Source organism: Cyrtonyx montezumae, unplaced genomic scaffold (genome assembly GCF_038088225.1).
Source record: "Cyrtonyx montezumae isolate F1298 unplaced genomic scaffold, pur_monq_1.0 scaffold_12, whole genome shotgun sequence".
Lineage (NCBI taxonomy): Eukaryota > Metazoa > Chordata > Aves > Galliformes > Odontophoridae > Cyrtonyx > Cyrtonyx montezumae.
In genome coordinates this window covers 827,431-886,783 of record NW_027071848.1, presented here as the reverse complement: position 1 = coordinate 886,783, position 59,353 = coordinate 827,431, and the positions used below count along the sequence as shown (strand labels likewise).

Below are 59,353 nucleotides of genomic sequence, written 5' to 3'. Positions count from 1 at the left end.
CTAAAAAAAAGGTTTTGTTCATTTTCTGAAAAATAATATCCACCCTAGCATATGTCACAATGGACTGTTGGTATGTATAGTTGCTGCACTGCTCCCATCACTGGACTCTATTCCCAAACTTATGGAAGAGTGCAAAGGTACTCAGTAAGAAAATAAGATACAGTGTGCAGAAGCATGCTTGAGAGAGCCAGGAGGGGAACAGGCAGCCACTCATGTTCAAGCTACACTTTTCAAATGGTTCTCAAATCTCACTGTGAGAAAATGTGACTCCTGGGTAATCACAGACATCTGGTCCAAACCAGCACTTCCCTCCCTCTGTTCTAGTGGTTCCAATCTCTCTCAGTTTCAGGAACCCTCAAATTTCCCAGCACAGATGTCAACTTCATCTATACAGAACTAGAGGCTACTGAAAACAGACTTGTTTAAAAACTGTTGTTCAGGAACCTTGTTAACTGATTACAGGCAGGAATGCACTGCTCTTAGCACATGCTTAAACCTTGCTGGAGTTGTTAACAGCTAAGCACTGTTTTCTAGTCCTGAGTTTGGATCCCAAGAGTCCAGGCTTATTCACCATAACCAAAAGCCATGATTTTGTTTGGAGATTTTCATCAGTAGAGGTGCCACAAATGGGCATGGAGGATATAGAGAAGTTGGATTTTTTCCACCAGTCAGAGCACGGAAGATTACACTAGATTACACTTTATGATCTGGGAGACAGCTTTATAGTTACATTACTGTGCCTCACTGCTGTGGGCATGTTTTAAATCAATACAGAGCAGGACTTGCAATCAGTCTGAGCACTTCTCTTTTTCCATTGTGGCAAGAAGGATAAACTCCTCAAAGCACAAACAATTGCATAGCATGGCAGCTTGAAGGCCCAGAGACAAACTCCATTAGCCACTCCATGACCTGGACAGACAAAACAAGAGCCTCCAACATGAGGTATATTTTGAAAAACTGTGTTACTTCAATTTTTTTTTTGTTATGCTTGCTTACTAACTTTGATCAGCTGGGTAGAAAAAAACTGCAGAAATCAGAGAAATCTTAAGAAATCTTAAATGTCCCCAATTCAAGAGCCAAAGGTTGGTGTTAAGAAGTTATTCAGCTTTCCACGTGACGGAAATATTAAGAGCAAACAATCAAAATGCTGAGTATTTTGGGGGTATCCTCAACATAAATCTTGTTCTTTACTCCTCCTTCAATATTTCTGAATGAGAAGATGCTTCTGAAAGCCAGCAGTACTTAAGACTCATAAAATAATAGAAAAGCATGAATCCAAAGCTGAACAAGCACACACACAGTGTTTGTCAATCTGTGCTAAGACTGGCATAACACGATTTGGATAGTATGCAGAGAAGAAGGTGGCATGTAAATAATAAAGATTTAAGAAGTGTTTCTTGTGGCTATACAGTCACATGATGGATTGCTAGTCAAACAAATTAGGGATTCTGTTTCCACACACAAACAACTCCTACGTATCACAAATGTCTTCTCCCTCTCAAACATTGGGCTAAAACAAAAGTGGAAACCTGGTACAAAATTAACCAAATGGCACATGTATCCCAACCTTTTTGCTTAAATTATCAGTTGCAAAGGAGGCTGTGGAGAGGCAAGGACAGAATAAAGCCCTAAATCAATCATACATACTTCCTTAGCTGTATAAAAGTGCAAGATTAAAGTAGTTCAGGTTAAGCATTCAGATCACTAGAGTCCACACAGATGCTTAGCTTGGCCATCAGTGACCTGTTTTTATCATTCAGTTACTAATATTAGTTTACACCACAGAAAGGACAACAACTGAATGAAAAACTTAAGCAACCCACTTCAAAAATGGTTAGTTTTCTGTGACCAGCACGAAATATTAGCTCAGTATCATCAGCTATACAACATATACATAAAAATATTGTGCCTTAATCTTTGTTTTAACAACTTAGAATAAAGCTGTACTAAACATTATTCTCCTAGTGTGCCAACTCTTCACTCTGCTCTGGCAGGCAGGCCTAGTAACACAAAGAAGTCCTTTTGTAGCAATGGGACTTGAATTGATCCACGATTTTGACAATCCAGCCATAGTTAAGTGTAGAATCACTTTATTCAGCCAGGCTAAGTGGATGCATGTGATGGCCTAGGTCTCAGTCAAAGCTTCTTGGGTGGCTCCACAAGAAGAACAGGCCATATTCCAAGAAGAAACTGTTAAGAGAAAAATCAGAAGAGGAGAAAGATTTCTTGGAATACGTCTTGGAACAGAAAGCAAATACTGTTAACAACATTTCAATTGCACTGCTTGAAATGGAAGTAGAAAGCAAAGGCAGTACCATAACAGACATAATAAGCAAGCCCCAGTGCTTGTTCAGGTCCAAGATATATGAATGCTCGAGGGCATTAATGGACACAAAACATTGGTTGCTTACCTTCACCTTTGGCCTGTGTTTCAGGAAAAGTGTCCTTGTGTATAAACTGAGGAAAAGAAGAAAAACACACTTGATATTTGATGTATAAAACAGCATACAAAATAACAATCAAGCACTAATGCTTGTTTTGCTTTAAAACTAGAAACACTTCATAGTGTGATTGCAAAACTAAGCACTATGCCTACATTTACACAAAACAGGAAACATTAGCCCACAGTAAATCCCACTGCAATTAGCAAACTGATCTACACATATGTAAGCAGGAAGTGGGAAGTTCTCTCTCTGCTCAGGAAAACACCTCAGGAAAAACATGAGGAGAAGGATCTGGGAGTATCAGTTGATGAATGACTCAACTCCCAGAAGGCCAACCATATCCTCGGTTGCATCAAGACAAGTGTGACCAGCAGATCTCTTCTCAGCAGTGTGAGATGATAGGATGAGGGGAAATGGCCACAAACTGAAGCATAGGAAGTTCAGCACAAAAATGTGTGTGGGAACTTCTTCCCAGTGCAGTGATGGAGCACTGGCACAGGCTGCACAGAGAGGTGGTGGAGTCTCCTTCTCTGGAGATGTTCAAGACCTACCTGGATGCCTATCTGTGCAACCTGGGCTGGGAGCTGCCTGGAGAAGAGAAGGCTCCAAGGGGACCTTTTAACAGCCTTCCATGGCCTGAAGAGGGACTACAGGAAAGCTGGGCAGGGACTTCTTGTAAGAGCAGGTAGTGACAGGCCATGGGGAAATGGCTTTAAACTGGAAGAGGGTAGATTTAGACTAGATATTGGAAAAAAAATTCTTTACTGTGAGGGTGGTGAGACACTGGAACAGGCTGTACAGAAAGGTTGTGGATGCTCCCATACTGCAGGCGTTCAAGGCCAGGCTGGATGGAGCTGTGAGAAACCTTATCTAGAGGGAGGTGCCTCTGCCTATAGCTGGAGATTTGGAACTAGACGATATAAAGGGTCCCTTCTAACCCAGACATTCTATGACTCTATGAACTAGATAGAGCCTGTCATTCTGGAAGGCTGAAATTACTTCACTGCATCACAGAATATAGCAGATATAAAAAATAAAAAAAATAAAAAAGCATAGCTTGATTCCTTACATTTATTCTGACCCATTATTTCCCCTTAGCAGATTTCTTCCTGTCTATGACCTCACTCTTTATGCAGCCACCAGCCCAGGTGTTACAGGCTGTGTCACCAAGAAAACTCTAACTGCAGGGAAATCATATAATTCATTGCATTAGGGCACATTCCCCAGCATCCAGAGAATGCAGAAACAAATTCTTTTCTCTGCACACCATACTGGAAAAGCCTTGCCTATGGTATTCAAACTATCTCCATCAACTTATTTTCTGTGAAGAATTTTCCTCAAAAGATCATCTCAAGCTCTCTAGGGAAGCAGACAACTTGCCAGTCCAAATGTAGCAGCTGTTTTCCCCATACTATTATGTATTTTACATATACATACACGTATACACACACACACACATATATTACAGGCATATACAAAACAAAACAATTATCAGATCAGCTACTGAAATTGTACTTCATTTCCATGAATTTTCCTTTCACTGGCTATTTTAGCACCTGACAAAAAAAGGAGAACACTATGCCAAGTGTAGGAAAACTGATATGTGATCACATTTTCTCACCTACATAGGATGCACCTGCTAGGTACCGAACGAACTACACAAAATCTGCAGATTCTGTCTGCTTTCATCCCTGCTTCCAGTAGATGGTGGTACAGAGCAACAGCAGAGAAAATCCATCAGCTGCAGACCCACTAATTAAGGAGCTTACACATTTAAGTATCCTTCTAAAACTAACATCCCCTCACTTGTGCAAACAGCTCTGCTTCAGCCACTTCAGCCATCACCCTTCTGCTCCATAGCATGATGCCTGATAGTTTTCAGGAGTGACAGCATTTATCAAATAATTAGTTACACTCCTAAAATTAACCATATTTAAGCTCTTGAGGATTCTCGCACAAGAGCAGAAAGATATTAATGACTTATATTTGGAAATTAATTAAGACTTCAGAAGTGTTCAACAGTAAACTGCTTTAGATTTATCATTTCTAAACTACATTTTTCTGTAGAATTATGAGTATCTAAAAGATTGATGAACATACATTACCCGAGCTTACAGACAAGTCACTAAGAGGAAAGGACTTCCACTTCCTCCAGTTCATCAAGAGGTCATTTTCCTGCTCCTTTGCTGAGACAGCACGTTGAAGCAAATCTGAGCCTTGGAAAATTCCCAAGGCTGCTTTATGATCATACAGTTTAAAAAACATTTCCTACCTGAGCAGGATGTGAAGGTAAGAGCCCAGGCCTGTAAGAATGTGCCACCAGGCGTGAAACTGTGTCACAGCTCCCACAACAGGAGGCATCTTCTCTCGTAGTGCTCTGTAGGGAAGAAAACATTGTGCAATTGGGTTTTGTTTCCTCAAACAGAGCAATCTCAGATTTGAGTGACCTCTGGAGTTAAATTTCAGAGAATGAATTTATGGCATCCCACAGTCTCAAATGAGTTTTATCATTCTCCTGTCCCAAACCCTGCAAACTACTGTCCACTGGAAAAAATGCTGAGGATAAGTTTTGAGAGAAGAGGGATCCATCTGACCTCACTGCTTCACTCCCAGCTCCGTGGAGGCTTAGCTTACCTTTGTCTGTTCTATGCTTACAACAGGGAAAAACATAGTGTTTAGTGAAGAAGCAATGAAAACAGAGGTTCTGAAATGTTCTGACAACATTTTATATTTTGAAATACAGTTAAGAGGTTTGAGATACCTAGGAAGAAGCTCAATGATGGAGACAAGGAAAAAAAAGGGAAGGAACTAAGTCACCATGATTTCTTCTGCTTGCCAACTTCTGCAGTTATCTCCTGTTTTGGTTGCTGGCGGAGCAAATGTTAACATCTTTCCAACTCAGTCACAAATGTAAACACAGCTTTGATTCAGTCAGACCATTAACGACTACTGGAACACAAAAAGAGTCACTCCGGCCTTTTAGAATCATTGAATATCCTGAGATGCAAGGGACTCACAAGGATCATAGGGACCAACTTCTGCCTCCACACAGCAGCACTCAAAAATTTGACCATTTCGATAGCAGGAAAAGAAAAAGCTCAAAATCAGAATCTCATGCTTTGTTGTTGTTGTTGTTGTTGTTTTAATTAGTCCAGACTAAATGACATAAGGAGAAACAAAAACTGAATCAAAACAATTTTGAACGTTAAAGCCCAAAACAGCAGGTGGGTGAGTGATTCACAAGTCAGAGAATAAAAAAATTTACAATAAGAACTGGAGTATACTTTTTCATAGAATATGCTGAATTGGAAGGGACCAACAAAGATCACAAGTCCAACTTCTGGCCCCACACAGGACCACCCCAAACCCAAACCCTAAGTCTGACAGTAGTGTCCAAACACAACTTGAGCTCAGGCAGCTCGGGGCCATGTCCACTGCCCTAGGAGCCTGGTGATGGCCCAGCCCTCCAATTTGTTGAGATCTCTTTGCAAAGGTTCTCAGCTCCTCAAGGGAGTTATAAGACCCTTCCATTTTAGTGTCAACTGCAAACTTACTTAGTATACTTCCAAGTTCTGCATTGGTCGTGGATAAAATCATTAAAGAGAATTAGTCCTAAAATGAAGCCCTAGTGACCGGCCCCCACTCTGATGTAAACCCATTTACTACAACCCTGTAAGCCTGACCCATCAGCCAATTGTTCACACATCACATGATGTTTTTGTCTAGTTGCATGCTAGACATCCTGTTGATAAAGATATTATGAAAAACAGTAACAAAACCTTTACTAAAATCCAAAGAGATTAGATCAACTGGCTTCCCTTGGTCAGCTAGGTGGGTAACCCTGTTATAAAAGCAGATTATATTATTTAAACAGGACTTTACTCTCATGAGCCCTTGTTGGCTGAGACCAATAACTGCATTTCTTATGGGTGTTTTTCAGTAATTCTCAAAATAACCTCTTCTATAATTTTGCCAAGCACTCAAATGAGGCTGATAGGCCTGTACCAGAGTCCTTCCTGATCTTCTTCAAACTGGGACATTTGTGAGCTTCCAGTTGACTGGGACATCTCCAGATTTCCAAGACTCTTGAAAAACAATTAAGAGAAGTCTTGTGATGACATGAGCCAGCTCTTCGAAAGCCTGGTTTGAATCCCATCAGGTGCCACAGATTTATAAGCACTCAGCTGGAATAGCAAATCCCACATAAGTTTGAGTGTGTCTGGGGTTTTATTGTCACAGACCTCCAATTTGGAGCTCTGGGGGTTACTGGGCCCACTATCCATGCTGAAGACAGTGGTGAAGAAGGCATTAAATATCCTTGCTTTGTCTGTGTTTTGTTAGATGGCCATCCTCATCAACTAACAGTCTGATGGTCCTCCTTTTACTGTTAACATACTTAAAACCAGTCATTTTGGTTGACCCCCACAGCACTGGCAAGCTTCAACTCTAATTGAGGCTTGGCTATACAAACTGTCTCTCTGCAATGATGAACATCATCTCTATAGTCCTCTCATGTCACCTAACCTCACTTCCAGTGCCCACAGACCTTTTTTTCTCACACATGAGCTCTAGAAGATCCCTGCTTAGCCAAGCCAGCCTTCTGTCCTGCCTGAACGACATCAGAACATCTGAATTGTAATTATGCTTAGAGAAATTCAAAGGGTCTGAAGACATCTGATTATTAAAGAAACTTATTTTTCTTTCCAGCACCATAACCAAACAAGTATAATAGGAAATATGGTAACATTTTTTTCCCTTTGCAATAAGAGGATAGAAAAAACAAAAGTGTTTCCCCAGCTGGTGCAATCACTGAGTCTAGGAGCAAGTTCCAAAGCACCACAGACATAGAGGAACTCAGCAGGCTCGGTGAATTGGGTACTACAATCTCTGATTTAATGCAGCTGTAAAAACCAACCTGGGTGCCAGCATGTGCAAAGTGACTGTATACCTACCTGTCTGTGTTGGCAAATAACATCCAGTTATTTTTAGAGGGGCTTTTTTTTGCCTTTTCCCCCCTGCAAGTTTAATGAAAATCTTGCTGGAGTTGCCTATCAATTGGCTCAAAATACTGCAAGACTTACAGAGACAAAAGAAACAGACAGAAAACATCAGACTTCCTTACAGCATGTTAGGATCTGAGCCTAACAAAGCAACCTAATAGATAATTCTGTACACCATGGACTCAAGTACATAACAGTGTTGTTATGTACACTGTCAGTCAGCCTCTGTATGTTATGTACAGAGAGTCAGGATGGGATTTTCTTGTTGCTGGCACCAGCCTCTCCAATTCTTCCAGCTTGTGGTGAAACATCTACATCACAACAGAGTGAAAGACCAGTGCTGCAATGAAGCTGTCCAGCTCTAAGGCATGATGCACTCAGAAACCAATGTGTTGGTCTGATGGTTTTCTTTCATGCACATGTACAATATCTGCCGTACAACAAGATGGTGGATTCCTACATGCTTTATCTGGAAGCCATTTTTTCTTTTTTAACCCCATATGGCAATGGACTAAGCAGAGATGAAGTCTTCCTGGCCTCCTCTACAAGTGCTAAACTGTGAAGACTTCAGGCTAATAATGACAGCTAGGCACAATGCAATGGCTCATGGAGTTACTGCTCTTTGAGACTCTCAAAGTGCTGCTATTTATTGGTGACAGATATATTGCAGCAGATTCTTCTTTAACTTGCAGAACTGCTGTTTTTGATATCCTCCTAGGAAACCATAAGAGCAGAAACAAAACAAAAAAAAGCAAGATAAAAATCTCATTCAGATGAAATCAAGTCTGAAGAGCAGACTTTAGTAAGGCACAGATCCTTGAAATTACTTCAGTGACATTACTTTCCCTCAATTTAAATTGAAGTTAAAGAGAAATATCTATTGTTAAAAAAAAAATAAAAGGAATCTATTCATGAATAAGAAAACTTTTAAAAGAACTGTTCAGTGCTGAACCTAGTCATGAGCAAACTGGATAAAAAGCTCGGAATGTTTTGCAGACAGCTTCTCAAACACACCATGAGATGGAGGTGAATATATACAGCAAAGAAAACAGTGCTTTATGCTGAAAGATTACAAGCTAGCGAGAAAAAGAGAAAGTGCTCACCTCAGTTTTTCACAGAAAATGTTGTCCACATTCCAGAGGAAAAATCCCATTAGAAATACAGTTAAAGATGTATAGCCTAGACCTCTAAGCCATGGGTATACCCTAAAGAGAAAGAGAAATAACAGAGCTTAGTTCAAGATGCTTTAAATGCAGCTTGTAGCATACATAAATACTGTCACACAGATGTAAAGTGATTCATTTAAGAAGATATCAACTTCAAATTTCATCTACTTAAGTACTCAGAGAATCAAAAAAATATTTGAGTTGGAAGGGACATTTTTGTGCTTAAATGACATTCACCTCCCTGCAATAAACAGGGACACTTACAGCTCTGTCAGGTGCTCAGAGCTCCATCCAGCCTGACTTCGAATGTCAGGGATGGGGCATCCGTCACCTCTCTGGGCAACCTGTGCTTCACTACCCTTATCATAAAAATACATCTTCCTTACATCCAATCTAAATCTCTCCTGTTTTAGTTTGAAACCATTTCTTCTTGGTTCCCCTTGATCTCAATCTCTTGGATCATTTTTGTGGCCTTCCACTGGACATGCTGCAGCAAGTTCATGTATTGTTCCGCTTCTCCTGAATCAGTGTTCTCTGAGACTGGTCTTCTGGAGACTTTACTTCTGCACTACTAATTGTTCCTTAAATGTTGCAGTACGTGGGAAATCTGAAGTTATCTAAAAGGTAAGAATTTGGCAGCACCACATGTAATCTTTCAGTTAAAAATTAGCCATGTGACAATTTAGGTCACTCTCAAAAGAGCACGTTCTTTTTCAATAAAATATACATGGGCAACAGAAAACTAGAATTCCTGTCTGGGGAGGAAAAAAGGTTTCATTTAGGACAGCAGAAACATACTGAAGAATCAGCTACAAGAAAGTGAATCATTTGCCAGCTCGCCTCAGTATCTGCATTCAGGTACAAATTGCCAACTTCCTAAATGGAAACTGGTGGCATTTGCTCCTTTGCCAAAAGAAGTCCAAAAGAAAGCCCAAAGCCTCCCCCAAGAGGCTGCCATGAAATACTTTTCAATTTATATTTAAACTTTGTAAATGTACTGTTTTTAGACTGTGGTTTAAAATACATTCCTGAGTTGTTTTTCCTGCACTGAAATGGTGGAGTGCCAGTTATGTTCCACAACTGTGAGCAGTGGCAATAGAAATGTCCAAACAGACAGGTACAGCTACTTCCACTCAACAAACACACCAGACAAAAGTGGAACATGTTAACAACAAGTGTACTGCCAATATAAACTGGCAAAATTATTGTTTGTTTAATAAATGCATGGAGAACCATGTGGTACATGGCAGGGACTGCATTGTAATAATCCCATCTCAGTGCTCTGGAGACAGGAGCAAGACTAAGACAAGAAAGAGCACTAAATGGTATGTTGTAGATGCTGGTAATTATATAATCATAGTTAGAATTGTTCACAGAATAATAAAGTTGTTTTCTGAAGGAATACGGGAGGCTGGCATCACTCGTTAGCAGGGAACGTGCTCTACGAACACATGACAACATTTGCCAAGTCATAATTTTGGGAATGAAGCAGACCCAAGAAACAATGAAAAGTGGGAGGAAACAGGCAGGAATGATAACAAATAGCAGGGAAATGAGGAGGCAGCAGCCTGAAAGGATTTATGTACTGCTCTTAAAGATCTGTACGCTGAGCACAGAGCGACTTTCAGCCCTGCACTAGGAAACATGAGTCATATGAAGTTAATACATATTAAAGAAATGAAATAAAATAAAAGAGCAGAAACAGCAGTCGACATGCAAGTTAGAACAGGCTTGGACAAGCACTAGAATTGCAAACAGAAAGACAGAAATGCATATTAGCAGTGCAGAGAGGAAGTAAATCCAAAAATAAACTTGGGGCTGGCTTTTTGAGAAGAGAAAAGGCACTGTCAGGATAGTAAAGCTTCTTTCCCCGTCTCAACTTTTTAACCACAGTTTGCATCAATATAAATGAAAAGAGAAGTCAGACTTCGTAGGGTGGTGTTGCAATGAAGTGAACTAGTTAATTAAGAAAATACACTCCAAAAGCTCTAAAACAGAAGGGAAGAAGTAAATAGAACTTCGGAGATGAATTCTGCTGGTGGAAAACGTTGCATGAAATCTTGGGAGGACGATGGTATTATTGGTGGTGACATAATGGCAATGTTTCAGAAATAATGAGAACACACAAGAGTGGAATTTGCAGAACTAGAAAGGCAGCAGACCTCAGAGCTTATCTACACAGAAAGAAAGTTAATCTAAATGACTAATCTAATAATGACTAATCTAAATGAATAATCTAATTCCCAAATTCATGAGAAAGCCAGCTCTCCACTCTACTCTCCAACTCTACACTCTGACACTTCTCAATGTTTCTCCACATCTAACAGCTTCCTGTTTGTTATAAAAGTGTTTTCTATTAATACTTTATATACACACATCTAAATTTACCTACTCAAAATTGTAGTGAAAACTGTCATTTACATTCTTGGTTTACTATCTTTCACTTTTGAATTTCAGATACTTGATGCGGAAAATAACGTTTTGACTGATGAACACTAACTCCAAATGTAGAGGTATTAACTTTGATGATAACTTGCTGGCTTCAAGAAAATGCAAGGAAGTGGGGCATTCTCTTTCAAGCAAGCAGAGTGCACGAACTAGCACTATGTACCTAATTAAAGAAACTTTGCCACCACTCATTTCCCATGTTACGACCACCAGAAAAGATATACATGCTAGGATGTACCTTACAATCTTGAGCTATCAGTAGTACGTAATAATACTTACCATAATACTATATAAACAGATCGTAGAACTATAACAGAAACTAGTGTTCCATACATGATCTGTAAATAAAAACAGAGATAAAAGTCAGCAGTGGTATTCAGGAGACTTTATAAAACACTCAATAAATAAAGCTGTTCGCATCTTGATTGATATTTCTTAGTTTGAAGAACATATAATCCCTGATATATTTCTCTTCAGGTCTTCTATAGAGTGGACAATTAGAAATATGGTTATAATCACACTGTGTATGCAATTATGGGAGGAAGAGTCAGTGTGCAAAGCTGCTGTTTCTTCGAATTAGAAAGCAAACACTAGATGGCACTCACTAAACACCCTGGCATCTGGTAACTCACTCCCATTACTTGTTCTCTAGCTGTAAGTTTTAACCCGACTGCATAAGCATCAGTTGAAAACATGTTTGAAAGTTATACTTCCTTCGCTTATGTTTGATTAATATCTTTTTCTGAGGGCAAATACCTCAAGAGACTATGCACTACGCCCACAATGAGCACCAGCAGGGAAGAAATCATCTATTCCCAAACTGCTAGGATTCAATCTACATATACAGAGAAAAGGCTGCATGCTCTGAAAAGTCCCGTGAGCAAAATCTGTCTCACTGTAAGCTCAGTGAAGTTGAATGTAATGGTCTGACAAATAAAAGGTCAAAGTAATCATTCCTTTCCTGCCTCATGATCTTCGAAACGCTCTCCATTTCTTTCTCCACAGCCTTAGGATTCACATAATACCACATCCAAGACATACAGACTAACAAAGAGAAGCAATGGAGTTGGCCACGCCTGAACAGTGATGCAGAAGCCACTGCAGCAGGGAGGATTTTCAGACATCAGTGGCATCATTTTACTCTCTAAATTTTATATTCTGAGCACCGTCTTCTTCCTGCCCAAATGCACTTTGTTCCAAGCAGTTATGTTCAGTTCTTTGTCCCTTCTTTTTCACTTGTATGTTCCCTGACTGTCCTTTCTCACTTCTGCTTTTGGTTAACTTCTATCATACTCTCCTTTGTTCTACATGAAACAGAAGAGACCTTTGCTATGTATTTTTAAAACCCACTAATCCTCACAGAACAGTTGATTTACATACTAGTGTCCTCACCACATTCTGTCAATCTTCTCTTTCCTTCTTTTGGACTACACTGTCTTCAAGGCAAGGAACAGCTCTTGCTCTGCTGTAACTGGAGCATTCAGCTATTAATACCCCACAAGCATATGCATGCATCCAATCACCTGACACAAAATAAATAGCTGTAACAGCATTTAATAAAACCTACCATTCAAAAGTTCATAGGGGTCAACTTCCAAGCTTACTTTAGCTTTGAAGATGAGCTTAGTAGCACACGCCGTATTATCAGTGCATATATTCAGAACACAACAATGGATTCTTTATGTCTGACAACAGGTAGAAGCTTCAATATTGACTATGTAAAGTCATTCAGCTTAGCAGCTCTTTATTTGCATTCAGCATTAGATAAATAAATTCAGTAAGTACACTGTTGCTACGTGCATACTGTTCAGTAAACAAAGCAAAACTATTTGGAAAAGCTAATTCATTCTGGCCTGTACTTTACACAAAACTGTAAGCTAATTCCAGTTCCCTTGCTGGAGTGTAGCATATAAATCAGAACAACTCCTGCTAGGCATGGCCCTGGTACTGAGTGCTGATCAGCACTGTCTGAAGTTGGAAAGGGGATGTGGTGCTGGGACTGCTCAGTGATGCTGCAATTCCGCATCGCTGGGAGAGTTTGCCTCTCCATCACACTGACAAACACAGACTAAATTTAAAAGTTAAATACCACTGTACTCATTTCAAAGAGCTTTCACTGTCCTAACCAAATCTGGTAATTTATGCTAAGAGAGAAGGAAGAAACTCTTGGGATGATCACTTGGTCCGACCTCATTTCCTCGTGGTTCTCATTTGCAATTTCAATTGCAAAAACACAGTTCTGCAGCACGGTTACAGAAAAACCAACCCATGAAGTGAGGGACTTTTACCAATTTGCTTAAGAGAATCATAATCGTTAAGGTTGGAAAAGACCACTAATATCATCTAGTCCAAATGAATGACCACCTTCAAGCTTTTGCCATAGTGCTAGATTAAGTCTACAGAAACACAGCTTCGAGCCAGCCTCGAGCCTAAGTAAAATACTGGCTACAAATGCTATTTTTGCAGCTGCTAAAAGCAGGAAAAAGCAAAAGTTCTGAAAAGCTGTAGAGCCACTGGCTCAGTATCTCCTAGTGAGCTGCTTAATGGCTTGTGGAAGGAGACAGGCTTAATGCAGAAAGGAAAAAAAGGCTCTTGCAATGACTGAAGAAATATTTGTCCACAGCTGACACTTCAATTTCTTGCCTTTTCCACTCCCCCACATAAATAGGTTGTTAGCAGTAAAACACAGCATTCATGCTTAAAAGCCCATGAAAGACTGGAACAACACAGCATTCTGCTCTGCGTGCTCCAATCCTCCTCTTCACACCAAAGGCAAACATCCAGGAGGTGTTGGTACGACATGCACAGACTGCAGCTGCACGTCTCATGACAGCTTTTGCTTACTAGGTGTCTATAAATGGTGTGGCATAAACTAGTTTGTACTTCTGGGAGCTGTGTTTACTTTTAATCCTCTAGAACTCATGGATTTACTATTTTAAATACACCAAAAAAAGCGTGTCAGGTATTATCTGTCCACACAAGGGATAAAGTACGAAGTCAAATGAAAAATATCTACCATAATTCAAGTCTATTCAAATGTTTCAATTCCTTCAGTACCTTTTGTTGTTGTTCTTTAATACATCACTTCAGTGACACGTGAAAACCCAAACAAGCTTTGTGCAATTCTGCCTTACAGTGCCTTTACATTGTGAGCCAAAGAACACTTGCACTACAATTTAAACAAGAGAAAACAGCAGAATCTTTTCTTTTGTCATCCATAGGCAGCTCCCACTCTACTGCTTAAGATGCAAATAAAGCCAAAGTTATTTCAGCTTCCAAAGCTGTATCTTCACAATGGGGAAAAACTCAAAGTCTTCTTGATATCTGGCGAGGAGGACAAATACCAAGAGCACGCTTCCCATTTACAAATGGGATCCAAGCAATCCAGAACTCAGTATTCAGCAGCATCTCTGAGATGATGTAGAGGTAGCTTAACAAATCAAACAGATTTGCTCTTATGTAAGTCAGAAGCAAGCTTTGTCCTCCACACCGGGGGAAACAAAGAAAACTGGTTCTTCATCTACACTTCTAAAGCAGAAAAACAGTTATTTCCACTTCTACTTCTTCTGCTCCTGGCCTCCTATCCATTCTCTGTTAACAAATTCATCAGCCTCCAATATTCGTGCAATACTTTGGGAATCAAACTTGGAGATCTGGGTTCATGACAGCCACTAGTTACCTAATAATATCCAAACCATCTATCAAGAAATAGTACTTGAAGCTAGAAATTGTATTTGAGATTTACAGCAAAGACACCAGACTTCTACATATTCACGCATTTCTAGGAAAGAAATCCAGCAGAGATAAAAAGGAAGGGCAAATCCCACAGCAACACTGAGTATCTGAGGACAGTCTTATTGCTATTCAGTACTACAAGTGGCAGCAACAGCTCATTGCTGAGCCAATCCAGATTCACCTGGTTTGGTCTGAATTACATCAATGTGACATGCAAGTTACTGCTGCTGCATGGTGCTGAGCAGCTCTCCTGAGCTTCTGGGACACAGTCTGCAACAGTAAACTATGTTTGTCTTGGTTTCCTCTTCAGTGACTCGTAGAGCTTGTCCTTTGCAGACTGCATATCTTTCCACACTCCCTAAGCTATTGTGCAGGTAGAGGTATTTGCCAAAATAAAAGCTGTACTCACTTTCTGGAAGTGCAGCTGCGTAACTCAAGAGTAAAAATTCACTCCAGTTGTTCACACCTGTTCTTTTGCAGGGTAATGCCTAAATACAAAAAGCTTTGTGGTGAAGAAATGCCCTGAAAAGGCCATTTTCAACAGATTGCTTGGCAACTTCAGCACAAAGAAAGTAGGAAACCACTAAAAGGTGCAATATTATTAAGGCAAAAGGCTACAACTATTGCTTTAGCAGGAAGAGGGACTCTAGGGAGCTGCAGAATACTGTATGTTGCCCACAGATATCCCCCAAAATGGGAAGATCTTAAGTCTGAACAGGTGATGTTGTGCTACAATTCACTCTTCATTCAGTTTCAGGCTCCCATATGGATTTCAATTTTCATATTAGTCCAAGTCATTCTTCTTTCTTCTTTGCATTTGTATGCTTAAAACACGACTGAAGATAATATTATTCATTTAAGCAAATGAAATATCTTTTCCTCTCATGCTCACTCTCTCCCTCTTATCTAAAATCTCCTTAACTTGTAAATCCAGTACACGTGGTTTACTTCTGTCATTGCTGTAGAAAATTCACAGGTCATATTATTATGCTGTGATCAGCAAACACATTCAGGCTCTCTCCTCCTTCAGTGATCTGTGCACAGCTTATGACAAGAATAGTTGCTATTTGCCCATCAGCTCTGCCATTTTGAATCATTTCCAATACTACCCTCTTTGGCAGTGTTAATCCTCCAGGTCTCTCCACTCCCACTTCATCCTCCTCTGTACTTAGGGATGTCTCTGAGATTCGTATCATCATAAATATCATCAGGATGTGACTCTTTTGCTCCTAGAGGTCATTAAATAAAAACACTCGCATAACCAACCTGAGAAAGTCCAGACGGAGTCTGCCTATCATCATCTCCCTTAGTCATTTTGCACTACTCACTCCCTTACCACATTTGCAGTTCTCATACTGATCTCCCTCTCCAGCTTGCTCTGTTACTCATGCGAGAACATATCAACACTTTTGTAATGTCTATACAAAAGATTTTTTCCTAATGTAGAAAAAGCAGCTGTGAAAAAAATCTGTCAGGTTAGGCTGAATACTTCATCTAATTCTCTGTTTACCTTTTAACTGTCTCTGTTAGAAATTTACTTCAAACTCCAGCAGCAGATGACTATGCAAATAAGAAAGGATTTTAGTTTTATTTCATTATTCATTAGCTTGGCCCACTAGCTGAATGAAGATTTTGAGCAAGTAAATAAATCTGTATGGAAAATGCTTTGCAGATAACAGCTTTCTAGTCCACAACATGCCTCATGCATGGCCTTCTAATGTAAGTCTAAAAATTTAACTGTCCAGGGTATTTCTTCTACTTAGAGAGTTGCCTTTAACTTGTCTGTCTGTGGAAGACTCCACACCTGCAGCCAATATTCCCCCATTCCTTTCTTTCCATAAGCACAAGCATACTTATGGTAAACAGGCATGAGCAACTAAACTGATTTAAAACTCATTCTGAACAGTTTTAACCTCTTCAGTTCCTCGGTTTTAAGGCAAGCATCTTCTTCTAATGAGGTGGAGTGCCCAGCCAAAATGCACATCTAATTCTTCCCGTGGCTGAAGCACTGAGACCCTGCAGACCTGTAGTATCTGAATGGAGAATAAGAAGTTGGTCTCTAATGCCATGGTGCCACGAATAACAAACTGAAGTTCCCATCATGCCCTGCTGGCAATATGCAATTCATGACCCCAAGTTGGGAAGGAAAGTGGGAAGTAATTCACTGAGAAATGAAGCTTGGATCCTGTGTACTGAATAGAATGGAATCCTCTCCCATTCTTGTTACTCTACTCTTGGAGGAAAAAACACTGTAAAAGTGAACAATACCAAGGTGTCCAGGGGGTTATTCCCTTTCCTGCAAGGCTGGCAAATGACAATGATCACAAATATCTGGAGGAATCAAATGCTTTTTCATGTTCTAATGCTGCTTTCCAGTACAGCCTGGGACTGAGACTATGGGCTACACTGTGATGGTACAAACATTTAATACTTAACCTTCAAGACTATACAATGCATTCAGCTGGAAAATACCTACTTGTAATTATGTAGAGGACAAGAATTAAGAAAATAACCTTGCTTAGCTGTGAGTCAGAGCAATGCTTCCTCCAGATCTACAACATATTTGGCATAGACTATGAAAAAACGTCTGCAGTACTTAGACTTTGGTGTTTGCCCATAACTGTATGTTATGCATAAAAATCAATTTGGAAAGAGTTAGAAAAAGTTCAGCACCTTGATGGGCCTAAATCTTTTCTACATTGATTCTTCATGTATAAATTATTACAGGGAATTCATACACAGAACCTAAACAAAAACCAGATGCAAAAAAATAGTGCTTCGGGACAGCAAGTTAAAGTTTCCCTATTTCTCCTTCAAGACAAGTTGTAATATTTACCTTAATACCTGTCATATAGAACTATATCTACGTGAATGCCCCAGACTGAGCTACAGTGAAGCTGTGACATACTTACTGCAGTAAATATAGGTTGAGTAAGTAATTAGAAAAATAAAACAGCCCAACATCAATAGTAAATTCTGCTATTGTTAAGTAATGTTATTTAAAATCTCTTCATTCAGAGGCAGTTACAATCAGCTGAGTAAAAGTATCAGAAAATGCAATTTTCACCCTGCCTAATATCTTCCTGACAAAAATAAAAGCAGGATGGTAAAATGGAATTTAATCAACATGATCAAAACCCCCCATGAGTCCCTCTTTTTAAAAATAGGTGGAGTTAGCAATTCCTGTTTCTAAGAGAGATCATTTGGAGCAATTGAGAATTTATTTTATTCACCAGCACTTTACTAATCCAGCAACAGGAAGCACCTATCATTTTTATGACTGCTGATGAAGAACGCACATTTCGACAAGCAACAGCACTACCAATTTCTGAAATTAAGGCTTTAAAGCTCTGCCCTTCAAAGAGCTCCATCATTCTGTTTGGCAATTTTTCTGGTGTTATGCTTAATAAGAAAAAAAGAAGTCATACAAGAAGGAAAGCTACAGATGGCACAGACAAGAAAGCATGACTTCTAATGTCCTGTGAATGGGCAAGCGATACATGTCTTACTCCCACACCAGCAGATGCATGTTAACAATTTTGGACAGCATAGCTACAAAAGAACCTGTACCAAATGTATTAGGTCACACCACTGTAAATATTCTCCACCTCAATACAGTTTGAGCTTCTACAAATTAAAATTGAATAGGTAAAAAGAAAAAAAAGTTAATACTGAAAAGAGGGAGAGAAAATCATGGGGCTAAATTGCCTAAGCCATGACATAGTTTCAGAGTGACCACTAATGGAATAAAGCAGATCAGAACTCATTAAGGCCTCTTGTTCAACTGATGAAAAAAGCATGTAGGTTATTAGGTCAAATACTAAAACATACATTAAACCTACCAGTTTTTCAGGTCATCAAGTAACAAGACAGCAATGTGACAGGTGGCAGTGCTGCTTAAAGAAAAAGTGAAAGGCAAATGGTATTTGCCTTCCATTCCTCCTGCCAGCTACAGCACACTCTAGGATATTCCAATAAAACACCATGATTTAAACAAAACTGGCTTTTCCAACAGGGCAAGACTTACCTGATGGAATACAGGCTGTTTCAATTTTAAGTAAACCTGCAAAGATTAAAAAGAGATAAATAAGCTGCAAGAGAGAACAACACATTTAATTTAAATACAGCCCAAACTTGTTCTGTTAGAATAAATATGAGTGTCTACCCATATACCATTAAAGCTGATTAAACATTTGAAGCTTCCTCTGGCAAAATCTGGAATTCCTTCAACCCATTTTTACACTGTGGAGCTATTCTAAATTTAGAAACACAAATAGAGAAATTAACATCTAAAACCTCCTCTCATTTAGCAGACTTGTAACACACTCAAAAACAATTAAAACACAGATTTTGCTAGACAGATCATTGATAAGCATTGTGAAAAGATGATGTACTCTGCTTTGATTTGCTACTCCGAATGTTTTCGACAATAATGTTTCAGTTCATTTTACCTAAAGCCAATAGTTAACAGACATACTGTTCAGACAGTTCATTTAAGTTCTGCTTTTGAAGACAGAAAGGCATTGTGCCCTAGGCATAACTTGCCTAGAAAAGAAACCTTAAGAGGTGCAAAAGAGAAAAGACAAGTCTTATAAAGGAAGAAGACCTGTAAAAATTGTTTTATTAAAATAGTGTTATCACTATAAAACAAAGAAAGAGATTCCATCTGTGGCTGACGGCCTGTGAAAAACTCATTTTGTTCATACAGGTAGCTGGATACATTGAGAAAGGGAATCAAGTTAGAAGAATTTAAACTGTGCTGTGTTTAATTTCTTAATCAGCAATGTTCCTTTCTTATTCTGGCTGTTGTTTTAAAAAAACCCTTAATATAACAGAACTGTATGTTACAGTTCACTTCTTGCAGCCTGGTTACCAAGATTATTCTCATTTATGTCAAAGAATTATGGTGAGGTCCAGATGGGGGGTACAGCTTGCCATGGGTCTCATAGCAAGTTACAGCTGGAAAGGACTGTTCTCCTCATGTTCCTATTCTAGCAATTGGATTACTCTGTTGTTTCCTCTTTATTTTGTTTAGTACTTTAAAGAGGAAGGTTCCAAGTTACCTAAGGCCAGCATGCAATTTTCCCACCAACAGTCATTCTTCACTGGAAGTGGGAGTGACTCAGGATTGCTCGTGTGACAGGAGCCTGCCAACACGCAGGTGGAAATGAAGTATCAGACAAAAGTTACTTACTATGCTGACTATGAAGCTGTATGTTATTAAAATGAAAAGCATTGGATAATTGACTGTGTTCTTGTACTTGAAACATTCGTACCTGGAACAGAACATAAAGGAGAGGGATAACATTCATCACTTATCATATAAAGGATGTATTTTTCAAAAACAATCAAAAACCCCAACAATAAGCTTATGCATGTACAGGAAAGAAACCAATCAGCAGAACAAATTGGGGAAGCATAAACACTTTTCAAAGGTGCTTACCTTAGGGTGACAAATAAGAAATGAGTTTATAAGATGCAATACAATTGCCCCAAAGCATTACGTCTGTGAGCTAAAGTCAGTGTGGGAAAGGGCCCACCTTACAAAACAGTGAACTCTTCAGTTTATAAGCTTATGGAAACAGACACCAGCATAAATGAATAAAAGGGAATAAAAGAAATGTGCAGGAATGTCTGGAATTTAATCTATGAGGTGGCACAATGTGTTACGTTGCAAACTGGACTGCCAAAGTAATTGCACAGACTGTAAGTCACTGAGCTTGAATGATGTATGACAGAGTCCTGTGCAGAGCCACCCTGCCAACTACCTTCAAGAAGACCAGAATGATCATTAAAGGCCTCCTGAGCCAAGCATTAGCTCCTTCCTCACAGCATTTTTGTTACTACTGAACAAACACACAGTCTTGTTAGAGCTGGATATGCAGTAAGAGAGTTCAGTGCTTTTGAAGATGACAGTAACTGCTGCACAAAATGAGCGTGATTATTTTTTCAAATGGTTTTTTAAAGCCCCTTCTCATCCTTTCCCCAATCACACTCAAATCAGACAAAATAAATGCAAAGGCAATTTCAAGGAGACAGGGAGCTACAATGGAAATATTCCCACTAACACAGACATTATCATTCTGCTCCTCGGTCTGCACAAATCATACTAATGTATGAATCACAAACTGATGGTAATTTCCACAAGATGGAGATTTAGTCCTATCGCAGCCCATCTCCATTGCAAGCTACCTGTACCCTTTACCAAAAATACATTCAATTTGCAAGTTGAATAATTTGATCACACGTTCAAAAGCAACAAGGCAATTAATTTCTGCCTGCAATAGGTCCCTTTTATCATTTGGATTTTCGAAGCGATGGAACAAATCGTATTCCATCCAGGCCTTGTAGCAACAGGCAAGAAAAATAACTTACTGTATCATTATAGTCGCCAAATGCCACATTGTTCCTGAAATTAAATGGTACAAAACAACCTGGCATAGCATTAAGCTGTCATGCATGTTTCAAGACATTCTCCACAACATTTGCACTTAACATCTTTCTTTTTGCTTCACTTTTCCAGATGAGTGGATAGCAGGTTTAACCAGAAATCTGAATATTGCACGTGAAGTCAGACTAAGTCACAAAAACATATCTGCAATCAATTGCCACACTGATAATTTTGTTGGTATTATTGAAGCGATTTTCTTATGTCAGCTGTTCACATACAAAGTAACACGGCTCTGGCTGTATGCAACACAGCTCTTTAATTTTCTCCTGCTAAATAAACCCTGGGAAAACATCTCTAAATTAGCAAAAACTGGGACTTCAGCCAACCTGGTGCTCTAATGGCCAGGTCACAATGTTGTACTATTGGCAGAACTGAGATCTCATCTAAGCAGCAGAAGCCTCAATGTCAGCCTCTCTGTTGAGCTTCTCATATTCTGTATTATACAATCTACTATTTCAAAACTATTCAGAAAAAGAAAAAACATTTAACAAATACTTACAGGCAGTAGACAAACACACAACAACTGTATATCATTGGCAGTTCATCCAACAGCTACAAAAAGCAGAGACATCAAAACATGAAAACTACTTTTATCTGACACGCTTGTGAAAGTTAATTAAGGAGAGAGAAGACTTAAGAAAATAAGACTTTTACATCATTTTGATATCCACCTTTTTGATTGAACTTCAGTGTGAGGCACTATCAAATCCTATTCAGCTACTGAAATGCTGCTGCATTAATAGGCTTGTTACACTGGATCTATTGAATATTACATTACGACCACACCATTTGGATCCTGCTCAAGGCAGTCAGTCACATTCTCTTATTTCTATACAAGCTTCACATAGAAAGTGTAATGCTATTGTTGTTCCAGAATGTAAAATAAAACTTAGGTCTGCTAGGAAGCATTCTGAAATATGCTCAAAGGTTTACTTCCTAATTTTGGTAATTTCTGACACTGTTTTAATTCTGAGATGGCTTTTTCTGGTGGTTTGTGTTTTTGTTTTTTTGTCTTTCATATTAAGAGTCTCAAATAATGTCTGATTTTAAATATTTTTTTATATAATTGGAGATCAGTGTTATTTTTCCATCTCAATTCTGATGGAATTACAACAGTTTTCACCAGAAAGGTGATTTCTCAAGAACAGACACACGTACACTCTAAATTTTGATGTATTTATGATATAGGGGAAAAAAAAAGAAAGAAAGAAAGAAACCCACAACTTCACTGCATTATTCTTTCTTAATTTTTTTTCTCAAAGAACATCAACAAATTTCTGCTCATAATACAGTTGAGTGATTTCCATAGGAAGGACTGAAAACCAGGAAAATGAAAAAACATGTGAACACATCAGTGAAGATCCACTGCCTCTGATGTACATGGATCAAATGCTAACACTGAGCCACCTTAGAATTGTTACTCCCACAGCACGATTGACTTTTTCCCAAGAAAAACAAGAACCAGATGCAAAGCAATTTTGACCTTTTTCCTCCATCAGGGTAAAAGTTGTTGATGGCCATGTCTGTTCAGAAACTCCTTTCCCATTACTGGTAAAGGATAGTTATCTAGTTCACAGTCTTGTATTCTGTATACATGGCCAACCTGATTCTCTTCCATTTGGGAGCATTGGTTGACTTGCACAGGCAAAAACATCTTTTTTTAAGATTTGAATATTTATAATGGAAAAAGTGAGCATGAACTGCTCAAAGCTTTCCTTTGGTTTGGTCACAGAAGCTTCAGGAAATATTTCATAGTACAGCTAAACAGATCTAAGGCACTGAAAAGGCAAGTCTTGCCTTCCTCACACATACCACCAGTGCTTCCTGAGCCAACAGCCATGCTTGTCTGACCCATTTGGAACCACTTCCAATAGGTGACCCAGCACACAGCAAAGACTGCAGGCAAGAGGTTTTAATCCCTGAATTATAAGGTTGGGGACTGCAATAGGTAGCACAAAGAAAGCATTTAGGAACAGTGGGCAGATGAACAGGCGTGCTAGGTGGCACTTTGCCATGAGATTAGTTCATTTCTGTTGCAATGTCTCGGAATAAAAACAGAAGCAATAGCTGAATTCTGCTTGATAATAATCGTTACTGTAATTATAAGTTCAGTGATACTTATGACCAATTCTGAAAAGAATTAGCTGCAGGATGAATTCATTCGGAGTTCTTTAAGAGTGTGAGTGATTCAAGGTGTGATAAAAGGACTTAATTTAGTAGTTGGGTAGAGATAGTGATAGGAGGATGGTTGGACTAGATGATCTTATAGGTCCTTTCCAACCCTATGAACTTATGAACTTATGAACTTATGAAAAGAAAGAAAGGGTAAAAAAAATGAGAAATACAGTTTAGAAAATACTTTCAAATCTGGATAGCTGTGTACACCCCAAAGTTCATATGCTGGCAGCTTTTCAGGAACAGAACAAAAACAGCAAAGAGCCTCAAAAGATCCTACTTAGGATTTGCCTGCAGAAGACAATGACTTCTGTCTCAAAAGGAATCCATCCTTCCCAAAATCTTCTCATAGGATATCTGAACACAGAAGGAATGTGTATAGAAGGGAACCTGATGAGCTGATTTAGCTCGTTAAATTTAGATCCCTCAAACTGCAGTCAAGCAAATAAGATAAAATTAGAGAAATAAGAAAATAAAATTGAGGAAAAAGGTGGTCACTGCATAAAAAAAATTCTCAGGAATTGCTTTTGAGAGCAAAGCTTTTACATTTCCCTTAATTAAAGCAGGTGAATTGACCACTTACGGCACTGAGATTGAAAGAAATGTCAAGAAATTCTCTTCAAACAGTTGTCAATGCTGATTTTGAGTCACAACAAGAGAGAAATTGAACAAGAAAAGACTATTTACTAGTTGAAATGTTTCCTCTATTGTGACTCATCAGTTAGTAAGCAGAGTATTATGGGCCACTTGCAGAATTAGCTTGGCTGCCAAAAAAAATAAGGGTACTTTCTCTAGCGGACACAAAGCCTTTTATTCCAGAGGGAAAAATGATGCAAGCCACTGCTGCACCCCTCTCCTTTATACATCATGGTCCACAGGACCTTTAGTTGTTCTGATGCAACACAAGAACTACATGATAAGCAGCAAAGTCGTGTGGATTAAAAACAAAACAAAACAAAAAAAACCTTAAGCTTGGAATTTTCATGATCCAGGGGTTCAGTGTGTCCTTGCTAACCTGCATCAGTGCAAGAAAGAGAACCTAAGGAAAAGACATAAACTTGCTACAGCAAAGGATCAGGTTGGAGATCAGGAAAAGGTTCATCACTCAGATGGTGATTGGGCACTGGAACAGCCTCACCAGTCATCAAACTGAGCTTGCCAGAGTTCAAGAAGCATTTAGGCAAAGCTTTCAAGGAATGTGGTCTGATTTTTGGGTGGACTCAATCTCATTTCATCTCCTTTGATTTAAAAGCAAATTTCCTTCGCATTCTTAGACCTAAAACAGGACACAGCTTTATGTCCCTTTAGAAAATGAGTAATATCAGGAACAAATCCTTATGCTCAGTGCCTGATTGCTGAATACCTTCTGCTTGAGAATAAGAGATACTCCACTATTGCTTCTCAGCAGACACTGACTGCAGTATTCGTGCTACAAGTGCATCTAGATCAATAGAAAATATAATAGAGGACATTAAGTTGAAAAAGATGATACAGTGAATAATGATAGCTATACTGCTTGCTATTAAAACACAGCTGTAGGAATTTTAAAGTACCAGTGAGTAAGAAGATAGCATGATTTCCCAATGGACAAAGTGTCTTCTACCAAAGTAAGCAATCGATTAGATCTCTTATTTTAGGAGTATGTACAAGTACATCTATTAGTGTAAAACATCTAGTGGAATAAGACTCATGTACAATGACATCTGAGGTATGTTAACTCCTGTTATACAAGTTTCATCTAGTCAAGAAATGGCAGTATGACTACAGAGTGAGATACACAATGACTCACAGGTACTTATTGATACTTACTTGCATTTCATACTTCAGGGTCATGTGGAAGCACCAAGATCCCAATCCCACAGCTGAAAACACCAAAGCCATAGTTAGAATACAAGTTCATATTGAAAATATTTCAAGTGCTTTAACTTAAACAAACAAAATTTACTGAAAAAATATAAATAAAGCCATCAACATCCTATCTCAGGGATACAAACTCATTTTTCCATGGCTGCCCACTTTATATTTGTTTAGTTTTTTGGGGAGTGGAGGTTTCCCTGTCTCCTAATGTGATCTCACTTAGGATTAGGAGTGGAGGGAACCCAGAATGCATGGAATAGTACTATTACATCTCTCCTTTTAGAACACTAAAACTTAACTGTGTCAATCCTATGATGCAAAGCATCATTCTAATATGGCTGTCCTGAAAATGCAATGTTTCTGCTTGTCATCTAGTTTAAAAGGTAAATTTTCCAAGTAGCTTTTGGACAGTTATTGAGGCACAACTGTTACTACAATACAGAATGAGTGAACTTTGAGCACTATTTCCTAGCTTTCTTCTTGCAAGCTCATCCTTCTATATGACACGCTTAATTTACTTGAAATACTTTAATTTCACAAGTAAATTTGGAGTTTAATTTACAAGATGCATGCTTTGCCTATACAGAGTTCTTAGCAGTTAGACATGGACAATGTTTCTTGTAAGTCAGATTTCATTATTTAGACCAAAGCCAGTAGAGTATTTAATCTATTGTTCACTGCTTTGAAATGTGAATAATTAAATATTCTCATTAAGCACCAGCACATTTTTATTTTGGAAGAGTAACTACATTAATGTGACGTCTTCAATAAATGATGTTTTACCTCCTACTCCAGAGAAAGCCAACTATTTTGCACTCAGTCCCTGATCACTGGGTAGTGCTGCTGTGCTTTGCTGCAAGAATATAACCTTCTTTTCTGCACCCACCAGCTAGGCTTCTCTGAGGCATAAACAGATTGCTATCTAACAAACAGCACACTTAGTACAGGATTCCCAAAGCAGTTGATAGACACGTCTGGAGATGTTTCTTTAGATGCTTTTAGCCTAGAATTGTGATTATATGTACTCAACAAAACGAAATAGCAAAGCACACAGCTTTACTGAAACACAGAACTGTAACAGAGCTACACTGCCAAACGCTTTAAGTTCATATATATGCAATCTGTAACTTACAAAGGACTTCTGATTACATCGTTTTGCTTTTGAAAAATCTTTCTGAACAATAGGCAACCACTTCATGGGATTTTAATGAGAAATTCTCACAGCTGTATTTCTGTATCTACAGAATAGATTATAACTATTATTCACTCTGAAGAAAAAGCACATTGAGATCATAATTAAAACAGCACCATCCATTACTGTGGCTTGTCATGCTGATTTCAGTATCTTCATCATACAATCCATTAAAAATTGTAACTATAATTTTCAAATATGGACAAAACCATTGCATAACAAACTGCTATTCATTTTAAATTAACTAAATATGTTATTAGGTTCTTTTTTTTTCTCTTGTGTTTGTTGCCATTTTTTTTCTAACATTATTGAGGCTATAAACCTCAATAGTTTGTTACTAAACACACTTCTCCCCTTCCTCCTACATGATCAGAAGCAGTTATTTTGAGATTATTTTTCCTAGTCAGTCTTTATAAATATCACAGGTAATACTGTTTCAAGTAATTAATCCCAGGACTATAATTAATTTCTAGAAACTGCTATCAAAGAAATGTTGTTTCTGAGTAGAGATCACACTGTTTCTTCATAAGTTCATAAGTTCATAAGTTCATAAGGTTGGAAAGGACCTATAAGATCATCTAGTCCAACCATCCTCCTATCACTATCTCTACCCAACTACTAAATTAAGTCCTTTAGCACCTCATCTAAACGCTTCTTGAACAGCGCTAGGGATGGTGCCTCAACCACCTCCCTAGGCAGGCCATTCCAGTGCCTGACCACTCTTTCAGAAAAGAAATGCTTCCTGAGGTCTAATCTAAATCTTCCCTGGCGCAACTTGTGGCCATTCCCTCTCGTCCTGTCATTACTTATCAGGGAGAAGAGGCCTACCCCCTCCTCACCACAACCCCCCTTCAGGAAGTGGTAGAGTGCAATAAGGTCTCCTCTGAGCCTCCTCTTCTCCAGACTAAACAATCCCAGCTCCCTCAGCCGCTCCTCATAAGACTTGTGCTCCAGACCCCTCACCAGTTTTGTTGCCCTTCTCTGAACACGCTCCAGGGCCTCAATGTCCTTCTTGTAGTGAGGGGCCCAAAACTGAACACAGTACTCGAGGTGCGGCCGTACCAGAGCTGAGTACAGGGGGATGATCACCTCCCTGCTCCTGCTGGCTACGCTATTTCTAATACAGGCCAGGATGCTGTTGGCCTTCTTGGCCACCTGGGCACACTGCCGGCTCATGTTGAGCCGAGCATCAACCAACACCCCCAGGTCCTTTTCCTCTCCACATTCTTCAAGCCATTCTGCCCCAAGCCTATAGCATTGCATGGGGTTATTGTGGCCAAAGTGCAGGACCCGGCACTTGGTCTTATTGAACCTCATCCCATTTTGCTCAGCCCAGCTGTTCAGCCTATCCAAATCCCTCTGAAGGGCCTCCCTACCCTCAGGCAGTTTGACACATCCTCCCAGCTTTGTGTCATCTGCAAACTTACTGAGGGTACACTCAATTCCCTCGTCTAGGTCATCAATAAAGATATTAAACAAGATGGGCCCCAAAACTGACCCTTGGGGGACACCACTCGTAACAGGACGCCAGCTGGACTTAACTCCATTAACCACTACCCTCTGGGCACGGCCCTCCAGCCAGTTCTCCACCCAGAGAAGAGTGAACCTGTCCACACCACGGGCTGCCAGTTTCCTTAGGAGAATACTGTGGGAGACCGTGTCAAAGGCCTTGCTGAAGTCCAGGTAGACTACATCAACAGCCTTTCCCTCATCTACCTGTCTGGTCACCCAGTCATAGAAGGAGATGAGGTTGGACAAGCACGACCTGCCCCTGGTGAACCCGTGCTGGCTGGGTCTGATCCCTTTATTGCCATGCACGTGTCGTGTGATCTCCCTCAATAACATCTGTTCCATAACTTTCCCTGATACCGAGGTCAGGCTGACAGGCCTGTAGTTCCCCGGGTCTTCCTTACGGCCTTTCTTGAAGATGGGAGTCACATCGGCAAGCCTCCAATCTTGTGGGACCTCTCCAGATAACCAGGAATGCTGATAGATGGCAGAAAGTGGCTCGGCAATCACCTCTGCTAGCTCCCTCAGCACCCTTGGGTGGATCCCATCTGGCCCCATGGACTTGTGGGAGTTCAGATGGAGGAGAAGATCTCTGACCGTCTCTGCTTGAATCACAGGGGGTGCATTATGCACCCCGTCCCAGACTTCCAGGTCAGGGCAAGTACCATTTGGATAACTGTCCTGTTTATTAAAGACAGATGTGAAGAAGGCATTGAGAACCTCAGCCTTTTCCTTATCATCTGTGGTTATATTGCCTGCCTCGTTGAGTAAAGGAGTGAAATTTTCCTTAGTTTTTCTCCTGCTGTTAATATATTTGTAAAAGGGTTTCCTGTTCTCCTTTACAGCAGTAGCCAGCCTAATTTCAAGCTGGGCTTTAGCATTTCTAATTTTCTGCCTGCAGATCTTGGCCAGTTCTCTGTAGTCACCCCAAGTAGCCTGACCCATCTTCCAGAGGACATAGACTCTCCTTTTCTCTCGGAGTCTCAACAAAAGATCCCGGTTCATCCACACTGGTCTTTTGCTCCTCCGGCTTGACTTACAGGACTCCGGGACTGCCTGCTCCTGTGCCTTTAAGATTTCCATCTTGAAGAGCATCCAGGCTTCCTGGACCCCTTTACCCTTCAGGAGCAAGTCCCAAGGGACCCTTGCAACAAGTGTCCTGAACAGGTCAAAGTCTGCCCTCTGGAAGTCCAAGGTAATAGTTTTGCTAGTCACCCTCTTGACGGCACCCAGAATAGCAAACTCCACCATTTCATGGTCACTCTGGCCAAGACAATCTCCAACCTTCACATCCCCTACTAGTCCTTCCCTGTTAGTGAAAAGTAGGTCAAGCAAGGCATCTCCCCTGGTAGGCTCTTGCACCAGCTGAGTCAGGAAGCAATCATCCACACATTCTAGAAATCTCAAGGACTGCTTCCTCTGCGCAGTATTGTATTTCCAGCATATATCAGGGAAGTTGAAGTCCCCCATGAGAACGAGTGCTGGCCATCGTGCAACATCTACGAGTTGTTTATAGAACATCTCATCTATTTCTTCATCCTGACTAGGTGGTCTGTAACAGACCCCCACCACGATGTCACTCCTAAGGACTATCCCCCTGATCCTAATCCATAGACACTCTACTTTGTCATTTCCAACCACTAGTTCTTCAACATCAAAACACTCTTTGATATAGAGAGCTATGCCACCACCCTTTCTTCCCTGTCTATCCCTTCTGAAGAGCTTGTAGCCATCAATCCCAGTATTCCAGTCATGGGAGAGGAGATTCTTCTCTGATTACAGAAGTTTATCATGCATCAGAAGTTTATCATGCATCAGAAGTTTATCATGCATCAGAAGTTTATCATGCATTTATCATGCATGATTACAGAAGTTTATCATTCTTCTCTGATTACAGAAGTTTATCATTCTTCTCTGATTACAGAAGTTTATCATGCATTGGTGAACTGCTACCTATAAGATAGTTGGCTGAAACAAGAAAAGGTTTAGGAAGGCTTTTAAGTCAATTCTACATAAATACAAACCTCTCCTGGCAATGGCTGTAATGCTTGTCTTGATGGAGCTTACAAACAGGATCGGGCCCACAGATGCTTAAGCACACTCAACAGAAAACTCAGTATGTTCCATGACTGGGCACTGGTTATTCAGCAGGTCACAGGCTCCCTCCCAAGCCTGCATAAACATTTCCTCAAATGCTGCAAGAACTGCTCACAACAGCATCTTTTTGAAAAAGAGATGGCTTAAAAGAAGACTAAAGAACTAAACGTGATGTTTCACTCATCCCACTGACAACTGCTTACTGCAGAGGGATAACATAAAAAGGATAAGTTTTGCATCTGAACATTGAATAAGCTAAGAACCAACTTTCTGACTTTCTACCTTTGGCGTATCTGATGGCTTAATGCAGAATCACAGAATGGCTTGGATCTGAAGGGACCCCAAGGATCATCAAGTTCCAACCCCACTGCCACAGGCAGGACCACCAACCTCCAGACTTGGTACTAGATCAGGATGCCCAGGGTCCCACCCAACCTGGTCTTGAACATTTCCAGGCATCTACAAGGCATCTACAGCCTCTCCAGGCAGCCTATTCCAACACCTCAACATTCTCTCCATAAAGAATTTCCCCAACATCCAATCTAAACCTTCCATCTTTGAGCTCAAAACTCTGCAGAAAGCTTCATGAATCTGTTTAAAAGTCAGAAGGAAGGAAACTGCATTAAGAGGTGAATTGAATGCTTCACAGTTGAAGCATCATACTCTGCTTCACTAACATCAAAACATAACTTTGAAGCTTCAGCAGAAGGGAGCTAAAATCTAAAACTGCCTCTACTGCACCAACGGCTGTGCTAGGAAGAGTTGATGCCCTGTGGCTTAACACAGGGTTAGTGTCCAGTGCTGCAAATCTTGCCAAGTAAAAAGAGGGAACACCTCTCACAGGCCAAGGAGTGCAAGAAAATCTTTAGATCCTCTGCTATGCTCAGAGCACAACATTTCTTGCTTTCAGTTACAGCTAAGCTCAAACTTACTAGGGGCTTGATATATATTACTCATCAATAAACAGCATTTTAATACTTAATCTCAAACGTCTTCTCCTGAGGTTCTGCCAGAAAGCAGCTATCTCTGGGCGTACTTTTAATGGTGCACCAACTTGAGGATCGAGGCATTTCTAGCAAATATTTGCTTCACAAAAGCCACCACTGTAATGAGATGTTCTTTGAGCTTTGTAATTTTGAGATTACAAAGTCTGTGTACGTGATCACAGCAACTACATCCACTTTCAATAGAAGCTGCATTCCTATATAACCACTGAAAGCTGAACAGTGGATTTGCACCTTTCCTCATAAGCAAAGGTTATCCATTTCCTTTTGTTTCCTTTGCAAAAGAGTTTAACTCACTGAAAGCTACACACTGGTTGGGAAGTTCAACATATGAAGCAATACCATACAGCTTCTGCAAACCACTTCTCATTGACACTACAAGTTACTCCGTGTTTTCACACTGACAAACCACTGGAATTACATGGATGAAATTATATGCACAGAATACAAATTAAGCCATAATATTTTTATGCAGAATTATGGAATCAGAATAGCACTTAAAAGGAATAGAGATGGAGTATAAGGTTATAAGGTTACGTGCAGCACTGACATGCACTTCTGACTTGGACAGGCTGAGAGTTGGGCAGAAAGGAACCCGATGAGGTTTAACAAGAGCAAGTGTAGAGTCTTGCACCTAGGGAGGAATACCCATATGTACCAGTAGAAGTTGGGGGATGAGCTACTGGAAAGGAGCTCTGAGGAAAGAGACCTGGGTGTCCTCGTGGATAACAGGTTGGCCATGAGCAAGCAGTGTGTCCTGGTGGACAAGGCCAGTGGTGTCCTGAGGGTGCATTAAAAAGAGCACGGCCAGCAGGTTGAGGGAAGTGATCCTCCCCCTCTACTCTGCCCTGGTGAGACCTCACCTGGAGTACTGTGTCCAGTTCTGGGCTCCTCAGTACAAAAAAAAAGGGATCTCCTGGTCCAGCAGAGGGCAACAAAGACGATAAAGGACGTGGAACACCTCCCTTATGAAGAAAGTCTGAGAGACCTGGGGCTGTTCAGCCTTAAAAGAAGACTCAGAGGGGATCTGATCCACATCTATAGATATCTAAGGTGTGGGAGGCAAAGGGACGAGGCCGAACTCTTCTCTGCAGTGTGCTGCGATAGGATGAGGGGAAATGGCCACAAACTGAAGTATATGAAGTTCTGCATAAATGTGTGTGGGAACTTCTTCACAGTGCAGTGACAGAGCACTGGCATAGGCTGCACAGAGAAGTGGTGGAGTCTCCTTCTCTGGAGACGTTAAAGACCTGCCTGGATGCCTACCTGTGCAGCCTGGGCTAGGGAGCTGCTTTGGCAGGGGGGAGATGGACTCAATGATCTCTAGAGGTTCCTTCCAACCCCTACAATTCTGTGATTCTTTTGTCCTATAGCAAACACATGGTTACTAGAATTTGACAGAATATTTGTGATAGTGATGATGAAAGTAAATGCAATGCTTCTATAAATGTTACTTTCACTGCTCTACTAACACTATCAAAGATTCCAAGGCAATATCCACGCTATAAATAATTTGAGACTATAGATGAGATTCAGCTCCATAGATGTACCATATAAACTCTCAGGATTTGAATCTTGGAGGGATCTAAGCAAATACTCCCTATGAATTTTTCAGTAGTTTGAGGAAAAATTAGATCTGTCACATAAGCAGCGGTAATTCTTTTTGATTGAAGACTATTCATCAGCATTAAGAATTATTCCTCAATCATAAAAGAAAAGCAAATACAAAAAAAGCAACATACTAGGATCGCAGAGATGTGGTATGAATTTAAACTCTACAGGTTCTACACAAGAACACCGTAAAGGGAATGATGAAATTTAGCTCTAGTTGCTAACATCTTTATTTAGGTATTTACATATTTATTTGGTATCAAAGCTTCCAGTAAAGACATCACTATTAGAGTGATCCAGCTGGCCAACTATACTGCACCACAAACAGTTGAAGAATGAAAGATGAAAGAGCAGAATTAAATGAATTATTTTTACTGAATTAATTTATTTTGTACACTCAGTACTGGTTTTCCACCTTTGTCTCAGACAGGAATGACCTTGGCTACTCCCAGGGTACAGCTCTATGAGTGAGCTCAAGCACAGCTGGGTCAATTCCCAGACACCATAATGCAACTGTCTGTGCTAGAGAACTGTTAGAGAGGTCTGTGGCACGAGTCTGGCCTATTCCAACTTGCACTTTCCCCCAGCAGCTCCCAGACACAGGCCAGCAGTTAGGAGAGCCCCAAGCCTGTGCCCAATAGGATATTTGTATGCAATCACCTTCTTGTGGAGGCTGAGATGAACAGACAGGCTTGGCTTCGGTGCTCAGGAACATTCCAAGCACGTCTGATTTTCGAATATCAACACAGCCTCAGCAGCTTCTCTTTGGCTCTTAGGTAAAAATAAGGGAATTAATTCAAGGTGAAGGGCTTCTAAGAACTATTTTTGCAGATGTTGAGTTCCAGTATAAACACAGTTCAAAAAGAAATGCATATATTTAAATCAAAACCCAACTAGAACGTAAAACAATTGGGAATCACACTGCCCCGTAAGAAGAGAAAATGTCACACAGCAGAACCTGATAAAATACCACAGCATCAAAATAAGACACCCAAAAGCAACTGCATATTCTTGAGGTAGTGACAGTCTGATCTCTCCTACATGGCTCATGAGAAGCAAAATACTATAGCAATTGCTTAAGAATAATCTTAGCAATTTTAGATTGACTGATATATAGTTCTCTACTATTTTAAAGCATTATCCAGTTTCTATTGAGTTTATTGACAACGTGCCCTTTGAGCTAAAGTGCAGCAGAAACAAGGACTGAGAACAGTGTGCTGTATGCCAAAGAACTTGCTGTGAAGTCCAACTCAGTCTTGGTACCAGTATGAACAAGGAATTTATTTAAATATTTATTCAGAAATCTCTGTTCCTGTCCAGCCAAGTTGTGATCTTAGCACGTACGTGAAATGAACAGCACTCCCCTAATTCGAAACGCATTGGGTTCAAAGAGAAAATAGATATCAACATCAGGAATTGTAGGGTATAAAGTAAAGCACTGAACACAGCGTGGTGAAAACAAAGGACCTGACAGTCAGCTAAATGTCTGGAAGCATCCAGAAGGAACAGCTGATTTGGATCAAAATAACGTCTAGAAACAACACTTACATTCTCAAACGCTAGCAGATTTCATTTCAATGTCCGTTTTGACAGCTGTCTTTTAGCTTCTTGTAAAATATCACTAATGATTCAGTGTTGTTAAAACCTAACTAAAGAGCCCCCTCCCACCCCCATATCTTGATAGCAGAACTGTGAAAGAATTTCTACTTTGACAAAACGACCCATTGACAGCAGAGCTTCTAACTGGTTAGTAACAGCGGTGTTTGCCATGAAGCATAATGCCTCAAGTGAAACCACTTTTGTGTTAAATTCAGTGCTCCTTTATGGATTAAATCTATATTTGTGGGAAATTACTTACACAGAGTGAAATCTGTTAATAAATAGAACCGTTTTCAGGAAAAGTACTCTCTGGCACTTTCTAACAAAAAGACATTTTCTGCACACCTACTCTCTCTCTGTGTCAGTATGTTTCTCATTCAGTCACATGCAGAGATACAATGCCAGTGTTCTTGGCACATTTCAACTACATTTAAAATTCTGTTTCTCTTCTCATTTGCTGCTTTTATTCTGTAGTGGAACAGATGTTAAGAGGCTTGTGATTCCACACCGTCCTGTTCTTGTCTTTCCACCAAGAAGTGATAAAGCTGTCTACATTTCTTTACATCTCCCAACTGCTGTAAAACAGCCCAGCATTACTCATACCGAAATGGAGACAAAGCAGAATAGAAACATGCTGGGTGACACACAGTGACCTGTAATGTGAGGTTCTAACAGAAGAAATGAAAGTCGAGTCATGCAAGCATTATCACTGCAGACTGCATACAAAGGCTTCCTCCCTCCAGTCACAGATGAGCCCAGCTGGAAGTCAGGACTGCCCTGCAGAACCACTGCCAAGTATGCAGGCTGAGTTCCCCTTCATGAACACCAGAAACAGCAAGAAAATTGAAGACTGTGGTGTTTATTATGACTGAAGGTAGACTCTTTTACCACATTATTTGGTGTATAAGAAATGACAGTTCAGAGCTGGAAATCTTTCCAGCTGACTTGGTGTGACATCCTCATGCTCTGGTCAAAAAGTGGCACAATTTGTCCATTATGAAGCAGCTACAATTTATAGCAAATAGTAAGACTCCATGCAGTTTTATCATTTTTCAGTTTAGAAGGAATATCAGTACAGGATACTTCGATTCAAGAGCAAGGGTAGAGTCAACTTCAGCAAAGCTGAAGGAAGGTAAGCCATCCAGAGGGATCTGGACAGGTTTCAAATGTGAGCCCATGTGAACTAAATGGGGTTCAACAAGGCCAAGTGTAAGGTGCCACACCTGGGTCATGGCAATTCCAGATACATATCTGGACTGGGAGAAAAACTAATTGAGAGAAGTCCTATGGAGAAGGACATAATTCTTCTGAAGGAAAAGCCAAACATGAGCCAGCAGTGAGTGCTTGCAGCTCAGAAGGCCATTGGTGTCCTGGGCTGCACCAACAGAGGTGTGGCAGAGGACAGGGAGGAGACTGTCCCCCTCTGCTCTGCATTTCTGAGGCCCCATCTGGACTACTGCATCCAGGTCTGGGATCCCCAACACAAGAAGGATGCAAAGCTGTTGGGAATGGGTCCAGCGGAGGCCCACAAAGATGCTCAGAGGGCTGGAGCACCCCTCCTATGAAGAAAGGCTGAAGGATTTGGGCTTGTCCAGACTGAAGAAAAGAAAGCACCAAGGAGATTTTAGTGTGGCCTTCCAGTACTTGAAGGGAGCTTACAAACAGGAGGGAAACCAACCTTTTACACTGTCTGATACCGATGGGACAAGGCAAAATGGTTTTAAAGTAAAATAGGGGAGATTGAGATTAGATGTTAGGAAGAAATTCTTTACCCAGAGAATGGTGAGACCCTGGAACAGGCTGCCCATGGAGGCTGTGCGAGCCCCATCCCTGGAGGTGCTCACAGCCAGGCTGAGCAAGACCCTAGGCAGCCTGAGCTTGTGGGGAGGGGGCAGCCAGCCCACAGCAGGGGTTAAAACTTGATGCTCTCTCAGGTCCCTTTCAAACCAAGCTTTCTATGATTCAAATGCTTACACGCACTTTTGTCTTCACTCTGGCCTTCAGAAATTCCTCCCACTGAAGTATTTTAAACCGAGACAAAAATGAATGGTTATTCAAAACTCTAGAACGCCTACATGTGGCTATTTGCAAAGTGCTCAGAAGCATCCATGGATATATATTTTGCTGCATATATTTCACACATATTAGCAGAGCTGAACTAGGTCTCCAAGTGACTGAAAAACCCCAAGTTGTACCTTGTGCACATAACAGCTTCACTGGCATCACGAATACACTTAGCATATGGTTGTCTGCTTTCTGACAATGTTTATCTAAACACATATGCATGCCAGTTTTAAATGTAACATTTGCAATAAACAGATCTCTTAGCACTGAGAAGACTGGAAAAGTCAGCCTCCCCAGAGATGGGAGCTACAGCAAACAAATTTGTGAAACTTACTTCTAGAGATCCTACTGAAAAGTCTGAATAGTCTTAAAACACCTTTTGTCAGGAGGAATGTGATTACTGGCTGCATAACTGAAAATGTAAAGGAAGTTGTTTTATTTTCTGTACTTTGTAATTACTGGAAAAAACAGACTGCAGTGAAGTCCACTGATACACCAAGATCCCATTGTTTTTTCACCCTTGCAGAGCTTCCCAGATGCAATAGCAGTTAGGCTGTTGTATGCCAAACAAGAATCGAAAGTAAATTCCAACTCATGAAAGAATGCTCTTCCAATTCCCCTCTAAAATCTTGCCTAATTTACCATTAAGCTGTTGGAAAGTAGGACCACATAAGACACCTTATCAAAAAGACACAATGACTTCAAGGCCAGAGAGGGATCACTAAAACTTCATAGGGTTATTTAGTACACTCTAATTTCATGCTCTGGCAACAAATAATATTTTCCTGTAAATATAAACCTCAATTTCGTTGAGCTGTTAGAAGTTTCATGCATACAGTATTTGGATTATACTACTTGCTTTGTTAATATGAGGATATTGGCTGACTTTATAAGGAAAGATCAAATTAACTTTTACACATACCTGTAAGACATAAATATGCAGCTAAATACCGCTTTTCAAGGCCATCTTTATAGGTCCGAATCGCACCATAGATTGGAGGTAGAATGAAAATCAGGTTACTCACTGTGTTCCCTGTAGGGCAGAAGCAAAAACAGAGATTTAGCATTGGGTACTACGCACTTGAAATGTACAAAGCTGCTTCAACAGACTTCATCCAGGAAGCTGCATCTTTTTGAAACTGTCTTCTGCTTATTCATAACACACAGTTAAATTCCGGTGCAACACGATTAACCATTTGAAAACCAAGAATGTTTTCACTCTTCTGTCACTTCCCATGGTAATAAAATACAAAGTTAACTGAAAAGGTTGGGTTAGATGATGCTAGGGTCACCTTGATTGCATGGAATGTGAATTAAAACACAACACCTCCAGGAGGTACAATCTCCAAATAATTCAAGCTAGGTATTCTAAAAGCTGTTTGTTTTCTCTTCTGCCCTTGCAGTTCTCCCCACTACGCTCCCTTCTGATACCTTAAGGTCACTGAGTGACTCATCCCTAAATTTAAAAGTTCAATCTCTGCTATTAGTGTGCAATCACCACATCACCAATCACAACACAAAGACTGCAAGAGTGTTCAATAAGGAACAGCAAAGAGTTAAGAGCAAGAGGGCATGAACAGGAATAGCAAAAAAGTTAGAAACCACTAATGATCAGCGTGACAGGCAACTGTCAAGGCTTATCAAAAGCTTCAGCAAGATATCGCTGCTCTCCAATACCAGGGGGTATTTACATACCAGGGGGCAAGACGGCCTTCCCAGTGCTGGGGAAGATGAAGAAACCTTTCCTCTTCTTTTCTTTCTTATGACTACTCTGCCATCCTGATTTAAACATCTTTTCAAAGCATCCTGGCCACTGGAAATATGCAATGAAATGGTGAGAAGTACAAGAGAAGCAAAAGGAAATAGCACATTTCTCAGCAGAGAGGATTCAGGTTCAGCCTTTGAGCTCAACCACAAATCAAAGTTTTAATAATAAAGGTTTTGCAATGGGAATGAAATGAACATGAAATTTGGGCAAGAGCAGACAGATAAGAAGGCAGAACCTTCATATAAATTCAGCTGCAAATTTTCACGTGCCATCAGTTAAATATATATATAGACAAAATGTAAATTCTTGGTTCCAAAGATCTCGATGGTAAGCACTATGTATGAAGATAACAAGAGACCAAAAACGTTATTCATGTTATTTCTGCCCTTTGTGTTCAGAAGACCCGTATCTGAACCACTCCTTGCATTCAAGCACCTAGCTTTCAGATCTACCCTCCAAGATCCATACTAGAGAAAAAGAGGTAACTACCAAACTAAGACCACAAAACCCCCAAGAGGGTTGGACTCGATGATTTCTAGAGGTTCCTTTCTACCCCTACAATTCTGTGATTACAGAACCTGTGGAAACAAAAATCCCATACAAACTCTTCTTGACCAGATAAAAATCACATCTGAGAGTCTGCAGAAATAGACACCTAACAGAAGCCCAGCTGAAACATAAACAGCTCTGCAAATACACACAAGTTTGGACCAATATAAAAAGGCCTTTGGAATGCCTTGTATCTCTGGGGAATTATTAACCTATCAGCACATTCCGGCAGTGATGGTTTCTGAAGTGATGGAGGAGACCAGGTTTGGAAGAAACCCGCTGAAAATGCAGCACTGTGTGGTACACCACCATCACCACTGCCCACAAATCAGGCAGAGATGTCATCTAACCTCAAAAAGTGGAGCAAAGGCTACATAGTCTGGATAACAAATCCTCTGCTTTCCAAAAGAGTTGTCAAATACATCCATCTATTACAGAGATCTTATTAGGCTTTATGTAAATATCACTCTTAAAGGTCACTTTATTATGAAATTGTCAAAAACCTGGCAAAAATTCAAATATGGAAGTGCTGAACAAAAGAAATACCATGTTGTTTATCCATAGCTGGGAAGGCACATGACCTTCAAAGCCATCTGCAGTAGGATAAGAAACTGCTAATGGATATAGGAAGACAGAAAAGAGATTCCTCTGTAAGAAAACAAAGGCTTCAATCCTTCCTGTAAAGTTATAATTACGTTAAATTATTGAAAATTTATGAGCATTTAATCTAAGACCATCTAGCTGGGATAGGAAATGCCGCAGACCTAATGTAGCTGCAAATTCCTCACACTCCTCCTGAGCAGCTTTTAGCCCATATTATTCAGAACATTTAGAGCATGGATTAAGCAAGCCCATTTGGGAAACACTTATTGAAAATTATGCTGGTTTGTTTTTAAATAAAGGGAACAGGAGTGGGGGAGCAATGGAGCTCTGCAGCACGCTGCTGGCAAACTTATTTATTTCAAGTCAAAAACAAGACATTTATTCAATCTAGTGTCCCTAGGAGTGTGGACTTCATAAAAGTTGTGCTTGTTTTTTTTTTCAGGATTATCCTCATATAGAATAACTCATCAATTCATTAAAAGTTCTTTTTAATAATTCCCTTGAAAACAGCAGTGAGATATGCACCGGTATTAGTAAACAATCCCGAAAAAGGAAAAGGTGACAAATAACAGCAGCCCCACTGCTCTGAAGGTAATTAACAAGCAAGGACACGAAACAAGTTTTAAAGGAAACAGATAATGAAGTTGAAAATGGGAAAGTTAAACTGTAAATACAAATATACAAAAATATGTACCTATTTCCACCTGATATTCTTAAAAAAAAAAAAGTAAAAAAAAGCCCAACTTGAACAAACAAGAATATGGGAATGAAGTAAACTTCTTTGGGGAATTAAAATAAAAATCAAGAGAATGGAGAACCTGTAACTAAAGACAGGACACAAAACATACAAAATAATTAAAGAGATCATTAGTTATGCCTACAAGAAATTAATTATATCAGGAATTAAGTGATTGCACATGGATGGACTTTGGGTCTGACTCTGTATAGCATTCTTCAATCTCGGTACTGGATTCCTAAAGAATCTAGTATTTCTTTTTTGACTGAAGTCTGCTTCTCAGTGTTTTATCTTCAGCCTGTCTGTTCACAGAAAGGAGGACTAGGTTATCACAACAAGAAATGACTGATTTCATAGACCAAAATAAAAGAAGCAGGATTGAATATGATGGCCAAGAACATGGCTTTCAACACTGGCCTTATTTCAAACACTGGATGAATCTACCTGAAGAGGCAGAGAAGAGAATTAAGATGGTATGGTCAGTACTGTGAGCAAGTCCTCTCTGGAAGGCAGGCACCAAAACTCCAAAAATTATTTGCAATATGGACAGGGAAATAGTAACACCTTCATGCAAGCCACCAGTGGAACACAGTGTTCTACACTTACCAATAAAAGAAAAAAGAAAAGCATGAAGGTCAAGTAGGAACCTACAACATGAGAAGGAACAAAAAAGGTTCAGCTCATCCAGCCTAATAAAACAAAGGCCAGAGGGAATAAAACCAGGCGTTGCAAATACAGCATGGGAGATGCCAGACTTAAAAGGGAACTATCTGAAATAAGGAATAACACTGATAAATGAATAAATAGATATAAAGTAACCTTAAATAAATGTATACTAGAAGGTAGAAAATAGCTTTCCCACGAGGAGGAATCATTTATAAATTGTTTCACAACAGTAACAGGCTGCCTGCTGCTTCAGGGTGAAGCTCGGTCAGCTCTAACACTGGAGCTCTGAGATACAGTGGCCTATGACCACGAAGATCACACGTGGTACCAGGTCAAGCAGGAGTTTAATTTCTAACCATGTTAACTGGCAGACTGAATGACCAACCTTGCCAATTTTCTGAAGTGTTTTTCGAGACGACTCTAATGCAAACCATTGTTTCAGAGTATGGTTTTATTCATCAAGAGAACACCACACTGTACCAAAATGAAATCAGATCATCATTTCAACAAACCTTCACCTCCTGGACAGCTCTGTGTTTCACCACATCTGCATCCTGTTATATAAAAATAACAGCAAAACTGACTAGTCTTTTTTTTTCCCCCCTCCATGCATGTATAGTCATCTTGAGACCTTTAAAAATATACTTAGTATCATAAATGCAAGATCTGTATGGAAACTGAAATCACATGGTTTATGGTTTAGACCAAAATTATAAACAAAACCTTAAGAGGAAATAGCATTAACAAGCAAACATGGGCACAATATACTAACTACTCCTATCTCAAGAGCTTGGTATGGCTAAGGTACACACATTTGAAGGACCCTACTTTCATAAACATTCAGTTTTCCCCAAGATGTAGTTACTTTTGCATTAGAAAGTTATTTCTACAATAAATGTGGATGAGAAATTACAAGGATAAACCACGCAAAGTTGCAAATATGTCAAGCATACAGAAACATCAGGAACACAGTACAAAGAGAGAGAAAATAGAAATGTTTTCAGTGAAGGAGGAAAAGTGGTATATAAAAGCAGCAGCAAAAATTACTACCTTCTGCTTTTGGCAACGTGATCTGCACGACTTACAGTGTTAAGAGATCCCTTCTCCTGTGTTTGTACACAGAATAAGTTAAGATTTACCAACTGTAAGGACCTTTTCAAATGTTAAGACGTTCTCCTTCCTGCTCTCCATCTGGCTGTCTCACATACAAATGAAGACTTTTCATTCCAGTATGGTTTCTACAAGACTCAAAGCAACAACAAAAATAACTGTTACCTTCAGACAGCAAAGAACGATGTGGTGTTTGGTTTTTTTTCCAGCTTAAGATGCCAACTCTATATTAAAAGCTCATAAGAATCATGATACTCATTACAGGCTTTCAACCTCCCCTTAGAAACAACTGCAGCTCACTGTGAAACACAAGAAAGGGAAGTGGCTGCTATGTTCTCAAAGATATACAGTTAAGCTCCTACAAAGTCATCGTGTATCATGTTATTAGAAAACAAACAAGATTTTGAGGCAAAATACATCTATTCCACTGTGTGCAAATGATGCTGCACAGCACAATCTGAAGGAGTAGGCAGCCTGACAGCTTAAACACAGCAGAGGACTCCAGAATATCTCCTCACCAGAAACTCAGTCAAATTTAATATGGGAGTCCTTGCTAAGACAGAAGTGCTTCACAGCTCACCCATCACAGCACTGCGAGCATCAGCAGAGGAATTAATTTGAAGAAAATCCAGCAAGTTTCCGTATAGTACATGCTATATATTATCAGTCAATAACACAACCAGAGTCAGAGCCCAAAAGAGGTTTGCATCACTGACTTTCCAAAATCCAGCATTTCATAATTGCTGAGAAAACCCAGCTACACAGAATCAGCTGGCTTGGCTACTACCTTCAATCTTGAGCTGCTTTCACTTAAGTTAGCACCAGGAGGGCTGTCTAGCAATTAGATTTCAACTTCCACCAGCCATTTTTAATATCTTCCTCTTCAAAGTCCACAATAACTGCACTTCAGAGCATCAGGAAATGAAAACTCCTGTCTCCGTTTGATATTTCAGAAGGACCTTGAGGGGAGAAAAGCGAGTCATCCTGACGGGAATTCTGCCAGTAGGTGATTACTGAGCTCCCCACTTGCTAATGTGCATGAAAGATCGATGTCAGCTTCCTGTTATTCAGAGAAGCCAACACAGTTACTCCAGGCTGGAGCACTGGACCAACACTGACCTTAAGAGAAAAACAGAAGGCACTTTTTAAATGACAGATCTGATTCCTGTAATTCCTCACGTAGTCTTTCCATATGCTGCTGAAGCCTGGATATCCTTTACACCAACATTAACTGAAGTTATTGTAGCAATTCAGCTGCAACTTACATTAGTCATCACAGTTCAAATAACAACATGGGAAAAACACTCAAGGAAACAAAGTGAAGTAACTACTGAACTGTATAAGCTGTGTATGAAAACTTACTTGAGAGCCATGAAAATTGCTCCAGATACAATACAAACTAATGGGTTATTAGCATAGTCGATAGAAGACCACCAGAAATTGTGATAGATATGAATAAAGTATATGACAAAGGAATACACAGCCCTGTATAGGTTTTGGCAAAAACGAATTGTACCTTAGCATACTATTATGGGAAAATCAGAGAGGGGCAAGTCAGAAGGGGTTCAGATAAAAGCAATCAGGAGTACTACAGAGGAAAAACAAAGGTGGTCAGATAGGAGGCTTCATGCTTGAAGTCAGCATCCCAGACTCGTGCTTCGACAGCTTTTGGCTGTTTTTGCCTTGCTGGGCCTTCACTTCTCTGGATCCAGGTGAACTACTCCAGGGATTCAGTGGATCAGGGAGGGGTAATGAGGTAATTTTAGGGGAAAAAATAATTATTAACAACACAATTTGATTTTTATCTCCTTTATGAGCACTTCCAACGTGCTGCATCAAGCAAGCACTCACTTACAGCCTTACACATTTCATATTCCAGCTGCAGAACTCATTCCCTTGGCATTCAGTGTACTCATTCAGCCAGTATTTCCATGGATGTTTCTACTCCGATTACAGTATTTCACGACACATCTGTGCTCTTCAAAACAATCAAAGTGTAGAAGGTAATTAGAAGAGAAAGCTCTCAGTGCTGCTGACTAACAGAGCACGCGAGAGAAAGCTCAGTTCGAATCTGTAAAGCGTGGGTGTCTTTTCTAAGGCACAAACCTCTCCTTCCTGTACCTCTTACAAAAGCACTTGTTATTAAACTGCTTCTGAATTGCTCTGGGTTACAATTAAGCTATCCTTTTCCTGACTCTCACCTCTCTGAAAATTGCTTTGCTACTGTGTAATAAAGACACTAGAAAGCGAGAACCTAACAGGAGACTGTTCCAGCACTGACCTTGCTTCTTATGAATGTTATGCTAAGAATGAAATAAATGCCTGAAAGTTAATGGTATAAAATAACTCCATACAGTTCTTCATAAAAAACTGATACCTGAGCAATTGTGTAAAACAATGCTAATTTCAACTTAGTCCAGCAATGAGTGTTTCACCATCTAAGAAGTTTTTGCTTTTCCCTCTCAACATCTAAAACATATCTGTTACCTATGTAGTTCCTATTACTGCAGTGTCTGAACCACCCCAACCTTCTGTGTATTTATCCTTACTACCTCTGCAAGAGGAAGACATGTTAGAAGAGGGTATCTCCAGCCACTGTACCAAGCCTACCCAACACAATAAAAACAATTGACTTAACCACACTGGAACTTTAATTAGAAGAGGCAAAGGGAGAAGTATGTAAGAGTAAGAACTGTATGCTTCTCCAGAAACACCTATTTAATTACCAGTTCTTAGAGTGCTCAGCATAATGGAGTTTTCTTCCAGATGGAATTCTTCACAAAATGAAGGGAAAGCATCTGACTCCCCAAACTTAGATGTGTGATTCGTCTGAGGGTATGAGTTGAGAGTGTGAAGGACACAGGACATTCTCAGCATCTCTTCTGTATGGGAATGAACCAGCTGTGGCAAGAGCATCTGCCTGAGACATCAATGTGATATCTTACTTTGGGAGTCCAGAGTAGACACAGTCCCTTCTGCCACCTTAAGAGCACAATAGCCCCAAGGTCAGAAGGGAGACAGGCACATAGCAGGGCTGCTGTGGTCTTTGGCTGTCCTGCCTTATACGTACTTCCTCACTACTAAAGGCCAGACTTGCTAATTAACTTCCTATGGCTTTTACCATGCCTAACACATCTAGGCCTGCCCACACTGCAAGGTATTTCAAAGCATTAATAAATATTTTGGGGGTTTTGAAGGGAGAACTATACTAAACATAATGGTATTTGAGAAAGTAACAAGTGCCAGAAGAAATCCTTGACCATTTTTTTTTTTGAGTTGGCAAGAAGCCTGAACAAGCAGGACAGTGAACACCTCCTTTCCACTATATTTTATTTCCAATCTAAGACATCAACAACTATATTTCATTTCCATTATAAATAGCAGATATACCATCTTCAAACACCACTTTTCTGAAATACAGGAAACCTCGTGGAGAAGAAAGCATCATTTCCCTGATAAATGTGCACCTAAGACACAACTAGACCAATTAGTTGGAAGTACACCTGGAAGGATTTTGCAAGTAAATTTGAAGTTAGAACAGTTAACATAGGCACATCATTTGAAATATCAATCTAGAAAGCACACTGAAAGTAAGTGCCTACAGCTGGAAAATGCAATCAAAGTGTAAAGAGATTAGGCTGAGATGATGTAAAGTTTGAATATTACATGTGATAAGCTCATTGCTGAAGGGCAGATTTGCTGCTATTACAGCCTTTACTGGGAAACAAAATAAAAGGTATCCAAAATGTTATTTTAAGACAAGTTGATGTCAGGCTGTGAAGAAGCAACAAAGAAAGGCAAGCTTACTCTTGAACCAACACTAAAACTGATGATGTTTGTTACAGGGATCATCCATTTAATCTAATTTTCGTCATACTTAACTCTTTCTTGTTCACCTTTCCTCTCCTACAGTGGGATCAGTGTACTGGCTTCACATTCAGTGCTTGCACCAACTCCTCTCAGCCTGAGGGTCTCTGAATCAGAAAGCACAGCTTCTGGCAGCTGACACTGAGCTACCAGAGTACATGCAGCTCATCCTCCTCCATCCTCACTCCAGATGCAGTGCCTTGAGGTACAGTGCCCTATGGGTACAGTCTCAAAGGCTCTGGCAGGTCCTTCCCAGGCACTGTACAGCAGGAAAACTCAGCATCAGAGCAGCCCAGTGTGCTCACTGAAAGATGAGTGGCAGAAAATGACATGGATCAGTGCTCTTTTCAAGCTATTACAGCTTTAACATTAGAAGGCCTTCTTCATAATCCAAACCCCTCTTGCTTTCCTGCCTTTCATCATGGATTTCTCACGGGTGTCCAGCACGATAAGTTTGCTAGAAGTCTCTCCTACTGATGATTCATCCCACCTGGATTAAAGGAAAATGAAAGGGAAGATGGGGTGTGATAAATGTAAAAACAGAACACACTGAGATGATGAACCAGTAGTGACCACAGCCTGACTCAGACACCACAATGCTATTTGGTGAAATTTCCTCTCCCATCAGTAAAACAGAAGAAATCCCCATCCATAATTAACTGCCACTTTTTCTCTGCATTGCCATCTTAAATTAAGAACTGTATGGCTGTCAACAAAACATGATAAAAAAAATGCTATCTGATCTCTGAAATTACTGACTCTTCCTACTCCTCTTGTTCACTTCTCAACATCCAACTTTACTTCTTTTAGGTAATTTTCTTTTCTTTCCTCTCCTAGATGTGCCACCTCTAACAGTTTCTAATTAAGGTGACAACCTCCAGCAAGCACTTCTGTACCTCATTTGCTAACCCAACACTTGAAGGCTCTCTCTCCTCCTGGACTACTATTTCTCTTTCTTTCAACTCAACCTGTATGTTCTCACTTAAAAAATTAAGAAAGCAGTTGCCTATTAGCCCACAAGTATTGGCAAAAGCTATTTATTTATGTGAAAATGAAGACTCTCCTCCCCAAAGAGAGTAAGGTTGAAGTCTAAACAATCTCACAATCTATATCAAATATGGGAAGAGATAATACAATGCATTGAAGACTAAAGTTTTAAACACCATCTTTGCTTAATAAAGTAGCTGCATAGAAACAGTTCGTATGTTAGCTGGAAGGCATTTGGGCAGAAAGGAGCTCTACTGTACAAAGATATAAAACAGCTGAAAATAAAACATAAAATGAACGAATTTCCAGCACAACTGTTGGCCCAAAGACCATCAGAGGAACCCCTGAGAGGACAGGTCTGAGACAGAAGTAGGAAAAGTACAGGAAATGCAGAAGAAAACATAAATTAACACAAAAGACATATGAAAATCAGCACGGTAGAGTTTAAGGGCAATTACCAATTGCATTGGTCTATATTTAGGAAAAGGAAACATTTCTCTTCAGCCTACAATGGACGAAGGAAAAAAATACAAGAAAAATTTAAGTGGCATGGATTCAGTTTTAGCATTTGAGTATTGTGCTCATGTTGGACATTGTACAGAAGACAGAGCATCACAGGAAGATTAACTTGAGCTTTAAAAGATTTAACAGCCACCAAGTCCCAAATGCCCTGAGTGAAAAACAACTGTGTTATCACAGACCACAAAGCCATAGCAGCTTGGTTAAGTGAAGGAAAACAACATCTGCTCAATGATTTCACTGCCCCAGCACACTTCTCTGCTACTTCCCTAAGTGTCTACGCAATTCACTTGAGCTGGTTCTTGGTAGAGCCCACATCATCACTTCCAAAGAGGCATGAGCAATATGAACCAGCAGTGCTCACCTAGTTTTCACTCTGCTGCTTCCGAAGAAAGCCAAGATTTCCCACATCACTGCAGCTAGCTGCAGCTTTGTGGAGGCAGCTTCAAATGCACTCATTTGCAGAAGCCTGACCAGCAGGTAACAGCAGGATATGAACACAAGCACCTTGCTTTTGTTTTCTCTTTCTAAGCTTCTGTTATCAAATCCAAAGTTTGAAGAAAAGCCTTTTGCTTCTCCAGACTGTTCTCCCCTTCTGTTCATTTCCATGGCTGCAAAAAGGACTGGGGGGGGACAAGGCACTGTTTTTTAGTCATGAGCAAAATATCACCCAGGGCAACTCTGACATATATAAATCTTTATTTATAAATCAACAAGAACCTGACAAGAACTGTGTCCCATGGGAGGAGGAGCATGCCCTGGCCTGCTGCAGTCCAAGGCCAACACAGACCTGGCTGTCCTGAGCAGCACAGCAGTGCTGGAAACTCTTTCAGAGCAAGCCAGATCTGCAGATACTATTTCACAAAGAAGATATGCAAGTAATTCTTCAGGGATCCCTGGGCTTCTTCACAGTAAGGTCAAAGCACCCATTAGAAGGGATCAGTGCAGCATGCTTTCCAGTTGGGAAGCAGACCACAGCCTAAACTAACAAATGGCTTTGACTATGGAGGATGGAAAAACCTGATGAACAAATGACAGAGCTAATACAGTGGACAGAATTACTCAGTTCCAGGATCGTCAGTGCTCCAGGGTATTATTAATGCTTAACTATGTGACAACAGCACTACAGACTTCTTACTTTGATCTAATACTGAATCTGATTTCTGGATGCTGGATCTTGTCCAAACGAAGGCCCTTATCCAATTGGAATTAGCAATTACTGAAAATCCAGCCTACAGGGCAGTGGTATCTTGAACTTTCACTGCAAATAATGAGATCATTAAGGCACTGTATAAGCAAGAGAGCTTCTACGGTCACGTTTTATGACCATAAGGTTGATACACTGAAATCTTACTAGCTGGAAACCATACAAGACATACACACGCATCCACTGCCATACACCTCAACTCACAGAGAAGAAAACATGAAGGAAGAAACGGAGAGGTAAGAAGGATTGGTGTGAATTAAGTATGCTGTCCCAGATGCCCACACTTGGTACAAACTCACAGGTGGAAGCAGATGTCCTGCTTACCCCCAGCATTTTGTCTAATTCTGCTTGTCTGCTTTCCTTCCTGAAGCAGAGCAAGTCTTCCCCTCAAACCCAAAAGGCAAATAAATCTCAGACTAAAGGTATGAAAGTCTCCCAGCTGAACCAGCACAAGGTCTTGTCATCATTTCCAGCTCCTCTTGTTAAGAGGGAAGAATCAGAAGTACAATGTTGCTTGGACTAGGCTACAAGGGAAAATAACTTCTTGCTCACATAGCCAGCTTGAGATTCCTTAAGAGATGCATGTATCATTGCTAGGTCACTCCAAGGTCACTGGATTCAGAAAACAAATCTAAAGAACAGAGGAATAATGTCTCTCCAGTAAAACCAATGACAAGAAAAAAAATGATGAAATAAACTAAGGCCCCTGGACACAACTGGGAAGCAAATTGCTGCTGGACATTAATCTCAATTTGGAAATAAAGTTTGGAATTTCCCTTCAGGAAAGATCTGCAATGCGGAAGGCAGGTTGAGTCAACAGTTGGAAAGGCCAAGAAATGGAGAGAAACATCAGATGGTTGGAGGGGCTGAGCACCAGGGGTACCTCTGTCATCAGAAATGAGTGACTGGGACAGCTGCTATCTCCCAAGCTGCAGGTACGTTGGAGTGTGTCCTCTGGCAGAGGCCTATGGGCTATACAGATAAAGAAGGAAACAATCCTGCAGAGGCTGACTGCACTGAGAAAATGTCAGTTTTTCAGTCACTGATTACAGTGACTACGAAACAGTCCTTAAAGGGAATTAATTCTTTTAAAAAAGTAAGCCTGGTCAACACTTTACAGGCACTGAGGGACATAGGTTAGCAGGCATGGTGGTGATGGGCTGATGGTTGGGTAGGTGATCTCTGAGGTCTTTTCCAACGTTAAGAATTCTATGGCGCACAGATATGCAAGCTAGCACAAGAAATCTGAGTATTTACACTCATTTTCTCAATTGCACAAAGAGATCTGTGCCCAAATTCTCAAACCTAAACATTGCCCATCAAAATAACTGCAACTCTATGCTGTGCTTGCCTGTGTGGGACATTGAGATACTCAGATCTGTCAGTGGTAAAAAGATCAGAGCTAAAGCAGTGTTTCTGTTTTCTGAGCTGTAACATTCTCTAGAAATTTCTTATTACCTGATACCTTCCTGACTTCTTTGTAACACTTCCAAAACTACCAAAATAGTCAAGCACCTCCAGTTCAGGTAGCTGCTTTTCTTCTCTGCTAATGGACTGAAAAATGGCTGCAATTATGAGGCAGGCATAGTTCCACCCACAGAAAACTCAAAGCCAAAGGTAGGTAGCTCTGACCTATTTGCAGTTGGACATCATGTACATATTATTATTTGATACATATTTTGAACTAACAACTCTGCATTTTTTTAACCTTTCACGATCTGTGAACCTTTCTGTGATCTTCTTTATGCCACTGAAAAAGAGGGAGAAATAGCCAAATAGTGCTCGCGGGCACTGCAAGATAAAACGACCACATACTGCTGACCTTCTGGGCTTGAAAACCACACTGAGTTCCTCTGAACATTTCTGCAGTGATTGTTGTTATTCTTTTGTTTGGAAAGCATCTTCCCCACTGTTCTGTGAAAGGCTCCAGCAAACACGGAAAAACACATTATAGAAACAGCAGTTTCGAGAATAAAAGACAGACTCCAAACAGATTAAAGACATTTTTGTCTTTCAATTATGACAACTGTCACCAAAGGCTCATTTAAAGGCATTCAGAAGTCAGCAGTGCTCCTTTACCATAATTTATTTTACATTAACCTTCCCACGCCTAGCTAATAATACATACTCCACAAATTCATCCCATGTAGTTCATAAGTTTCTCTGCTTTCGTTTGCATGTAGCAGAATTAAACTGTACAAATGTCACTGCTCTGTTACCATTTGGAGTGGCAGATGTCCAAGTGCCAGCTGTACAAGTACTGAATGTGAAGCACTAATTACAGAGTAATTAACCGCTTTGTTAAAGCATATTTAAGATTTTCATCGTCACTTAATAGCTGTACAACTATCAGCAGGCAAACACACACGTGGTCCATTGCTGCAGCATTCATCAAGTTTTAAGCATATCCACAAGGTAAGAGATAGAGGAGAACTAGTTCACTGGACAAATTTGGATTCTCCTGAAGCCTCTGACCCTGCCTCTTGATGATAGCTGTAAAAAGAGAAAATTAAGCTGTCATGAGATGACAGGTAGAGCTGCATCATGGATTAGAGACAAAAAAACAAATACAAGAAGAATTATCAGAACAATCATAGAATTGCTCAGGTCAGAAAAGACCTTCAAGATCATCACGTCCAATCTCAACCTAACTATACTGTCCTAACTCTACCAACCCACCACTACATCATGTCCCTGAGCACTACAAACAGATGGTTTTTAAACACATTCAGGGATGGTGACTCAACCACCTCCCTGGGGAGCCTACCCCAGGGCTTAAAAACCCTTTCTGTAAAGAAGTTTTTCCTTATATCCAACCTAAACTTCCCCTGGCACAACTTGAAGTCATTTCCCTCTGTCTTGTCACTGTCACCAGTGAAAAGAGACCAAACCTGCTCTCACTGTGATCACCTTTCAGATATTCAATGAGAGCAATAATGTCTCCCCTCAGCCTCCTCTTCCCCAGACTAAACAGCCTCAGTTCCTTCAGTCTCTCCTTGTAGGGCATACTCTCCAGGCCCTCCCCCAGCCTTGCTGCCCATCTTTAGACCTGCTCCAGCACCTCAACATCTTTTCTGTATCGAGAAGCCTCAAAGTGAACACAGTATTCAAGGTGCAGCCTCACCAGTGTTGAATACAGGGGTAGGATGACTTGCCTGGTCCTGCTCACCACACCATTCCTCATACAGGCCAGAATGCCACTGGCCTTCTTGGCCACACAGCTGACTGTCCATCAGCACACCCAGGTCCCTTTCCATCAAGCAGCTTTCCAGACACTCCTCCCCAAGCCTGTAGGTTTGCCTGGGGTTGTTGTGACCAAAATGAAGTACCCACTTGGCCCTATCGAAACTCATAGTTTACCTTGGCCCATCAATCCAGTTTATCCAGGTCTCTCTGTAGCACCTTTCTTCCCTCCAGCAGATGAACACTCCCTCCCAACTTGCTGTCATCTGCAAACTCACTGAGAGTGCACTCAATCCCCTCATCAAGATCACTGATAAAGATGTTGAACAGGAACAGCCCCAAGTACTGAGCCCTGGGGGACACCACTGGTGACCGGCCACCAATGGGATTTATGCCACAAGATTATCTTCCAGCTGGAGTATATTCACATGGAAACTAGGAAGAAAAATAATAATTACGCAACGTTATTTTGCCACTGACCAAAAGTTACTTAAAGTCTTTAAAGAGAACATGACAGCAGAGACAGCCGTCTGCCTTATGAGCTTCCTTCTGCACTGTTCCTCTCCGAAGAGACTCCTCTATCAACTTCCTTTTGTCCACAGCACAAAAATCCAAGTGAGAAGTGTTCACGTTGAAAAGCATCCCACAGCTCAACACTGCTCTGTACACTCCACTTGACATTACAGCCACCATCAAATAGTTCAATTTTCCCTTTACCTTTTCATTCCTCTTGCCCCTCTAAGTCGAGGGAGCTCCCCGAAGGAACCTGATAAATTTAAAGAGGAAATGTGTGATGTGGCTTCCTGCAATCAGGTCATTAAAGCTGCACACTCAAATCCCTTTCAGTCTTAAAAACTGCAGGGCTGTGACATTGGCTTCTTTTTAAACAGCACTTTAGAAATCATCGGATTCATGATGCCTTTAAATAATTCAGTTGCAGCCAGGCAGTTGGGCTGATCACACCCAATTAATCCTCATGATCGTTCCTTTACCTGCCACTTTACCATAGAAAGAACAGACACAGCTCTTGAAGCCAGACAGTTGGGCTTTATCTCACTTCTTTATTTATTTTTACTCACACAGTAGTATCAAGCTCAACAGCCTCTGGCCCCTTTACAAAGCTTCTGGTGAAGGAAGCAAAATAAAGCGGGGTGTTTGAGAGGAACAGATGACAGCATATACGTGGCAGACAAAATTCAATATTCAGGATGTTTTCCTGGCTTTCAGGAAATTAAGCACGTTGGTAAGTTTCGAAGTAATGATCCTCATGCAAAATGGAGATCCAGTTGTCTGTAGACAGCTCAATTGGTGTGGCTTTTTTTTAGGCTTGCTCTTTTTGTGCTACTGTTTCCAATACAGAGAACTCTTTGATAGTACTCTACATACAAACGAGACCTCTCGCATCTAACAACACAGGCAACAGCCTTCCCACCTCTCTCCCCTCATCTACACGAAAAATAGGAAGGATTTCAGAAACACCAGCAGAAGTGGCTCGAGTCACAGAGTTGTTAGAGTTGGAAGGGACCTTTTAAAGCCATCTGGTTCAACTCCCCTGCAATAAACAGGGACACCCACAGCTCCACCAGGTGCTCAGAGCCCAGTCCAGCCTGACCTGAAACAAAGGCATTCTTTTGGTTTGCTTTTTCCTTTTTTTTTTTCCCCTAAATATCGCTTCTATAAGGACAGCTCAAGAAATATGGTAAACAAGCACTGAGTGAAAACAAAAGGTAACAAAAACATATTTTCTTAAACGAAGGTGGCAGAACATAGCAACACAGGATCAGAAGCAAAGAAGTACAAGATTTGATGAGTTCCTTGGATGCCTGAAGCTGTTCTCAAGATGTTTGCCACTATATTTGCCAATGTGAGTTTTCACCACTTCAAAGCAGTTTTGTTGTAGGTGATGCACATTACTCATAGACAACAACAGCACAAGGCCTTACCCCACACACCCAGAAACATCACTGAAGTTTGATTGGATCTGAAACCAAACACTGAGTTGGTACCAATGACAGATCCTCCTACTCCCGACTGAGAATTATAAACTCTTCAGAACCCACAGAGAGCAAAAAATCATGAAGACCAGTTTTATCCACTTTTCACGGTCTACAAGACACATCCTTGTCTAGGAGAAGGACAGAGTACTTATACAAACATTCAAAACCAAAACAGACCCCAAAAACTGAACACTGTATGGGTTAAACAGACATCAGCCCTGTTAAAATTAGGAATTAACTATAATACTGGTGCTAAGCAACACTACTTCCATTTGACAATATTCTATTAGGGTGGGAGGGGGGTGTTTTTCTTATTTTGCTTTTGTTGGTGAACAAAAGCTCAGATAACTCAGCATACACACACTGGGAGGTGGAAAAGATCAGTTCTAAACAAATGCCCCTGCACTGCTTGCCCTCTAGCACATAAGAAACCAAAACTCCTAGGAACCCAGACTGAATTTCTACACCACAAAGTAGACGTATCAGTGAGGGATGTAAGAGTTATTTCAGCATCAAACACAGGCTGGTTAAGTAATTATCTTCATCTGCTTCTCCATTTCAATCAGTTTAATATTATACAGGAGGACAGAGAGCAGTTAGTCATCCACCTCCACAAGGGAGGAAAACTGGTTCGGTGCGGACTCAAAGGCAAGAAAAAGCATTTTGTATTCAAAGACTGATGCTTTCATGAAGGCAAGTCCTTGTGTTTGGAGTATATGAAGACTGCAAACTTGATGTGCATCAGAAAAAAAAAAAAAAGCACTGTACCACATTATCTTCTTAATTTGCCAAACAAACAAGTCTTCAGTTTGGCTCTTCATGTGCTTTAGAAACCCAAAGAAAGCATAATATTTGATTTGGACCTGTCAGTATCCTTGAAGCTCTGGGTCTCCAATGATTTCTTAAAAGTCATTTACAATAAAGGTTTAATGAAAAGACTTTAAATACATCACCAGCGAGATGTCCAAAACTGATTTTCTCTATTCAATAAGGTAAGATGAAGTAGCAGAATTTTAAAAACAGTATAATCAACTGCAACATCAAAAATTACCACAGTGAGAACAGGGAGAAACACAATAAAAATATTTTCATACTTTCTGGTTTGTTTGCTCTCTGAATGTTTTTGTTTAGTTGCTTTGCTTGTTAAGCTTGGCTCGTTTAAATGCTGCAACTTACAGCACAGCTTTTATACACAGTTGTTTCAGCACAACTGACAGACCAACAAACTGTGGTCCCCAATGCTAAAACCATCAGAAGGGACCAAACCTTCAGTGGTAAGTCCCCTTTTACTTTTTCCCCCTAAACACACTCCTTTAATCTCATCTTTCTCCTGCATAATCGAGAGGCAGATGAAAATTATCAGTTCACACACCCAGCAGCATGGGGGTATTTAAAATTACATGCTAGTCAAATTTATTTTCACGTGGATGAAGTAACAACTTCCTCTTTTCTATGTAAAATATCTCACAAACCAATTTTTGCCAAGGGGAAGACACAAAAATACATACTCTGCAAAGTGACACTCTATTAAAGAGCTCCTAAGTTTGTCCCACTTTAGAGTATTAAGTCCTTTCTTAAGCAGCCTCTTTTCAGCCATAAATCTACACACCAACATCCTTTTTCCTCTGAGTTTCTATGCCATCTGTGCTCATGTTATTCACTCTTTCCCATTCCCACACTCTGAAAACCTCAACAATAAATAACAACTATTTATTTTGGTCCTTCACCCATGTCAGTGTTTGTCACCCAGTTGCAGCCTGGCGGGTACACCCAGAACCTTCACTCTCCTGCATGCCAAGCTCTTCCAAAGTGCTGCTGAAGTATCCCAGCTATGCAAAAGGCCCTCTCAGGCTTCCCACTCCAAGCACTTCAGGGTAGACGAGCCTGTTCAGTTTTGAAACTATTTTCCTCTGGCTTTTAAGAATTCAAAAGCAGTCTCATCACACGGACATGAAAGCTTTTTGTAGGAGAGGGCATCTGTCAGGTGGTAGCACATAACTTCTATGCCCTTTGAAGCTACAGAACACAAAAATATGTAATTTTTCAACAAAACATCAGAGATGGGGCTTGGTTCTTTACTCCTTACCACAACACACAGCATCTCAAGCCCTCTGCACCAAACAAACCTGTTGGATGACTGTGTAGTTCAAACGCCTTCCCTGTGAAACACACTGGAATACATTTGAATTCCTGATTGCCACAGAGGAATAAAGTTTTGAGGTCCAAACAGCAACCTGTCCTCTTTTTGTTCCTCAGAGCTATGCCAACAGGTGGGGCCCACCTGCAACAAAGCACTTCGAGGAACTGGGCAACCCAAGACTCAGCTGCTGAAGATGCCTGTTCTGTATGAGGATACCTGCACATGGCTGTGGACCTGTGCAGCTCCACAGTGCTCTGGGAAGGCTCCCCTCCTTGGTCATCCACGTATTATTGCAAAAAAACACCTTTATTTCAGTGGTAAAACCCACAAAAGCCTCTGCAACCTTCAGCCACCTTCTTGCCGCCCCACTTAGGGGGCAGCTGAAGGAATAGACTTGGGGCAGGAGGGATCCCCAGGTCGGGAGAAATAGCCTTCCTTCAGGAAGGGATGTGGGGAAAAAGGGACAAGTGAACACCTCGGGGATTTGGGGGAAAAGGACTCACTCCCACCCACCAGGGCTGGCTGAAGGGTAGGCCTCCCCTCCCCCACCCCCTCTTAGGATCACGGAGGAAGGGGAATTGCCCTACCCTGGGGCCTAGCGTGTAGGGTGAGGGGCCCTCACAACACCCACGGGAGGCACGGAAAGGCACGGGTGGGGGAGAGCGGGGAAAGCCCGGCTCCACTCACAGAACTCGGCGATGTAGTTGGAGACGGCGTAGTTCTCCTCGCACCACTCCAAGGTGGAGGTCGGAGGGCCCCAATAACCCTCCCGATCAACGGCCGGAGCCATCTCGGCGCCGGCTCCCGGCCACAGCGGAGCGAAAAGGGGAGGAAAAAAAAAGAAGGGGAGGGAGGGACGGAGGAAGGCTGCCGGGCCCGGAGAGCTGCGGGCGGGGAAGCGTGCTAAGCCCGCCCGCCTGAAGGCGGAGCTGCGTGGAGGAGGCCCCGCGCGTTGTCATGGCGGCGGCCGCTCGCCCCTCTGTAGGGCGGTTGGGTGAGGGGGAAACGGCGTGGAGATGAGAAAGACGGCCTTAGGGACATCTGAGGGAAAAGGGCGGCCTAAGGGCTTCGAGGACTTGCCCTTGGGAGAGGTGTGCGGGGGCACTGCCCTCGCCCCTTTTTTGGGCACAGCGGGCTCCCCCGGGGTCGATTTGGTGGCATGGATGTGGCTGCTCCTTTTACGCCGTGGTTTTTAAATAAGGAGGGAAGTGTTTCAGTGAGAGGAAGGAGGTTTTTTTATAGCACTGCCTCCTACACGGGGGTTCCTCCCAGCTGATGCCTTATTTAGTTCTCACTCTGCGTACTATACTCGCACCCGGAATATGCAGAGTGCTTTTGGTTTCCAAAGGCAAATGCAGTCTAAAAAAACTCGAAGCAAGTGAGAAAAGAATAAAATGTGCAAGGAAAGGCCCGATAACATTGTGTTCGTTTTGTATTTCAGACCAAGGATATAATGAGGAGATACAGGTGGGCCTTGAGAGCTAAACACAGCTCTTAGTGCCGTTACTCACTGGAGCGTACTGTGTATATACACACTCAAACTTCTACATCTTATTTCTTCTCCCCTTCAGCACCCTGTAGGTGTCCCTGTTCATTGCAGGGGAGTGGGACTAGGTGGCCTATAAAGGTAAGAGCAAGTATAGAGTTTTGCACCTAAGGAGGAATAACTGCATGCCCCAGTATAGGTTGGGGGATGAACTGCTGGAGAGATGCTCTGAGGAGACAGACCTGGCTGTCCTGGTGGATGACAGGTTGGCCATGAGCCAGCAGTGTGTCCTGGTGGACAAGAAGGGCTGCATTAAAAAGAGCACGGCCAGAAGGTTGAGGGAGGTGATCCTCCCCCTCTACTCTGCCCTGGTGAGGCCTCACCTGGAGTACTGTGTCCAGTTCTGGGTTCCCTGGTACAAAAAAGACAGGAATCTCCTGGAAAGAGTCCGACAAAGGGCCACAAAGACGATAAAGGACGTGGAACACCTCCCTTATGAGGAAAGGCTGAGAGAGCTGGGGCTGTTCAGCCTGGAAAAAGGAAGACTCAGAGGGGATCTGATCCATGTCTGTAAATAAGGTGCAGGAGGTAGAGGGATGAGGCCGAACTCTTCTCTGCAGTGTGCTGCGATAGGATGAGGGGAAATGGCCACAAACTGAAGCATATGAAGTTCTGCATAAATGTGTGTAAGAACTTCTTCCCAGTGCAGTGACAGAGCACTGGCACAGGCTGCACAGAGAAGTGGTGGAGTCTCCTTCTCTGGAGATGTTAAAGACCTGCCTGGATGCCTACCTGTGCAACCTGGGCTAGGGAGCTGCTTTGGCAGGGGGGAGATGGACTCAATGATCTCTAGAGGTCCCTTCCAACCCCTACAATTCTGTGATTCTGTGATGCTGTAACTTACAACTCAATTTGATGCTGTGATTGCATGGTTCTGTACATGAAGAAACTCCAGTCTGAATACATCCATTTCCTATAAGTGCAAATGCACTATAATGTGTACCACATAACCCACCTTCTTCAGCCCAATCTAAATGCTTTTAGCATCAGGTAGAGAAAAGTGTTCAGCATTTTTTGTAATGATAGAAAGCCTCCAAAGCAAAACTGATTTTAGTTATGGCAGTGATAAAATATTTAGGCTGCCAAGGTGTCATCAAAATGACTATGCACTGTAAACCTGTCCTTTTTTTTTCTTTTTTTCTTTTTTTTTTTTCGTTTCTTTTTTCTTTTTTTTCATCTTTCTTTTTTTCCTTCTTCTTTTCTTTTTTTTCCTTCTTTATTCAGAGCTAGATTTTCTTTCCCATTCTCAAACTTTTGAAATGGGTCTGAAGTACCGCCAAAACCGATTCCAAAGCACAGAACTGTTTATGAACGTGTAGACAATTTTAATCTGGTGGATGCAGCATTTTGTGCATTCAGTAGTTTGCACCATAGAACCATTAAGGTTGGAAAAGACCTTCAAGATCACCAATACCAATCCAACCCCACCATGTCCATTGACCATGTCCCTCTGTGATGCATCTGCACAGTTCCTGACTTCCAAGGTTGATGACTCCAACACCTCCCTGGGCAGCCTGTGCCAGTGCATTATTACTCTTTCAGAGACTTTTTTTTCCTAATACCCAACCTAAACCTCCCCTGGCACAACTTGAGGCCATTCTCTCTCATCCTATTGCTGTTACTCAGTAAAAGTGGCCAACCCCTACCTCACCTCCCCCCCCTTCCAGTGAGCTGTAGATTGTGATAAGGTTTTCCCTGAGCCTCCTTCAGTCTGGACCTTCTCAGTACCCTCAGCTGGTTGCTCCTCATAAGACTTGTGCTCCAGACCCTTTATTCGCTTTGTTGCCCTTCTCTTAACGTGCTCTTTCATTATGGTAAGGAAGTTTGTGGGGTTCTAATCTATCTTTTCTTATCTTAGTTAACCATATTCAATTTATAAGCTCTCAACAAGAAAATAACACAAAGTTTGAAATGACAGCAGTTCTGGATCTGAAGAAATAAATATTCCCTCTGTGTACCAGGAATACAAAATGGGAGCAAGCAGTGTGTACACTATTCAATTACAATTGGTTGTAAATAAATAATTAAAAACATTGACGTTTGTTTCTTTTATCACCAAATGCATGCTGGACATGACGAGGTTTGTAATTGCAATAGAAAAAGAAGCCTGACATGAAACTGGT

General features: G+C 40.8%; 1 protein-coding gene across 1 annotated transcript; it reads right to left on the bottom strand.

Annotated features, from left to right (window-relative positions):
• Nucleotides 1-1,115: 1,115 nt before the first annotated feature.
• ACER3 (alkaline ceramidase 3) lies at nt 1,116-56,507 on the bottom strand. Its single transcript, XM_065730322.1, has 11 exons — nt 56,372-56,507; nt 37,275-37,385; nt 25,229-25,281; nt 21,744-21,796; nt 19,988-20,069; nt 18,821-18,856; nt 11,338-11,396; nt 8,548-8,649; nt 4,717-4,821; nt 2,412-2,457; nt 1,116-2,190 (listed from the first exon to the last, which is right to left on the bottom strand). The coding sequence occupies exons 1-11, from the start codon at nt 56,472-56,474 to the stop codon at nt 2,137-2,139; spliced, it is 804 nt and encodes a 267-aa protein (XP_065586394.1). The 5' UTR covers nt 56,475-56,507; the 3' UTR covers nt 1,116-2,136.
• Nucleotides 56,508-59,353: the final 2,846 nt, after the last annotated feature.

What these genes read in the sequence shown, in the direction of transcription:
- ACER3 (XM_065730322.1), bottom strand. Translation starts at nt 56,474, where the DNA reads ATGGCTCCGGCCGTTGATCGGGAGGGTTATTGGGGCCCTCCGACCTCC. An exon ending in CCCTGAAGTATGAAATGCAA is followed by an intron (nt 21,797 to 25,228) that starts GTAAGTATCAAT and finishes TGCTTTTTGTAG; the next exon opens with CTGTTGGATGAACTGCCAAT. An exon ending in TCTGTTTATATAGTATTATG is followed by an intron (nt 8,650 to 11,337) that starts GTAAGTATTATT and finishes CTTTCTCTTTAG; the next exon opens with GGTATACCCATGGCTTAGAG.